Source organism: Pipistrellus kuhlii, unplaced genomic scaffold (genome assembly GCF_014108245.1).
Source record: "Pipistrellus kuhlii isolate mPipKuh1 unplaced genomic scaffold, mPipKuh1.p scaffold_m20_p_9, whole genome shotgun sequence".
Taxonomy (NCBI): Eukaryota; Metazoa; Chordata; class Mammalia; order Chiroptera; family Vespertilionidae; genus Pipistrellus; species Pipistrellus kuhlii.
In genome coordinates, this window is record NW_023425595.1 from 30,231,325 (window position 1) to 30,302,709 (window position 71,385).

General features: G+C 38.7%; 7 protein-coding genes across 7 annotated transcripts; 3 read left to right on the forward strand and 4 right to left on the reverse strand.

Annotated features, from left to right (window-relative positions):
- Positions 1–12,069: 12,069 nt before the first annotated feature.
- Positions 12,070–13,014, forward strand: LOC118713202 (olfactory receptor 56A1). Its single transcript, XM_036427602.1, has one exon. It carries the CDS (start codon positions 12,070–12,072, stop codon positions 13,012–13,014), a length of 945 nt encoding a protein of 314 aa, XP_036283495.1.
- Positions 13,015–26,547: 13,533 nt separating this feature from the next.
- Positions 26,548–27,495, forward strand: LOC118713205 (olfactory receptor 56A3-like). Its single transcript, XM_036427606.2, has one exon. It carries the CDS (start codon positions 26,548–26,550, stop codon positions 27,493–27,495), a length of 948 nt encoding a protein of 315 aa, XP_036283499.1.
- Positions 27,496–33,538: 6,043 nt separating this feature from the next.
- On the forward strand, positions 33,539–34,486 carry LOC118713320 (olfactory receptor 56A3-like). Its single transcript, XM_036427754.1, is given in 1 exon segment — positions 33,539–34,486. A coding segment is annotated over 1 exon segment (948 nt).
- A 6,735-nt stretch (positions 34,487–41,221) lies between these two features.
- On the reverse strand, positions 41,222–43,436 carry LOC118713321 (olfactory receptor 56A4-like). The gene is made up of 2 exons (XM_036427755.1): positions 43,188–43,436; positions 41,222–41,917 (listed from the first exon to the last, which is right to left on the reverse strand). The coding sequence occupies exons 1-2, from the start codon at positions 43,434–43,436 to the stop codon at positions 41,222–41,224; spliced, it is 945 nt and encodes a 314-aa protein (XP_036283648.1).
- A 4,648-nt stretch (positions 43,437–48,084) lies between these two features.
- On the reverse strand, positions 48,085–49,026 carry LOC118713323 (olfactory receptor 56A4). Its single transcript, XM_036427756.1, has one exon. The coding sequence runs from the start codon at positions 49,024–49,026 to the stop codon at positions 48,085–48,087; it is 942 nt and encodes a 313-aa protein (XP_036283649.1).
- Positions 49,027–56,543: 7,517 nt separating this feature from the next.
- On the reverse strand, positions 56,544–57,485 carry LOC118713342 (olfactory receptor 56A4). The gene has a single exon (XM_036427796.1). It carries the CDS (start codon positions 57,483–57,485, stop codon positions 56,544–56,546), a length of 942 nt encoding a protein of 313 aa, XP_036283689.1.
- A 7,364-nt stretch (positions 57,486–64,849) lies between these two features.
- LOC118713076 (olfactory receptor 52E5-like) lies at positions 64,850–65,791 on the reverse strand. Its single transcript, XM_036427438.2, is given in 1 exon segment — positions 64,850–65,791. A coding segment is annotated over 1 exon segment (942 nt).
- Positions 65,792–71,385: the final 5,594 nt, after the last annotated feature.

A 71,385-nucleotide genomic window follows, 5' to 3' on the forward strand; every position in this document is an offset into this window, starting at 1 on the left:
TTTATTTGTTCAGTCCTGAAAGAAGTCAAATCACTGCTACCTTCAGGTAGGATGCTCAAGTGAGGAGAGGATCCTATTTTAGGATTCAATAGTGCTAGAAGGGGTGGAATGGATGGTTAGTGTTTTCAATTTCTCCTTTTTTTGTAAACTTTATTCCCAATAAATTGTCTGTTACAGAGGCTGAGAATTAAGTCTTTAATTTGGTTGGCACACATGGATGAAATAGAAACAAGTGACGTGGGTGGTTCTTTGCAGGAGGAATTACACATTGTCATCACCTTGGTTCTAGGTCTGGGACTTACTCTCTGGTAAGTTGTCCTGGAGAAGCCCAGGCTATGGTGTATCACAGCCATTGGAAAGCAACTTCCTTGAGTCTAAAGGTACTTGGTTTTGCTAGGTTATAAAATGAAGCAGTTTTCTCTTTCCACTTAAACCTCTTATTAAAGCTTGGGACAGGGACAGTATGATGGACTCTAAAGCAGTTTCCTTCCATCATGAGATGGAATGATGAGCTGAAGATGGCAGGATGACACTTCAGAAGAACCTGTGTTCCTGAGGCTGTATGGGTCACCAACTCTAACTTATTTCTGAGACAAAAGTAAACTTGTACCTGTTTTTAAAAAAATATATGTTATTAATTTTTTATAGAGGGGAAGGGAGAGGGATAGAGAGCTAGAAACATTGATGAGAGAGAAACATCAACCAGCTGCCTCCTGCACACCCCCGACTGGGGATGTGCCCACAACCAATGTACATGCCCTTGACTGGAATGGAACCGGGACCTTTCAGTCCGCAGACCAACGCTCTGTCCAGTGAGCCAAGCCGGTTTTGGCTTGTACCTGGTTTAAGGCACCATATAGGGATTGGCAAAAGTAGGCTTACACTTGTGAGTATGCAAAACAGAGTTTTTTGTATTATTATTAGAATCATAACTTGCATGTCTTTGTCCATAAAACTATAAACCTATCTTTGCCCATCCCTGTATTTTTGAAAATCTGTTGCAGCCGAGTAATCTTAGTAAGTATATGTTTATCATCTCAGATCTTCCACATGGGATCTGTATTCTGCTGACATATGCTTTTTAAAATTTCCCTTTGAACAGGTTGTAGTTTTTATCTAAAAATCTTTTTAGTTTACTCTCATTCAAATTTATTATCAGAAAATTGCATCATTTTCTTATTGTTTTATTTTCTGTTTCTATTTCATTATTTTTGTTTTTATTGTTCTGTTTCCCTTGGTCATCCATGCTAAACATTTATTAATATTATAAAAACATTAAAACTTTTAAATATCTAAACTGGGGGTAGGGGAGGCCAGGGGAAGGTCAATGGGAAAAAAAAAGAAGACATATGTACTTCTATAAGTAATACTTTAAACAATAAAATAAAATTAAAAAATAAAATAAATAATATCTCAACTATATGGTTATTCAGTTAAATGTTAGCATTGGCTCTTTGGATTAACATTTTCTTGTTTTTACTGCTGGCTGATACTTCTTTATGATTCTACCACCTCAAATTTCCATTAAAGAGGCCATTTAAAAATATTATTACATATTTTATAAATATCTCCTTTTTCTCCATGCACTCTTTTCTCTAATGGATTAACCTTTCTGCTTGTTTAACAGGGGGTAGGAGGGTGTCTTTATTTTTCATTCTATTTTACTCAAATATATATAGATATGAGAATTAATAGGTATGGGTACTTGGGGTGAGTTTCTCTAGAGGCTCTGAAGGGCACAGCTTCTGTGCCAAGTTTGCAGAACTCTGTAGGTCACGGTGCAGAGATTTGCTGACAGGTAGAATTCCCTGCAGGCTGTTGAGAGGAAAATGAAGAGGTGAGCTGTGTTCTCTCTCTTTTGCTAAAAAAGAGATTTTATTCTTGGAACCAGAGATGCTACAGTATATTTTGTGGAGCTGGCATTCTATCCCCCCCACCTCCATCTATTTATAACCTGGAGAACTAGCCCTATCTTGGAATTGACTCTAATTCTCTCTATTTGGTCTCACTGCAATGACAGGGTGTGGAGATACAGAAGCACCTCCTTCATTTTATATAGGGAGCTGATTTCCTTGTTGCTGAGCATGAAACTGACCCAGCTTCTCTGGCAATACAAGAACAACTACTTTTTTGATTTGCTAATGGATTGTTCTCTATTTCTGTTATCTTCTCTATTGATTGATCCTAAGCGTGGAGTGTCCCCTGGATCTCTTCACAGTAACATGTTCCATGACACAACACTTCTTTCTCAGGTATAGCTGAAACTCTAGCTGCTCTTTGGGTCGTGACTATTGTTTTTTGTGAACCTGTTGCTGTCCATAGGCATCTTCTCTGTAGACCCTCATCAGAGTCAGGAAGAACTAAGCAGAGGCACAGAACTCAGAGAGATCATCACCTTTTCCTGATCATGACTGTTCAAGCTTCTTTTACAAATAAGGGTCATAGTGTTCCACTGGGTACCTTGCCAGGTGATTATGGCTACCAGGGGTTTGGAAAAGGTAACACTGACATTTCAAGGGCATGTTATCCTAGATGCATAAGAACAATGGACAGGGTGGGCTTACGGTAAAGATCAACCTTTGATAAGGAAGCTGTGGGCTTGAGATATGATTGCATGCCATGACTTGCCCAGTTAGGAATTTATGACCAGACCATCCTGTGTGATTACTTTTGGTCACTGTGCTTGTCAGGCCTGCCATGTAGCCTGTTGAGCTTGTCAGGCTTATTATATAGTCTCTTGGTGTGTGTTTTTTTCGTTCACAGGTAGTAAGAAATTTAGGGCTTAGGCTCATCCAATTATCAAACCCAAACATTAGATATAATTTTTATTTGCAAAATTCTGTAGGGTGAAAGCAAGGATCACTCTGTTAAGAAGTCTTTAAACATTGGCTTTGGTGAGTAGATCCCACTATTGTTAAAGGCATTTGGAATGTAAGAGCAATGATCTTTGGTTTTTGAAATGTTTCTTGACTGTAAATTGTAAACACTAGATGAAAAGGTATATATTATATGGTGTTAGAGTATAATAAAAGTTATGGAAAGGTGGAAGCCTGGGGAGCTGCTTAATTCCTTCTATTGCAAAGAGCACAAAAAAATGATTAGAAAGTATTTTAAAGGAATTTCTTTGAAGAATGAGCAGAACTTGATTTTCATTTGAATGTGGGAGAGGGAGAGAACGACTATATTTTCATGCTGACACTCTGTGGGATTGTTTGTCCTCTACAGTCTTTGGCATCTCAAGAAGTTTTGGCATAAGGTTCTCTTCTTATGTGTGAAGACAGAAATTGGTTTCCCAGAACTAAACATCATTAACCTAGAGGCCTGGTCATGCACAAGCCCTTGCTTAACCCTGTGAAAATCCCCAGAGTTACATGTTCTTCCATGAGACACTCATATTCATTCTAAATATACATCCTAACATCTCCACACACAAGGAAGAAAATTTTGATAGACTCTTCACTTAAAAATAAACCTAAGTACCATCTTTATCTTGAATATCCAGGAGAAGTCACATCTCACTTGATTTTCCATTTCTGTACACCACTGTTCTTTCTCCATCCTAAAGTTTATTTTCTTCAAACTCCTTAGATGTATTTTGGAGTTCCCAAATCACTCTGACCTCAGGTTCCTCCAGAAGCATATTTCCTTTTATTGAAGGAGAGAGAACTGCATAAAGAGATAATTCCAAAGATCTTCATGGAGGTTCCTTAGGTATTCAGCATAATATGGACTGATGCATGCATGTGCAAATTATCCACAAATATTTGAGGAAACAAAAATAAAAACAACAAACCACATTGTCACATAAGGAGTTCTGGGATGGCCCCTTTCAGTGTTGCCTAATTTGAAGCATTTGGGCTAGGCCTCTCTTCTGTCTTATAGCATAGCATTTGCCTCAGGAAGGAAACAACTTTGGAGGAGGCAGCTCCCTTTTGCGGAGGGGAATGTGCCAAGAGGAACGCAGTTGAATACCCTATCAATGTAAAATAGAAATTCCTGGCCAATATAATAAGTCATAAAAGAAAGGAGAGTTTTAGAGATCAGAATAAAAATGGTTAAACTATCATTGTTTTCATATGATATGATCATACAAAATAAATAGATTTTAAAAATTAGATATACATTCAGTAAGATGTTCAGATATAATATGAACTTTACAAAGCAATAGTTCTCTTTATACCAGCAAAAGTTATCTAAAAATATTAGAAATTATTATGCCATTCACAATAGGAAAAAATATGTTGAAGTTGACATCATAACAAACACACAAGACCTTTAAGAATACTAATTTAAAATTATGCTTAAAATATTTAAGTAAAGAGCTGCTTAAATGCAGAGATAAACCCTATGCATGAAAAAGACATGTGAACATTTCAAAGATGTCAGTTCTCCCTAAATTAATTGATAAATTCAATGAATTTCAAGAAACTTTCCAGCAAGACATACAGGAACATTTGTTATAGTTATTCTAAAATATATAAAAGTTTCACCAAATGGAGAAGAGTTTTTAAAAAGATTAGAGTCACACCATACCGATAATAAAACATACAAACTCATCCTATCTAATAAAAGAGAAACACACAAATTGACTGTACCTCTGTTATACCACAAGCCACACTCACCAAGCAATCAGGAGTGAATATACAAATTAATTCAACCAAGATGGCAATGGCCATGGAACTGGAGCAAGCAGGAGGCTTGGGTTGCCCCCAAGATGGAGGAAGCCAAGCTTCCCCCTCCCTGGCCTGTTTTGACCTCCTTTCAAGGCTATAAAGTTTCAATTATAGAAAATAAGTAAATCCCAACAAAAATTGCCATGGAGCTGGAGAAAGCAGGAGGCTTGGGTTACCCCCAGCGATGGAGGAAGCCAAGCTTCCTGCCTACCCTGGCCTTCCCTGCCTCCACTAAAGGCTACAAAGTTTCAATTATAGAAGATAAATAATCCCAGATATCTGCTTCCAGCCTATGCTTGGGTTGCCAGGCGGGGAGGGGAGTGTGGCAGCCATATTGTATACACATGGGGGCAGCCATCTTTGACCACAAGGGGGCAGCCATCTTGTGTGTTGGATAAAGGCCTGGGACATAATAAAGAGTTTATAATAGACAAATGCATAGAAGTTAAATGGTATAGGATCGTCTAATTTACTTATATACATAGCTCCATCAAGACAACAGACTGCTACAATTACACAATCCCAATCTTTATATATATATATATATATATATATATATATATATATATCATAGATGAAAAATGCTTAACAGATTGTTTATACCAGAGATTTCTGATGGGTGACATTTTGCTGGACTTCAAATGATAATATCATATAATTTGTCTGTTAGCATGTCAATGTATTATTTATAATCAAAGGACAAATGAAAAACTTCAGTTCTATGGGCTGTTTTCTTCAGGATGAAAATTTAAAGGATAAGTATTAGACTGGTGAGAAAAAACACATCCGTGTTTATGAGAAGAAAAGCGATGAATTCAGGCACATTTTTAAAGGTCACCAGTTAGAAACTCCAGGAGAAACAAAAATAAGGATGGAAAGAGGAGGAACTACAAAGCAGTCCTTTCACTCATTATTGGCTTGATTGTAGCAATCCTTTTGAAATTTCAGTTTTGGCCAACAGTCTGTTTCGAGGCTATCTTCACAGCCCTATTGCTTTCCAGGTGCACCACTCCCAGCACAAGTGAATGGAGCCGTGTTACCAAGTTCCCAGCAGAAAAGCTCCTGTCCAGATTGTTCACTGAGTTGTTATCTCTTTGTGCTTTTTCCTTGTATCTATTACGGATGGCATCAACCCCAACCCCCACCCATGCAATATAAAGGGACCGGAAGCTCCAGCGAGGCAGCAGACTGCTACAATTACATCAATCCCAAACACATTTACAAAAGGGCACCAGGAGAATGTTTCTGACCATTGTCTAGCTTTCAGGCAGTGACATCTGCAGGTGGATCAGATGAGACAAAGAAATTAAATAGATTATTACCTAACCAAAAAAAAAATTTCATATATCAAATTATTCCTCTGTTAAACAAAATTTTTTTTGCCTGAGTCCTTTCAGATTTAAGTAATTATAGTATGTGTATCTCCTGCTATAATTATTAATTCATTTATATGCATTTATTTTTCATTAGAATGTCATTTGCATGCAATGGAAGTCCCATTACTGGGAAAATTGGAATTGGTTGAATAATTAGTTCAGCCTGTTCTCAAAATTTAACTTGTCTTGTTGAAACTCCCATTTTTTTGACTTATCTAATTTTTGTGGCTGATCTACTTGTAAAATTTAGATTTGAAACATACTAATTTCTGACTCACGTTTTCAACTATCCTTAGTACAGTCACAATTGTTGGACAGAAAGACTACAAAGCCATGGATAGAATCCATTCTACACTCATTCATTTCTCTCATTCTGACTTGTCTAGCTTAGACTCTACAATGCGTTATTTAATTCTCTTGGAAACAATCTAATCTTCTTTGTTCTCTCTCTCCATTGTAGTTGCTGGAAAAAACCCAAACTCTATTCAAATCTAAAAGCCCATTTCCTCTGTGAAAGATTGAAAATTGCTAGAAAAATTCCCTTACATAAATTTATTAATTTTACATTAAATTTATTATCAGATGTAAACTCAACAATACCCAGAAATCTTGCTGTCTGATGTCATTCCAGTAAATAGGCTCAGATCCACAAAAGTCTTTACGACAGAATTCTAAGAATAATATTTGACTTCTACATAGAATACCTCATTTCTAATTCATTAGTACTTGATAATTCTTCCAAAATATATTCATTCCAATTTATTTCCTCCACCACTAGGCTGGTTCAGACCATTATCCTCCCTTGTCTGAATCATATTCTGGTTTTCTGATTGGCTTCTCTGCTTCTGCTCTTGTTTTCCCTTCAATTCATACCTCTCTTCATTAAAGCCTTTTGATTTACCTTATCTAAGGTGTTGCTCCGGCAGTAGTCAGCCTGCAGCGGGAAGGGACCCAGGTTTGATTCCAGTCAAGGGAATATACCTTGGTTGCGGGCACATCCCAGTAGGAAGTGTTCAGGAAGCAACTGAATCAAAGTTTCTAACTCTCTGTCCCTCTCCCTCTGCTTCCTCTCTGTAAAAAATCAATAAAATATATTTAAAAAAGTGTTGCTTCTATGGTAATGGCCTATGATAGCACATGACAGGATTCTGTACATTTTCTTTTTAAAAAAATATATATTTTAATGGCATTTTTGTGCAAAGTTGTTTTTTTAATTTATTTTTTTATTGATTATGGTATCACATAATCCTCATCCCCCATTCCCACCCGAAACCCCTCCCCACATATGTCTCCACCCCCAATGTTGTGCATGACCACTGGTTAGGCTTATATGCATGCATACAAGTCCTTTGGTTGATCTCTGCCATTTCCCTCACCCTCCCCTACCTTCCCTCTGAGGTTTGACAATCTGATCAATGCTTTCCTATCTCCGGGTTTGTTTTTGTTAATCAGTTTATGTTGTTCATTATTTCCCCTAGATGCATGAGCTCATGTTATACAAGAAATACACTTATAAGAACCAAAAATGAGACCAGCCATAATGGTTATGCTGAGAGGCAAATTAATCAGTCTATAGTGAGTTTCTTTCTGGGCCAATAGTTCTTTTGAGTCCCAATTTCAATGTCAAACAGTTCCTTATGTGTACATGTCAGCAATGATATTTCTATTCTGGATGGTGGACAAATGGTGGTGATGTAGATCTGACCGTTTCTGGTTTGGTCCTGGACATCCTTCAGCTACTGTCTGCTAGTATGACAAGGTGTTGTTGGCGTCTTCCATCTCTGGGCTGTTTGTCTTCATGGCTGGAGCAGTCCTGTCAATTCCTGTCTGTTGCAGGAATACTGTACATTCTCTTATGTATGATTATTAAAGTTGCATATATTTGTTCTATAATTTTATCTTCATGTTTAAAAGAATAAAATTTAGAATTATGTAAAATTAGATAATATATGCACATGATTCAGTTAGTATTACTTTATTTATTTATTTTATTGATTACGATATTATATATGTGTCCATATCTCCCCACGAGCCCCCCCCCCCCACTCCACTCCCATACATGCCCTCACCCCCCTGTGTCTCTGTTCATTGGTTATGCTTATATGCATGCATACAAATCTTTTGGTTGATGTCTTCCCCTTACCCCCACCCTCCCCTACCTTCCAGTTAGTATTACTTTTCCAAAAATTTCTTTATTGATTAAGGTATTACATGTGTCCTTATCTCCTCCATTACCCACCCCACCCCCCACTCATGGCCTCACCCCCTTACTGACTCTGAACATTGGTTATGCATATATACATGCAGACAAATTTTTTGGTTGATCTCTCCACCTATTCTCTCTCCTCCTACCTTCCAGTTAGTATTACATTTGATTGCATATAATAGAATATCCAAATAATGATGGCTTAAGCAAAAAAATTTTTCCTTCCATGTAAAAGAATTTCAGATATGAACATTCAGGGCTGGAACTGGAGTCTCTCTTTCTGCTTTATTATGCTAAGAATCTACTTTTGCTCTCAAAGTTGCTGAATGTTTAAGGTGGTTGTTAGAAATTTAGGCATCAATCCTGTGCCTGTTCCATGATGAAAGAATGAAGACAAATGACCTTCATTTCTCAGCTGAGTTAGTCCACATTAAAGGGTCTCCTTGGAAATCCCACCAAGTGACATCTACTAACATTTGGAATCTGTATTTTGGCAGTATATGTGGGTAACCAAATAAAACTGTGGTTTTTGTTACTAAGGAAGAATGGGGGATATTGGTAAACAACCAGCAATCTTTAACATACCATCTTGTTTCTGTCTGCCGAGCACACATTTGGTTTCTTATGTATCCTTCCAGAGATAACGTGATTATATATGAAATATCTTTTATAATAAAAGGCTAATATGCAAATTGTCCCCTGGGAAGTTTGACCGCTTGCTATGATGTGTGTTTACCACCAAGGGTGGTGCAGAACGAAGGAAGGCCTCAACTGGTAGCTAGCAGCCCAGGGAAGGAAGGCCCCAATCGGCTCTGTTCACCAGCCAAGCCTAGGGACTCTACCTGTGCACGAATTTCACGCACTGGGCCTCTAGTATATGATAAAGATACATTAATTTATATGTATTTGACATATTGCATTACAAAATTATTTTGTGTAAACATTCTATGTACTGTTTTGCCTCTTGTTTGTTTGCTAATCAACATATTTTTGAAATTATCCTGATAAGTACATTTAGCAATGCCTATTTTCTTTCGACAACCAAATACTTAGAATTTCTGAGTTCTTACAAGGGTGAGAACCACATCTGCCTCATTCACCAGTATACACAGCAGTAAGTAGTTAGTAAGCATTTGTTTAACGGATGAGGCACACAAATGGCAAATGCTTGTGAATGATTTTATTCCATGGCCTTATGTACAACCTTGACGTGTTAAATTATATTGAACTCTCTTTGCATTCTTTAGAAGATAAATGTACTTATTGGTTAAAAAAAAAAGTTAGCGATTTGCTGAACTCAATTTGCTAGGATTTTCTTTCGGATAGCAATACCTACAGTCATTTCTCGGTCTAGTGGAAACTGTAGAGAAGAGTCATTAAAACACAGACATTGGAATCAGACATGTGGTAACCAAGATGGTTATCTGTGTGACTTGGGCTATCATCTCTCTATCTGTCCTCTACACAGTGGGGATAATAGTTTCTTTTTTTTTATTATTTATTATTTTTAATTTTTTGTAATTTTTTATTTATTTATTTAAAAATCTTTATTGTTGAAAGTATTGGGGATAATAGTTTCTGCTCTGAAGAGTTGCTCATTTGTGTCAAAGGGAGATGAGTCAATGAAAAAAATACATATGAAAAACTTGAATAGTTTTGGTCATTCCGAAAGCACTCAAAATATTGAAGTTATTATTGTAATAAAGGATCTTGATTTTTAGTCTCTTTTCCTACATTTTCATTCATGTTTGTGTTTCAGGCTTATGCACCAGATCCCTGACTTCTGGATTCTAGGCAAATTCTTATTTCAGTTTCAAACCAATCCATCCTTTATATTGCAACTCCTTACATGCAGGAGCACCATAAGTCAGAGTTCCCAAAGGACTCAGCTCCTCATCCCCCAAAGTCGCTGCTTCCTAAGCCACCTTTTCCCACCTGGGGCTAAGAAGGTGGGCAGAAGAGGAATAAATATCTCATAAACCTCTCAAGATTTATTTATCAAAGTACCAGCATGCAGCTGATACATCAGCACGGACTCATCTTTTACATCTTCTGTAAGTTCCAGGGTCAAGGGAGGGTATTACAGGCTGTATTGGATCTATCTAGGAAGAGTGACAAGGCAGGCAGAGGGGTCCTTTTCTAATAGGTAAGCTCCAAAAAACAGGGAGAAAAGGCAACGCAGAGGTCGAAGGAGAAGTATGATGATTCTGGATGTATTAGCATCCAAAAATCCTGCAAGATGATTTCTACTTTCTCTTTTTCCCTCTGCATTCCTTGCTTGCAAACTCAGTTTTTCCAGCTAGGAGGGTTATGAGTCTAACGCAGAGATGGGAGGTTTGACATTTTGAGGATAGACAGATTCTATTTTCATGGAAGTAAGCAATAAAAGGATGGGAGACTGTGAAAGTAGAATTGCAAATTTTCTCTTAGGAAGTTGAAGAAAATCTCACTGGACACATTCCCCTTTCTCTGTGAGGTAGTAATTGATGTTACCTTCTAAGAGAAGAAGAGTTCAAGGATTGAAAAGAATGAAGGTTGCCGAAACCGGTTTGGCTCAGTGGTGGAGCATCGGTCTGTGGACTGAAAGGTCCCAGGTTCGATTCCGGTCCGGGGCATGTACATTGGTTGCGGGCACATCTCCGGTAGGGGGTGTGCAAGAGGCAGCTGGTCGATGTTTCTCTCTCATCGACGTTTTTGGCTCTCTATCTCTCTCCCTTCGTCTCTGTAAAAAATCAATAAAATATATTTTTAAAAAAGAAAAAAGAAAAGAATGAAGGTTAAAAAGGGCCTTGGCAAGAGGGAAGAGTTGATTAGGAAAGCTGTGTAGAATGGGCAGGCATTATTGTGGGCCCATTTGAAGTTGGTAACTATAAATTTATAGTACAATTAGCCTTTCCTGTTGTTTTAGGCTTATTCTGAGTTCTGGGAAAAGAAATGGTTATATTCCAATAGTGTTGGGATTTTAGCAAAGGTTGAATTTAAGCAAATTTATATTCTAATCTCTTTTAAATTAGCATTAGTTTGGAAAGAGGATACAATAAAATTATTCATCTCAACTTATATTGGTGTATGGTAGTAGGTGAGGACCTAAATAGATTCTTTCCCCCCTGAAATGTCAACAATTATCTCAAAACACTTACTGAAAAATTTAAAATAACACCTATTAAAAAACACATCTTATTCATCATAACTTAGTTGCCTCCTTCATCGTATATGAGATTACTGTAAAAAGTAGGTTTATTTTTAGCCTATCTCCTTTATACTACTAACATTGTGCTTTTCTTACATTGGTACCATGCTGACCTAACTTGTTGCACACTCTTAATACTATGAGATTATTCCTTATTATCCTTTCCCCCCCAAAAAAACTAATTATTTCATGGATTCATTTTTTTCTCCATAGACCATAGCATTATTTGTTAAGTCTCACCACTCTACCAAAAGGAAAAAGAAAAAGAAAAAAATTCTTTTGGAAGGAAGTGACATACCTTTTTATCTATATTCAGATCTCTCTAAAGGTCTTCACCCTCCTTTTAAACTACTTACTCTTTGTCCAATTTAAATGGCATATTACCAACATGATATGTGTATGGATGTGCAGATAACATTTTGAATTTTAACCATTCCTGATTATTGCATTAAAAACAAAATAAAACACTGATAAAGATTTTCTTAATTTGGGGAAGTCTCCTATATATAATTAGCTACATAAAGAGTAAGTGAGAGGAATACTTTTGAAGTCAATTTAAAAAATTATGTCTTACATCTGACTACAAATAGTTAAGAGAAGCCTTCTCAGCTCAAGATTAATTCAATGGCTTCACCCGGAAACTACTCCACTGCTCCAGTCTCCGAATTCCTCCTCATCTGCTTCCCTAACTACCAGAGTTGGCAGCACTGGCTGTCCCTGCCCCTCAGCCTCCTCTTCCTCCTGGCCATGGGGGCCAATGGTATTCTTCTGATCACCATCCGGCTGGAGGCCTCTCTGCATGAGCCAGTGTACTACCTGCTCAGCCTGCTCTCACTACTGGACATTGTGCTCTGCCTCACCGTCATCCCCAAGGTCCTGGCCATCTTCTGGTTTGACCTCAGGTCCATCAGCTTCTCTGCCTGCTTCCTCCAGATGTTCATCATGAATTGCTTCTTTGCCATGGAGTCCTGCACATTCATGGTCATGGCTTATGACCGCTATGTAGCCATCTGCCACCCTCTACGATACCCATCCATCATCACAGACCAATTTGTGGCCAAGGCTAGTGTCTTTATTGTCACACGAAATGTCCTTCTCACTGCCCCCGTTCCTATTCTCTCTGCCCAGCTCCATTATTGTGGAAAAAATGTCATCGAAAACTGCATCTGTGCCAACCTGTCTGTGTCCAGGCTCTCCTGTGACAATTTCACCCTGAACAGACTCTATCAGTTTGTGGCTAGCTGGACTGCACTGGGTTCAGATTTCATCTTTATTTTCCTCTCCTACACCTTCATCCTAAGAGCTGTGCTTAGACTCAAGGCCGAGGGGGCCACAGTCAAAGCCCTGAGCACGTGCAGCTCCCACTTCATCCTCATCCTGTTTTTTAGCACCATCCTGCTGGTTGTGGTGTTGACAAATGTGGCCAGAAAGAGAGTCCCTATGGACATCCTGATCCTGCTCAATGTCCTTCATCACCTCATACCCCCTGCCTTGAACCCCATTGTATATGGGGTTCGGACCAAAGAGATAAAACAAGGAATTCAGAAATTGCTGCACAGAGAAATGTGAATATGTAGAAAAGGTGTCTAAATTCTTCCCCTCCCCCCTTTTTTTAGTGGTTTTGCCTAGGGAGCAAATGCCTAGAAAGCCTGTGAGTGAGAATTTATTATGCACATGGAGGCTCACTTCATAACTGATCCAGTCACCTTTTTTTAAAAAATTCTCTTTGCCTGGTTCAGGTGGAGTTAGGCAAGAGGGAGAAACACATTTATCAAGTAACTGCTTTAAGCCTAGGCAATCATATTTAAGTAATTTCATCTTCACAACACCCCTGCATGCATAATTACTTACATTTAACAAAGTAAAAATTGCTTTTAAGAGAGGTAACTGGTGAAGATCACGTATCTGGAGAGGTATAGAGTAGATATAAAAATCCAGGCTATAGAAGCTCTTGCTACAGAAATGCTTCTTCAAGTGCAATTGAAGCTGGAGACCAGTCTTCCATCTTACTCTCCTTTGGCCTGTGATTGTCCTTCTGGTTGTCCATATATATTTCCTACCTATACCTACTTCCTTGAGAGCTAGGGTATTCTTAGAGAAAGCAGAGTCCTGCCCAACAAACCATCTGCAGGATCACAGGAGAAGAGTGTCCACAAACAATACCAGCTTTCTATTCTATCCTCCACAACCTTATTACCTTCAGGGAGACTTGAAAATGATACAGGTGGAGAAAGAGGATACTGATGGGGTGGAAAATAGAGAAACTAACCAGAACAATGAGTTGGCCACTTTTCCTATGTGTTTGAGTTACTCATGGAGTGAACTGAAAATCTAGTCTCATTTGATCTGTTGACTCTGCTCAAGCACTCTAGCTGAAGGTGGAAAGGCATGGTATAATATCAGGTTTCTGGATAACAGTGGGCAAGCCAGGAGAGAAGATATCATACCTACTGTTTTTTAGAAAATTTAATGTAAAGCAATTGGTTAAATGGGCATTGGAGAATTGAATAGAAGAAAAAAAAAAGAGGATGGTGTAACATGGAAATAGAACCTGCAGGAAGAACCTTACACTTAGGAACAGGTTGGGTCATTAGAACACAGTCTCCATTGAACTGACGGGTCTCATCACCCTGAGGATGGGCTCTGGCTCTAACTGGTACTGATGTCACAGGAACTTAGAGGAGGTACCCTTAGAGCTGGGGCTAAGACCAGCCTGGACATTACAAAGCAGACTGTGAATGGGAGGCTTTAAGGCTGAGAGACATGAGTTAATGACTGTATGGCGCCTCCTGGTTGAGTCTGAAAGCTTTGAAAGACACGAGTGACAGCTGTAACAGCACCCTGAAGGGCACAATGCATCCCAGGGAACTGGAGACAGAATCAAGTCCTCTGTTGCAGGTAAGTAAAGAGACACGATGTAATATCACAGGGGAACTTTCATAACTATGAAAGAATTTTGCATTAAGTTGGCAGCAGGAAAGGGATTGACTGCCCCACAGTAGCAATTAGATCCCTGTTTCCCTGAAAATAAGACAGTGCCTTATATTAATTTTTGCTCCCAAAGATGCGCTATGTCTTATTTTCAGGGGATGTCTTATTTTTCCATGAAGAAGAATATGGTACACATTTATTGTTAAATGAAAATAAAGGAAATTTATTACCTGTATACGGTACGGTAGTACAGTAGTTGTGAACACAAACCAGACAAACTGTGAATCCTACAGTATCAAGAATCTACTCATTTATTCAATGACAATCATGTCATCATCTTCTGGAACATCATCATAACAATCCAATTCCTGAATTTCCTGGTGAATTTCTTGTGACTCCATTTCTTTCAGAATCAGTGGACAAAAGTTCTCATGTTTAGCCTAGGAGGGGCCTTATTTTTTGGGGGGATGCCTTATATTTCACTCAGAAGGAAACCTGTAAGTAGGTCTTATTTTCGGAGGATGTCTTATTTTTGGGGAAACACGATAGAGTAACTGCAACCCTCTGCTCGTGTGGGTTCTCCAGGTTCTCCAAAGCCTCGCTCAACAACAGCAGGCAGAAAAAGACAGCCATTTGCCTACAAGAAGAGGTTTTTAATACTCTTATGCTCACAGGCTTGGCTCTCATTTTCTCAAGCCAGGGCTTCTCTACATTTCCTGGCTGCTAGAAGAATTTTATCCACCATCATCTTCCTATTGTCCCTCCCAAGACAGAATGGCCAATTTCAATACTGATGGCTCAAAATAATAAATAATCTTAGTATCCTTATATATTGATAATAAGGACCGTAATCACAATAAAATAAAAAGCTCAAGTGCTTTGAGCACTTGTAAACTATCAGTGTCTGTGCATGATAGTCTTTAATTTTCATAAGAGCCTTCTGTGGATGATCATAAAATGAATTGTTGTTGTGTTGTTTTTTTAATCCAACAGAGAGGACAGAATTCACAGAAATATGATACATGTGGTCAGGTAATATTTTCACACACTTGGTCCCCTCTGTGGGTCTTTCTAGGAGTGCTTTCTCTAACTCTGCTATGCTTTCACCCGGTGCAAACCCAGAAGGGACTTGAAGAAGAGTTTGTTAGTTGATCAAAATCTAGATCCTAATTCCTGAATCTGGCTTCTCTAGATTAATAAAAATAGACAACATAATTATGAGAAGTTTACTTAAACTGGGTAGACACAAGAATGGAAACTACCAACTTGTTGTGGGGATTGGTAAAATATAGAAACTAGCACACCGGTTGTCATTCATCATAGTAACAGCACAATTGTGGCCCATTGAGGAGCTCAGTAAACACTCCCTAACTTACCATACTGAAGTGGCTAAATGAAGGCTTGACAAATACTGTTTTCAGTGGGTCTCTAGTTTCACAATAGTAGAGCCCTAAATATAAGGAATAGACAAGCCACATCCTTAAGGTTGGCTCTCTGCTCTGGTTCTGAGCGGAGATAAATTAAGACCATTGTTTCTCACAGAACGGCGAATAAACTGGTCACAATGGTCCTAAGACAGGTTTTGGGGTGAATCCACACCAGGTAAAGATGATGGGGAAACAGGATTACTCAAAAAGTCAGATATTGAAAGGCAAACAGAACTTTGCCATAAAGTTCCCATCGCATTAAAAATGAGCTTTGTTAGAAATCTTGGAACACTATCTTGAGTGGATACAACGAACTATCATAAACTATAGGCATTTTAAATTGGTGGGGTATAAAAGGTACAAACTTCCAGTATAAGTATTGGGGAAGTAATTTATAATATGATAACTATAGTTAGCACTGGTGTGTGGTATATTGGAAAGCTGAGTAAATCCTAAAAGTTTTTATCACAAGGGAAAAAAATCCTTTTTTTTTTGTATTTGTATGAGATGTTGGATATTAACTAAACTAATTGTGGTAATCATTTCACAATAAATGTAAGTCAAATCATTATGCTGTACACTTTAAACTTATAAGGGGCTGTATATTATTACATCTCAATAAAACTGAAAGAAAAAATAAATTGATGGGGTACAGTTGTTTTGTCAGCTTAGCTGAGAAAATCTGTGAAGAGTCACATTGCTAATATAAGCTGACTACAGTCCAGTTGTACTGGAGGGGGGTGTATTAAGAACATGAGGAAGGGAAAGGGAGTGGCTGGTTTGCAGGCTGGTCACATTTGCATGAGAAATTTGCAATGGACACAAGAGCCTTTTGAGAAAGAATATTTGAAACCACTGCATGCTGCTATTCAGGAAAAAAACAGATTAAAATCAGGAACTACTGACAAGAGATAGCAACAAGTCCCCTGGAATTAAATATCTGGAGGAAAAAAAAAGTCTGTGTTGGTGACCATTGCTCAAAACAAAGATCTAAATATTATCGAGCAAACAAAACTATGTTTTCTATGTATCCTAAAATAGAATCAGGAGAGTCTCTTAGTACATGGTGATCCTGAAGCTCTATTGAGCATTGGGATATGTTCTAAGCATATAGTATTAGATGCTCAGTGTGGGACAGCAAGTCTGTGTGGCCACGGAGTCTAAATATACTGGCTTTACTGCCAGGGTTAAAGAAAAGCTTCATTGCAGGGAAATCAACAGTGCCTCTTTGTGGCCATCCGTGGAAATAACAACATGAGTGTGAATTCAGTTCTCAACCTCTGCTTGGTGTTTGAAAGGGACTGACAATTCTGGATTGAGAAAATTTCTGAAATCTCCAGCACTTAGTGGGAAAGGTAGTGGGCAACTTGAAGAACATACTGTACTTCCTGAACCTAAGGCACAGAGAGATTTGAATGATCAATTTCAAAAATAAAATATTTAACAATTCATACCCTGGTTTTCTTTTCTCCAGTGACATTTAAGAGTCAATATCAATGGTATGAGTCAAGTATTCAAAAAGGTAGAATGCATATTGGTATTTAATAAGATGTTGTATTATCTGTATTTGGCTACAGAATATATTTAGTAATAACTTTTTAAAAACTTACTCAACCATAAAATAAGTTATTGGAGTATTTATAGATAAACATAGTAGTGATTAGCATAGATAATTACCAAGAGGTAAATTACTTGTAGGGAGATTATGGTCAAAATAGCCCATGAAGGATCGTTATTCCCAATTATGCAGATTAGACAATTCAGCAAAAAAGATAAATTACTAATGGTCATTCAAACTAATAGGGACTAGAATCAAGAATGAGAAATTTGGCAGGTTTGCTACCTAAATCCATTCTTCTAATTACATTGTTTAGGGAATGAGCTACATTTTTAGACTTCAACTCGATAGCTTTGTAGTTTTCTGAAATTTTATCTACTACAGATTATAGTAGCAAAGGCATTGCACATAAAAGCCCTCTATATATTGAATTAGACCCTGCAAATAAAGTTAGTTAATACAACAAAAATATCACAGTAAGTTAACACAGTAAAAGTTTTCTTCTCATCCATACCCCATTCCAATGCATGGGGGGCTTTGCTTTATGTCAATATTTAGGAACTTCTGCTTATTCCATATGTTGATCCTCCATGTTCAATGGTGCTTCTGAACCTGGATGTCATACAAGCAAAGGGAGGGAATGTGTGGAAGGTTTTAAGGGCTCAATCTACAGAGATTTACATAATTTTCTATATCATTCCATTTGCAGATTCCTCACATAGATCCAACTGCCTAAAGGAGATACTAGGTCACTGAATATTCATTTCTTAGGAGAAATAATCTTGCATGTAAAATATATGTTACTGCATCCCAAATCAGACTATTCAAATTCTCAACTCATTTATAAAACATTATCTGGAGTAATTATTTTTGCAAGCTTATTGTCTTTCTTGCTAATTTAGAATGTAAGAGTTATGATTCTTTATCATGACCATGTATCTTAAATATTCCCAGATCCAACACTAGCTATCAAGTAAATAATAAATATTAAATAAACACTTGAAACATTTATGTCTCAGAAAGACTTAGAGAACCCAGGATATCCAAACGTTACCATAGAATAACACTGTGTTCCCCTAAGAACTAAATTTTAGCTGTTTAATTAAATAGATTTCTTGTGATCATAACTTAAGGATATGCTACAAACTTATTTTAATATTTAATGATAATTTATTATTTAATATTTTAATTATAAAATCTTATTTCTTAGGGTCTGAATATTTGTATTTATGTATTTATTTATTTATTTATTTATTTATTTTTTTTTATCTTGTTTTTTTGTTTTAAATTTTTTCCATTAAATTTATTGGAGTGACATTGGTCAACATGATCAGATGTTTTTATTTATTTATTTATTTATATATATTTTTTTCAATGATAAGTGTAAATTTAATGATAATCTCCACTTTTATTGGAGACTGGATAACACTGCCATATATTGAAGATTTCTAATGGGAAGTCCTTCTTTCTAGTACTTTGATTTTCACACTTTGATCTCCTTGTCTTTTTCTATCATTCCTTTCCCTTCTCTTTTTTTTTTTTAATTAATTAATTTATTTATTTTACATATTTTAATGATTTTTTTTTGCCCCCCTCCCTCCCTCCCCCATATCCCCTCCCTCCCCATAGTTTTATGTCCATTGGTTGTACTTATATGCATGTATACAAGTCCTTCGGTTGATCTATTATCTCCCCCAGATCCTCCTCCCCTCCCCGCTGTAATTTGACAATCTGCTTGTTGCTTTACTGTCTCTATATCTATCTTTTGGTTCATCAGTTTATAATGCTCTTTATTATCCACAAATGAGTGAGGTCATGTGGTGTTTCTCTTTCATTGATTGGCTTATTTCACTCAGCATGATGTTCTCCAATTCCATCCAGGTTGCTGCAAATGATGAGAATTCCTTCTTCTTTATGGCAGCATAGTATTCCATTGTGTAGATGTACCATAGTTTTTGGATCCAATCATCTGCTGACGGGCACCTAGGCTGTTTCCATATTCTGGCTATTGTAGATTGTGCTGCTATGAACATAGGGGTGCATATATCCTTTCTGATTGGTGTTTCTAGTTTCTTGGGATATATTCCTAGGAGTGGGATTACTGGGTCAAATGGGAGTTCCATTTTCAGTTTTTTGAGGAAACTCCACACTGTTCTCCACAGTGGTTGCACCAGTCTGCATTCCCACCAGCAGTGCACGAGGGTTCCTTTTTCTCCGCAACCTCGCCAACACTTGTCGTTTGTCGATTTGTTGATGTTGGCCATTCTGACAGGTTGTATTTATGTATTTAAGATCTATAATAAGACCTATAGAGGAAACATCTTTTCAATATGTTTACTCTATTCTTTGCAAATGTATTGAATTTCCAGAAGGCTCAATTTTCGTATCATCCATGAACAACTTCTACCATCTGAGAACTTTTCTGATGCACTAATGATGTCCATTTCTGAGTTTTTGGTAAATGTCACTTAGCCCAGAAAGTGAATAATTTAATTGGAAATGAGTGACAGAGTGAGGTCAGTAAAACTGTAATTTCAAGTAGCATAACTGTCCAGAGACTATAAATATTTTTAACATGGAAAAATATATTATCTTAATCACAAAAGGGATCCTATTATTTTTAGAGTCATGTGAATGGAATTTTTGGTGTTTTATAAACTCAATGATGCCCAAAAACTGGACTTCAGTGAAAATGGAAGCTTAACTCATATTCTGCCTGATAAGAATTTGTGCTTCATTCAATATGAATTTCATATCTACTCATTGCAGAGTTGATGTCAACAACTTCACTCATAAATTAAGATTAAACAAATAAAACTCTCTCATATTATGTTCCATATCTCAGTGAATAGCACCAATAGTCACTTAATGATCAAAGACAAAGTACTAGAAATTAAACATGACTTATTACTCTCTTTCACCCCCCAAATCATATCAGAAAGTAAATATTCCCTGCAAATTTATTTTATATACTATTGCCTTGGAATTCTTACCATTCACAACAGCATGGATGGAACTGGAGAGCATTATGCTAAGCAAACTAAGCCAGTCAGAGAAAGATAAATATCACATGATATCACTCATTTGTGGGATATAAAGAATGGCATAAACTGATGAACAAAAATAGAACCAGAGACATAGAAGCATCAAGCAGACCATCCAATCTGAGAGGGAAGGCGGGGGATGAGGAGGTAAGAGATCAACCAAAGGGACTTGTATGCCTGTCTATAAGCCTAACCAATGGACACAGTAGTGGGGTGAGGGCATGTACTGGGGGGTGGGAACAGCTGGGGAGAAGCCAATGGGGGAAAAAGGAGACTCATGTAATACTTTAAACAATATAGAATTTTAAAAAACAAACAAACAAACAAACAAACAAACAAACAAACCAGCAAACAGAAAAAACGATGGCCACTGAATCAAATCAGGAGTGAATTGTGGTAGTAGACAGATCCAAGTGATGATCAAAGTGATTGGAAAGATATTGCCATAATTTTTGTCCACCATTGTTTGAACACTGTTGCTCAAAGCTTTAATAAGGACACATGTAATATCTTAATTAATAAAGAAATTAAAATTTTTTTAAAAAGCTTTAATCCCTTGACACTTCAGCCCTGCCCAACCATAAGTCTAGCATGCTTCCACAGCCAGAGGGCGCTCACAGGCCCACTCCTAGGTGTTGGCAGGAGAAACGTGTTGGAATGTAATCCAAGTGCAGAAGGCATACGGACAGGGCACAAACCATGTCTGCTACAGCCTACCCTGCACTGGTAAGATCTTATTCTCTGTTTGTTAGCTCTGTCCTGTCACTAGTTCTTCAAGATATGGGTTATCACAATTTCTAAGGAAGCATTTAAGATAGGAAGATACATTTCTGCCACTGTAGTTTGTCTAGAGGCTATAATAACTTTCTTTCCCTCTCTCCTTTATCACTCATTCTAGACTCTACTCACAGGCAATCAGTGCTTTTAGAAATCACTGCTACTTCTGGCTGCCTCCTCTTCCCTGACTCATGCTCTTGGGAGGGAGGGGGCATTCGTGTGAACTATTAAGATCTGCATGAGCCAAATGCATTGTGGGGAGAATTCATGTGATTTCTCCCCAGACTTCTTTGCCTCTGATGTTCAAGTTTTGCTAATTCATCTGATAATGTCCAGATGCACTGTTCAGAACCCTGTCTCCATCTTCGTGGTTTTTCCATGATTAGGACTATAATGTGAAAACTGCTCTTAGCTTGCACATAGTGAGATGATTCACTCATTACCAGTACTGAGCTTTTTCCTCTCCTTTTATCTGGTCATAGGGAGTCTCCCTGAGACCATTGTGTGAGGAGAGGGAAAGGCATTCATGCAAATGAGGTAGGCAAAATGAGGTCTGGGACAACTATTTTGTAACTCTAGGCAACCCCCCAAATACTATTCTCTCGATAGAATGGGTTGCCGCCATGCCCATATAATTTAATTGCTTCTTGTTTCAGAGAGTTGTAGCTGTTTTAAATAGTGGCTAATTCTCTGTTGCATTCTTTGCTGCAGGCTCTATGGGTTTATTCTGGGACTCATATTAGGACTTATCAGAAACCCCCACCCCCCGCGTTTCTTTATCTACCACTAATGCCAGGAACAGCACCTGTATCTCCAACAGCCTGTAGTCTGAGAAGCAGGCTGCTTGAACCTCAGCCTAAACCTGCTATAGAATTCTCCCTTGCTCTTGGTCCCAGTCAAAACTGTCAGCCTCCAATGTCACCAGGTAAATCATGAGTTACACCAGAATTTTCAAGGGTGTTATATGCTGTCTCTAAAATCCAGAGATGCTTCTTTCTTAGTGGTGGGAGATGCACATTACAATAATTTGTTCTTTAATATAGGGGTGATGCCTGAGCATGCTCCCCACCATTGAAAATGTAAAAACACCCTTAATTTGGCAAGTTCCTGAATATCTGTGGATTCTTCCACCCTGTCATGTGCATGTGTCTTATCAGAGAATCCAGGGTCCTTGACATTTTGTTCTTAAGCACTCTAATTCATATGATGACATCGATATCCTGGATCAGTGTGATAGAAAGCATCTAAAGGATCTAGGTTGTTTCAGTCTGTATTGTGACAGAGCAAAACAGTAAATGTAACCTATACAACATCCTTGTATGCACACTGCTGCCTATCCTAGTTGACTGTTTTCTTGATAGAGATTAACTGAAAAGAGCCTGCAAGAACAATATTCACATAGTAAATGTTAGACACCTTGACTGTTTTAGTAAGGATGCTTCATCTGGCACAGCAGTTGTTGGGGCTACAATATTTTTGACTAAGTAAATGAGTGTATAACCAGACAATAAATCAGATCCCAGTGTATTGTTTGAAAATTGGGACAGACATTAAAATTCTCAGGACTGCTACATAGCAAAAGGCATATATTATGTAATAACTAGAGGCCTGGTGCACAAAATTCGTGCATTGGGAGGGGGAAGGGAAGGTGTCCCTCAGCCAGGCCTGCACCCTCTCACAATCTGGGACCTATCAGGTAGGGTCCTTAGGTCTGAATGGTGATCAAGACCTATCTGGTCCTTCTCTTTCCCCCACCCCCAATTGCCTGCAGGCAACTGGCCCTGCTATCTGTGCAGCTTTGTCTCTACCTCCACCCCTACCTCCCTGACCAGTTGCATCACACCCACCTTGGCTGGCCTGGCATCAGTGCATGTCATAGTGTGGTCGTCCAGAAGGTGGTCTGGATGGTTGTTCTGCTGTTCAGTTGTTTGGTGGATTTGCATATTATGCTTTTATTATTATAGATTAGTTAGACATAAGCAACCATCTTGAATTTTTATACTAAAAATGTCATAAGACTAGGGCTTCTTGAAAACATTTCATTCAAGTAGAACTATTGGTCAGACATAAAAAAGTCAGGGAGTGATCTGAGTGTTTTATAGTTACTACAAACTATAGGAGTGCACATAATTGGATTTATGTACTTTTTAAAAATTAATACATTTTTGGGAAATCAGAATTTAGTACCTACTGACATTTTACCTAAACCCTCTTGCCCTAGGGCTTTGCTTTTCTATAATTAATAAATAATAATTAATACTTGTATTTCCTAAGTATCATTTCCTACTCATTCAACTGGTACAGGGTGATTACTCTGAGACTCTACATATTCCTTCAGGGGCAAAATTAAATGCTTAGGGATCACAGAGTGAGAAAAACTGAGAGGAAAGCTTTCTACCTCAGGGGTAAGAAGATGCTGGGCTCTTGAGTCTCTGGTCCCTTCAGGGTCAGCAAGGCAGTCTTTCCCCGGGGAAGCTAAAGCATAAATTCTACTTTCTGAAAGCTAAAGTATAAATTCTACTTTCTGTAGCAGATTCAGACAGACAGAGCTGGAAATAACCCTTCCTGACAGAGATCACTGTCTCCATCCAGTAAGTCTGGCTCCACCAGAATGGGAAGACATTAAGCCACCTCCGTGGACAGCTGGCTAAAGCAGGGACTGTGGTGGGACTAACACCAGGCTTTCAATTGGAAAAACTGTAGGACTGAAGTTGAGGATAGGAGCTTGAAGGGAAAGTAGGGGAGAAAAATGACATAGGGTCAGATACAGATGGCTGTGCCAAAGCAGAGCCCTGACTTCTGTGTGCTCTGGAGAGAGGTTAAGTTCAGGTGGAGGTTCAAGGGTCTACAGCAGAGTATCATGTGGGAGATGTCTTGAAGAGCTTTAATGACACTGTTATGGGAAAATGAGGGAGAATGCAGATTTAAAAGGGAAAAAGGATTCCCAATCACACACCCTTGGTTATCATTACTAAGCCATCTTCAGTAGTCTGCCTTTTACTGCCTTTCTCATTTCCTAGAAGCACTCTGCTCCCTTTCTGCTCTTTGCTTTACTTCTTTGTCCTTTCTATTTACATTCAATCTCTTCTGTTTTGATTGCAGTTTTCTCTTTTCCATCTTCTCTTCACCATCTATTTTCTGGGCATGTATGCTTCAGCTCTCCCAGTCTGTCCTTCACCTATTGGCTTAGAATCACTCTACTGTTAACAGCTTCCTCCAAACCAACAGAGGTACCCCAGGGAAGCCAGGTTAGATTATTGTGTTCCACTCACTAAGTTTCTCTGTTCCGTTCATCATCATTACTTTTCTTACCCCTCTCTTGCCTCCAGGTCCTATTGAACAGGTTTGACATCAGAAGTAATAATTTTTCAAGATTAAGACAAAATTCTCTATTCTCTTAATTTAGTGCCCAAAAAGGTAACAGAAAAGTTTTTGCCCAGATATGGGCCCTGTAGACCCCAAAAGCAACAATCTTACAGGTTGTATCACTGTGGTTTGTTTGTGAAATACCCCATTAGAGTTAATAATTTTGCTCCAGGAAGACTGTTTGCAAGGTATCTGAGACAATGAAGTGGACAGTGACACCATTAAGCTGTACAAAGAAATCTAACAATTGGGGGAAAGAGGGCAGAATGATATAAGTACAGAGGGTTAGAAGAAGAAGCATGAGGGACTGTGAGAGTAAGGTACCTTTCAAACAAGAGGTCAAGAATCCTAAGACCAGTGTGCAGCTCTAATAGCAGTGCCCTGACACACACAGATTCTTCAGATTGTATAGTCACATTAATCTTTAAGGTCTTTTCTTTGTCTTTGATATCAGAAATTAGAAGATGAAATCAAGGTTTACACATTTAAATATATCTAGGTGTGAAATTATTTTTGCATATCTCACTGAGATTCTTGAATTTAGTTATTTATGTATTTCATCTCTGCTGAAAAATTCCATTCTCTATCCCATTCTCTCTCCTCCTCAATCTGGAACTCTGACCATATGTAAGTTATTCTATCCTCTATTTGTGTTATTTTCTTCAGCCATTTTCATTTTGAAACTTGATCTTCACCTCCATTCTGAGTAGATTCTTCTGAATCAGATTCTGTTATCTATTATTTTTGTGAGCTTTTTACTTACAATATTTTTCTTAAATTTATTATTATTATTATTATTATTATTATTATTTTACTGCTAGCAAACCTATCTTCAGAAGGATCTGTGTTGAAGTTCTCTGAGGCCTGAGATAAAAGCTGGTTCCTGAAAAAAGCATTTGGGCTTACTTCTCTCATCTGTGTTTCATCTTATATTTTCTGGGGCCACTACAATTTAGGATAACTTTCAATTCTTCTTTGAGCCAAACAGTTGATGTGAACTCAGGCTGCAAAGTCACTTGGACCAGCCTCCAGTTCAGGTTTCACAGGGAAACTTCTCCTACCAGTATACAGTGAGTCTGAGGCAGTGTGTTTTCTTTGAATTCAGGTGGGGATGAGGGATGGAGATGAAAAAGTGAGTTTATTTTTAGTCCCTTTATTCAGGATCTAGTGCTGTAAAGGCCTCTCATGTGGGAGATCACCTAATAGGTTTGTCACCTGCTTTAGCCTGGATTTTACTTCTGTCTCTGAGCTCTATTAGGTAATGAAAACTGGTGCTTCAGTTCATATAATACCACAAATGCCCTCCGGTTGAAAACCAATATCAGTGTTTGATTTTCATATCTGGATCTCACTCGCTCTGTAGTCTGATAATTTTTTTTTGTCTGATATGGATACATTCAAATATATGTATATACAAATATACATATAGGTGTAGCTATAGAAAAGGCTGTTGGTATATATAGAGACATAGACTAACCATAGATATGATTGTTACTCATTTTCATCAGGAGATTTGCTCTATGTACTGAGACCACCATGCCTCTAAGTGCTTCCACCTTTTACTTCTTTAAAAACTTAATTGTGGATACCATAGCTCTATATATTTAAAAAATTTAAACTAAAATCTTTTCTCTGCTTTTACATGTTTCATTAAAATAACATTTGATGCTCAAATGATTTTTAATTCATTAAGTATTAACCAAGAAAACACACTAAAACGATTTCTCCAGTTCACACAGGAGATGATATAAAATGAAACACAGAGGAAAGAACAACAGGAAAACATTATTTTACACATTCAACAAATATTTTTTAGCCACCTCTTATGTGTTAAAAAGTGTGCTAGGCACAAGGGAAGTGGGGTAGATGAGGTGGGCTGTGTCCTTATTCTCATGGATCTTGCAAGCTAAGTATGTAGTCATCAGAGTCTATGGTAGAATTAACTTCTTCTTTCTTCTTCAGTTACTCAAAGACATCTACCTCATGAAAGTCACTGCCAATGCTGCCGGATAGCAACAGCTCTGTCTCTGCTGAAGTCTCTGAATTCCTCCTGAATTGTTTTGTCAGATCTCCCAAGTGGCAACTCTGGCTGCCCCTGCCTCTCAGCTTTCTCTTCCTTTTGGCCATGGGTGCCAACGCCACCCTCCTGATCACCATCCGGCTGGAGGCCTCTCTGCATGAGCCCATGTACTACCTGCTCAGCCTCCTCTCTCTGCTGGACATGGTGCTCTGTCTTACTGTTATTCCCAAGGTCCTGGCTATCTTTTGGTTTGACCTCAGGTCCATCAGCTTCTTTGCCTGCTTCCTTCAGATGTTCATTATGAACAACTTCTTACCAATGGAATCCTGCACATTCCTAGCCATGGCCTATGACCGCTATGTGGCCATCTGTAAGCCTCTGCACTACCCATCCATAATCACTGACCGATTTGTGGCAAAAGCCATTGCCTTCATCTTGATCCGGAATACTTTTCTCACTGCACCAATCCCTATCCTCTCTGCCCGGCTCCATTATTGTGGAAAAAATATCATTGAGAACTGTATCTGTGCCAACCTCTCTGTGTCCAAGCTGTCCTGTGATAAAGTTGCCCTTAATAAAATCTACCAGTTAATTGTGGCCTGGACTCTCCTGGGCTCTGACCTCGTCCTCATCATTCTCTCCTACACATTCATCCTTCGAGCTGTTCTTAGACTCAAGGCAAAAGGGGCAGCTGGCAAAGCGTTGAGCACTTGTGGCTCTCATTTTATTCTCATCCTCTTCTTCAGCACCATCCTGCTGGTTTTTGTTTTTACCCATATGGCCAAGAAAAAGGTTTCCCCTGATATCCCTATCTTACTTAATATCCTACACCATGTAATTCCTGCAGCTCTCAACCCCATTGTCTATGGCGTACGAACCCAGGAGATTAAACAGGGGATTTGGAAGTTATTAAGGAGAGGTGGGTGACAGAAGAAAGTAATTGTGTTCTTGCTTTGCTTTTCCCAATAAAGAATACTCACAATCATAATTGGAAGGCAGAGATTGAAAGAAATGCAAATCATAATCTCTCTGGACATGCCTAATGAAACGAACTGTATTTTCCCCCCATATATAGGATTACATCCTATTTCTTATTATTTTATGGTACCCTGACAGGAACTAAAGATATAGTTGTGTAATTGCTCACCATACTACTCAAACCAGGGGCTATGAATTTTGATGAGTCAAGCAACAACACTAATTGTCTGGTCCTGATGAAATCTTCAGTAGAGCCAGTGGAGATGGAAATTCAATACTAATTAAAGATGTGTAGTCATTGTGAAGTATTAGTACTTAAAGATAGTACATGAACTTTGGAAGGGTAAATATAAGATTAAAAAAAACAACTGTTAAAATGTTTAAAATAGCTATTATGTTTTGACATTTTTCTTTGGGCATTTAAAAATATTTGACAGTTATTTTATGTCCAGCAGAGTGCTAGAAAATGGAAATCTTAATAAATAAATCTTGATCCCATTATATAAAAAACAACACATAGTCTGGTGGAAAAGACAAGCATATGTAAAATCAATTATATTGCAATGTAATAAGAGATTGAAACACACAAATAAAGCAGTTTGGAATCCCCGAAAGGAGAAGAATTTATTTTCTTAGGTGGGACTCACTTACCTATCTGACTTCCTCCTTCAGTTTACTACATGTAACCTGCCTTTCTAGCAGTTTTGCAAAAACAGGAACTATATTTCTGCCTTTGGGACATTTTACTATTTGTTCCTGTGCCCATGTAGCTTCTGCCCTCATGCCCATGGGTCTTCTTGACCAGAGTATTTAAAATAATAGTCAACAATATTCCCCCAAACAAAAATTATTTCCTAATGCCGTCTGTGTTTCACTGGTCTGCATAGGATATATCACTGTCAATGACTATAACATTTTACTCATTTATTTGTTCAGTCAGTCTATGTTCACTAAAATGTAAGCAGGATAAGGGCAGGGATTTTGTTCTGTTATGTTCATTGCTGTATCTTCAGTGCCAGAATAGTGCTTGGTGTATGGTAGAGACCCATAAATATTTGTTAAATAAATGATTAAATAAATGTTGCACCAATAATTGAATGTGTGCTAGTAACTAGGATTATAATTCAGACATGGCCTTTGTCTTTGGGTTATTACATTAAATAATAAGAGTGTGGGAGAGAGTATATTCATGCATGAGGTTATAATTTGAGAAATTGTATGGAAAATCATTATAGGAGGAGGTAGAGGCTTAGGGGTAAAATCAGAAGTACATTTTAAGGCACTTTGAGTTTGATTACCCATGAGACATATAAATGGAAGTACATAGTAAGTACTTGAACTTACAGGTTTGGCACTCAAGATAAAAACATGGGAATTGAAGCAATAAGAGTTGATAGGATGGCCTATGGAAAGAATATAGAGTAAGACAACCTACACAAAAGCCCCGAAGAGCCCCCATATAATCCTATCTTTCAGTGTGGGGAGATGAACATGGAAAGAACACAAAATAGTGGTCAGGAGAGGAAAGGCAAAACTGAGAGAGTCACAGAAGAAAGCCCCTCAAAATGGAATTTGGTTAATTCAAGGTTTTCTGTAGAGTGTGTAGGATCCTGTGTATATAAACAACTTAATGTTTAAAATACATTACAAAAATTTTAAGTCCATGTGAGCCCATTGTAAAATGTATGTAAAAGGAACAAACTTGTGGAAATAGAAACAAAGAAATGAATAATGTTTCAATGAATGCAGAGGTCTACATATCTTTATGAAGAAAAGCTCATAAATTAAAAAAATGTAAGACTCCAGATTGAAAGGTGCTATAGAGACAAATTAGATGTTAAAAAACAAAAGCAACTAGATACATTATAATATACTAGGGGCCCAGTGCACAAATTCATGCACTTTGATAAGGACTGAGTCATGAGGCTGCAGTGGGCACAAAGATGGTCTTGGCCCCTCCTCTGTACCCCTACCTGGCCCCTCCTGCCATGGCCCTCAGTCCTCTGTCTGCCTGCCGTCCTGCTCACACTTACTGATGGCTCCAGCAGTGGGTGCAAGTGGTAGTTGCCAGCCCTGATTGCCTCTCAGAAGCAGAGGGGGATTGAGAAGCCCTCAGGGGTGATCAGGGCTGGCAGCCTCTGCTTGCACCACTGATGGTGCCAAGCAATTGGGACCGGTGCTGGGTGCTAGCAGCGGGTGTGAGTGGTGACTCTGGTGCTGGCTGTGGGTGCGAGTGGGGGTGGTGCTGGCAGTGAATGAAAGAGGCAGCAGCTGGCCCTGATCGCCCCTCAGGTCTTCTCCACCTTTCCCACTCCTGAGATGCAATCCAGGCTGGTAGCTCCTCTTGCACCCGATGCCAGTGCCAGCCCCACTCGCACCCACAGCCTACACCAGAGCCACCACTCACATCCACTGCTGGCACCCATCACTGGTCCCAGAATTGATTCTGGTTAAGGGCATATATCTTGGTTGCAGGAGAGTTTTCACTTTCCTGAAAAGAAAAAAAAAAAGGAACAAGGTCAAGATATGCAGAAGAAAGAAAATTAAGCAAAAGAAGGGCTTTAAAGAAACTGATGACACTTATTTCCATAACATGAGGGATGTGAATAATTCACATAAGGCCAAAAAAGAAAATTTAAAAAAATAAAGGAACAAATCATGTTTTGTAATAATTAGTTGTATATTCTATCTTTTAAAAAAATCTCTCACTATAGCAAAAATTATTGTAGGACTCTCTGAAAAACGTTGCATTTTCTCAGTAATATCTTATTTTAAAATTCCCTGCATATATATATATATATATATATATATATATATATATATATATATACCTAAGCAACAGAACGACCAAATGCGGTTGCTATGATGCACACTGACCACCAGGGAACAGACTTTCAATGCACAGGATCAGGATCCCTTCTATCTGGATTGGGCCTGCAGGGATTGGGCTGAAACCAGCTATTCAACATCCCCTGAGGGGTCCCGGATTGCGAGAGGGCTCAGGCCAGACTGAGGGACTTCACCAATGCACGAATCCATGCACCAGCCCTCTAGTGTTACAATAAGTTATCATTAATCCACTCAGTATCATGGTTTGGAATGTACCTTTCTAAAAAACATGTGCAAAAGCTCAGGAGGACTTCTGGGTGAGCCTTTGGATTCATGGAAGGTGCCAAGTGTGCAGGTGCAAATGAGTATGGACATGTATGAATGTTTGTAGATCTCTATACTCAGGAGACTGACTTATTGCCCACAGAACACAGCCAGTGTAATGCTGGAGTACCAAAGGTCCTTTCTGTTAGGAAAAAAACAAACAAAAACCTATAACATCATTTTCTCATCTACCTACCTGTCTATTCTGAGATGGCCTTTTGGGCCCAAGGAAGTAGGTATAGAGAACTTCCCAGAGGGCAGAGTCCCTTAGGCTCTAGAGTCATAATTACCCCTAATACTCGGAGAGTTATCCTGAGCACTAATGTCAGTGTCCTCTGGCTAGAGGGTGTCTGAGAGGCAGCTAGACCAAGATTATCCACAAGACAGAAGAGATGCATCTCTTCAGCCCAGGTCTGTGCTCCTGTTCATTCCCGAGTCAGTACAGCTGAAGCAGTGTAAAAATGGGATAATAGGGACTGGCCTGTCTCAGATCAGGGGGCACATGTGAGACCTTGTGTTCTGGAAACTTCTCTTTTGTCCTCCTTTTGCCTTCTCTTTTGTTTGGTTGTGACAGATGCAGAGTCCAGGATTTATTCATAAGAGGTTAATGGGAGTAAAAGAGCTAGGAAGTGCATTGAAGTGAAAATTGATTTTTGAACAATGAATATAAAAATTTAAGGGCTCTAGGAAGAAAAATATGCCCACAAATGCTTAAATCATAAGGTAGGAATTAAATCTAATCTATATAACTTCAGAGGTCGAGAACAAAGTACACAATTGGCAAGTGGGGATTACAAAATAGTGCTACAGATTTCAGCTGAAGCTAAAGAATTTCTAAAAGCGACTGCTGGTGAAAACAGAAAACAATGCCCAGCATATCAAAATTACCTGTTGCTGGGTGCAGTGATATTGTCTAAAATTATACTTGAGAAAGAACTTTAGTAGAATCCTTTTTCTTTAATGTAAGCGAGAGTACCACATTGCTTTATTTTACAATTCTATTTTTCCAGCCTATTCCATATGTCAGAGTTAGTCAAGTCTCATAATAGTTGGTGAAAGACCCTGGCATTGCCCACATTACTTGGTATTATTATCTAATGTCTCAAGGATTGCATTCATTTTAGAGAATAAGGACAATTTCTTATTTAATGTTGTGGCTCTAGTACCTGAAAGAATGCTGGGAAAAGGTTAAGTGATAATGGCAACATTGCACTAGTGCCTGGAAGGGGAGAGTGTGTACCTGGATCATTACATTGAAGATGGAAAGGGCAATAGAAAGGAGATGGAAGGACTTTAAAAGTGGACCTTACCACTCTCACACTATTCCAGTCAGAAGAATCAACTTTTCATCCTGTTAATGACAGGTATCACCCCTGTGACATTGCTAATTTCCTTTTTCAGGCTGTTTCTTCTAGATTAGGGGTGTCGAACTCAATCAGAGAAGGGGCCAAAATCTAAAATCCAGCCTAAATCGCGGGCCGAATGGTTTACTGAACAGTCATAAACTGTCATTGTGATGGAAACGCAGCGGAGTGCAGTGATGACAGCGCGGTGCGGGCCACATTGCAAGGCCTGGCGGGACGGATTTGGCCCACGGGCCTTGTGTTTGACACATGTGTTCTAGATGTTAAGAATGCTACAGCCGAAACCGGTTTGGCTCAGTGATAGAGCATCGGTCTGCGGACTGAGAGGTCCCGGGTTCGATTCCAGCCAAGGGCATGTACATTGGTTGTGGGCACATCCCTGGTAGGGGTTGTGCAAGAGGCAGCTGGTTGATGTTTCTCTCTCATCAACGTTTCTGGCTCTCTATCTCTCTCCCTTCCTCTCTGTAAAAAAAAAAAAAAAAAAAAAAAAAAAAAAAAAAAAAAAAAAAAAAAAAAAAGAATGCTACAAATATGGCCGAAATCAGTTTGGCTCAGTGGATAGAGCATCGGCCTGCGGACTGAAAGACTGGGTTCGATTCCGGTCAAGGGCATGTACCTTGGTTGCGGGCACATCCCCATTAAGGGGTGTGCAGGAGGCAGCTGATAGATGTCTCTCTCTCATTGATGTTTCTCACTCTCTATCCCTATCTCTTCCTCTCTGTGAAAAAAATCAATAAAATATATATTTTTTAAAAAGAATGCTACAAATATGAAGACTTAAGAAATAGAATAAAAGTAATTTTTGAGCAGATTTCCCGTGCAAGAGCATTGGTGCCCCAGGGGCTCGCCTAGAATTGGTTTGGGTCTCTGTAATCTGAAGCTTCTGACTCCTTCCGCTATGGAGAGGCCAAGGCAACCTCCGCGGTCAGACCTCTTTGCGTACTCACTCTTGAGCAACTGTAGGCCCTGCCTGCTGCGCCTCCCCTCCTCCACCCCCAGTCGGTCTCCCAGTCTCTGAGTCTCTGGGTGCCTTTCTCTACAGTCCAGACTCCACCCATATGAGCCTGGGTGCATGGGGTTTTGGCCGGGGTTGGGGTTCAGTACAGTCGGAAAGGGTTCAGTGCACTCGGGGAATTCCTTTTCCCTCCCACCAGCCAGGCATTCTGCCACACTTCCTTTCTGCGCAGGAGCATCTCCTTACCTCAGCTCTTTGCCACTCCCAATCTGATCTGTGAACCTCTCTCCATCTTTCTAGTTGTAGATTTCCCACTCAGCCAGCTTTCCTGTGTTTATGGATGAATTCTGTTCTGATTTTAGTTGTTGTTTTTGAAATTGTTGTGCGAGGCGGCTGCTTAGGTGCTTACCTAGGCCGCCATCTTGGTTCTCCCCCTGTCTTTATATATTTTGAGTAGAAGCTAATTATATCTTAATTTTACAGATCACTAAAATAAAGCTATGGAAATATATGACAAGATATGACAGCACACCTAAATGAAACCACCTCTATAGCAGTTTCAGACTTCCTCCTGAATTGTTTTGTCAGGTCAACCAGTTGGCAGCACTGGCTGTCCCTGCCCCTCAGCCTCCTCTTCCTCCTGGCCATGGGGGCCAATGGTATTCTTCTGATCACCATCCGGCTGGAGGCCTCTCTGCATGAGCCCATGTACTACCTGCTCAGCCTGCTCTCACTACTGGACATTATGCTCTGCCTCACCGTCATCCCCAAGGTCCTGGCCATGCTCTGGTTTGACCTCAGGTCCATCAGCTTCTCTGCCTGCTTCCTCCAGATGTTCATCATGAATTGCTTCCTCGCCATGGAGTCCTGCACATTCATGGTCATGGCCTATGACCGTTATGTGGCCATCTGCCACCCTCTATGATACCCATCCATCATCACTGATCAATTTGTAGCTAAGGCTGCCATTTTTATTTTGGTCAGAAATGTCCTTCTTACAGTGCCCATACCCATTCTCTCCGTCCGACTCCATTATTGTGGGAGAACTATCATTGAGAACTGCATCTGTGCCAATATGTCAGTCTCCAGGCTCTCCTGTGATGACATCACCATCAATCGTCTCTACCAATTTGCTGGAGGTTGGACTCTGCTAGGATCAGACCTCATCCTTATCTTCCTCTCCTACATCTTCATACTGCGAGCTGTGCTGAGACTCAAGGCAGTGGGTGCCGTGACCAAGGCCCTAAGCACATGTGGTTCTCACTTCATCCTTATCCTCTTCTTCAGTACCATTCTTCTGGTCTTTGTCCTCACTCATGTGGCTAAGAAGAATGTCTCCCCTGATGTTCCAGTCTTACTCAATATCCTTCATCATGTCATCCCTGCAGCCCTCAACCCCATTGTTTATGGAGTGCGAACCCAGGAGATCAAGCAAGGAATCCAGAGATTACTGAAGAAAGGATGGTAATAAGGACAACTGGCTCTCTGAATTCTTAAAACAGAATGACTTAAAAATCAGGTAATGGGAAATTGGGTTGAAACTCAGAGCTCAGAGACATAAGTTCAAGGAGAAAAGTAAAGAGCAGATTGTTGTGGATGACCTGCTGTTCTCTCATATACTAGCATTATTGAAATCAACACTCATACATGATTCAAAAAAACAAAAAGAAAGAAAATAAAAGAAAAGGTGAAAAGTGGTTTTAATTCTGAAACAATTTTTTAAAAATATATTTTTATTGATTTTTCTTACAGAGAGGAAGGGAGAGAGATAGAGAGCAAGAAAAGCCAATGAGAGAGAAACATTGACCAATGACTTTTCACCTTGACAAGGGATGTGCCCGCAATCAATGCACATGCCCTTGACCGGAATCAAACCCGGGACCCCTTAGTCCGCAGGCTGAGGGCTCTACTGCTGAGCCAAACTGAAATAATTTCTTGACTCTATCCCTCCCCTTTAAACTCCAATGCTTCCCCCTGTTATTACTTTAACTTGAAATTTCTTCCAATCTTCATGATTCTGTTTAGTCTAAAATGTGAGAACTCAGGAGGGTGAATCCTATAGTGCAGGAATAAACCCTACTTAATATTGTATTTACTATTTCTGTACATGTAATTAAAAAATAACTATAGATGGAAATGTTCATGTCTGTAGCTTATTAACCTAGGTGCATACATAATACTATTGTGAAAAGACCCAGTATTTCATTTTTATTTTTCAGTCTTTATTGTTGAAAGTATTACATGGGTTCTCTTTTTCTCTCCATTAATCTCCTCCAAACCCTTTTCCACCCTCCTCTCACCCCAGACCCTCACCACCCCATTGTCTCTATCCATGGGTCATGAATATATGCATACAAGTTCATTGGTTGATCTCTTCTAACCCACCTTCCCTTCCCATTCCCTCTGAGGTTCAACAGTCTCTTCATGCTTCTACTTTTGATCATCAGTTCATTTGGTTCATCAAATTCCACAAATGAGTGAGATGCATGGTACTTATCTTTCTCTGACTAGCTTACTTTGCTCAGCATAATACTCTGCAGAAGACAACAGTATTTAAATGTCAATACCAAATAATGAAAAGTTGCTAAAGTCCAAAAATAGGACTCTTTTACTTATCTCCAACAAGGCCAATAACTTTTTTCTCCTATTCTTAATCAAGCAAAGCCTGTGTCTATACTCTCAAAAGGGTATTTCTCTTGAAAGAATTGCTCACATGTGGAGAAATGAGATTTACTGGGTGTAGGACAAGGAATGATCATATAAAGTCTGATTCTCAATGTCTACATACCATTGTCTGTGTTTTAAATCTTCTCTTCAGAATTCATGATGTGCATGTAGGGCTCTGCCTTGGTGTACTAATATGGCACAGCAACAGAAGATATTCCAGCAATGACACTGAAATATACAAGGCATGTTATTAATTAAAGAACGACTTTCAAGCAACTACTCTGATACAGGGACTTTGTTAGAGCGTTGGGGTATGAAGATGCACAGAAAAAATTTCAATCATGAAGGAACTCATATGCTGTTTAGATAGCATAGAAAGCAATCTAGGAAGGAATGTTTTCTTCTACATTGAAGAAAGTATAAAGAAATGAGGCAGAAATAAATACAGGGAGTGACTTGAAAAAAAGAATAGTCATGGTTGGTGGGTTAGAAGTTCTGCAGTCTAGGCCTTGCACAGCCACAGATCAGATGCATGACAGGGAGCAAATCAGCAGCCTCACTGAGTTTCAGAGTCCTCATCTGTTACATGAAGACAGTAAACTAGTTACTTTAAAATCTGTTTCTAGTTCTAAGGTCTGTATTACCATGTCCTGTCTCAAGACAGCCATCACTCACACTGAGTCTCTTTTTCATACTTCTTCCTTTTTCTAAACATAATTTTTACTTTTCAGTTACAGTTCACATACAATATTATATTAGTTTCAGGTATATAATATAGGGATTGGACATTTATATAATTTACAACATGATCACACCAATAAATCGAGTACCCATGTGACTTCATACATAATTATTATAATATGATTGATTGTACTTTACATCCCTGTCACTGTTTTGTAACTACCGATTTGTACTTCTGAATCCCTTTCCCTTTTCCCCCCCATTTCTCAACCCACCTGCCTCCCATTTGGCAACCATCAAATTGTTCTCTGTATATGTGAGTTTGTTTCTGATTCGTTTTGTTTATTTTTTAAAAATGTATTTTAAAGAGATAGAAAAGAATAGGGAAAGAGAGAGAGAAAGGTCAATGTGATAGAGAAACATCTGTTGGTTGCCTCCCATTTGTGCCCTGACCAGAAATCAAACTAGTAAGATCTTTCAGTGAATGGGATATTACTACAACAACTGAGCAACACTGGCCAGTGCATGCTTACCTTTTTTTTTTTTTTTTTAGGTTCCACATATCAGTGAAATCATATGGTATTTGCCTTTCTATGTCTGCCTTATTTTACATAGTATAATGCTCTCTAGGTCTATTCATGTTGCTACCAATGGCAATATTTCATTCTTTTCTATGGCCTAGTCATATTTCTTGTATCTATGCACCACTTTTTCATCCAATCATCTATTGATGGACACTAATGTTGCTTGCACATCTTGGCTATTGTAAATAATGCTGCAGTGAGCATGTGGATGCATATGTTTTTTCAAATTAGTGTTTTGAGTTTCTTTGGATTAATTCCTAGGAGTGGAATTGCTGGCTGAGTCCTTCTTTGTCTTTTGGTATAGTATAAGTATTTTGTCTGATATAAGTATTGCTACCACAGCTTTGTTTGTTTTGTTTCCATCTTCATGAAATATCTTTTCCATCCATTTACTTTTGATATGTGTCTGTCTTTTGAACTAAACTATACTTTTCCCCTTTAAACACAGGTGTAGATACTTCCCACATTCTCTCATAACTGGTGAAACCAAATGGGAAATTTGAACATTGTATCAAGGTTAACTTTCAAATACCATAATTTATGATTTTTGTTCACAAGAATACCTGAAAGATCATTTATACATTCCCATGATGTAGAGATCCCAGCCTGTATTCACCTGCCCAGGAATGTTTACTCCTTGGTCCAATAGCCAGAAGGCTCCAATAGACAAAGCATTTCCCTCTGAAAAAACTAAGTTATACTATTTGAGTCTTCATCTTGTCTTTAGGATTGACAAGATGAAGACTCAACCATTCAAATGTTTCTGAGGATTATTGATGTGGGAAATATCAATTCCATTCATGGAAAGTCTTGCTACACTCCAAATTATGGGTTCATGCCTTCTGACCCCCAAAAGAAAATGTTTCAAAGTCTACTATCAGTACAGTTTTCAAAGTCTAGGCCATTTAACTCGAATTAAAATATTAGATAAACCACTGATCTGTTCAAGGTACAGTGTTCTATGCTTTGTGAATTTCTTTAATCCTCCATCCAGTAATGAAAATAAATCAATCTTGAACTTTTTCTTTTCAGGGTTTTGATTTACATAAACATTGGACTCCTATTATTATCTGCTTGAAATGCATTTACATTATCCTAATAATAAACAGTAATTTCAGGTACTATTATGTTCAAATTCCATTTATACAATACATTCTCTATGATACAGACCAGTATAGCCAAGTATAATCTCACTCTTGCAAACCATACTATTTCAGAAGTTCTTAATTCAGCATCTAACTAAATATCAATGAGAATTCTCAAAATAAACATATGATATACTTCTAAAGCAAATTTAATCAACTGCTACAGTAAAATATATAATGCTTGCAACTTGTAAATGGTATTTACCAGCATCTTTCAATCAGTGCTCTAAAAACTATGAGGTTTAATAGTGATTCACATCAACTTATTTAAAGAAACACAGATTTTTTTAAAAAGTAAAATGGCAGAATGAAACTTATATGAAATGATTTTGCAGAGTTGAATTTTGAAATTTTTTGTATTATTAAAATAGCTGCATTGTTTGTCTACTAATTTTTAAAATGTGGGAACAGAAATTCTGGCTTACTCATGCATTCTATGCCCTATTTCTTTTCTTTTCTTTTTTTAAATATATTTTTTATTGATTTTACACAGAGAGAAATTGAGAGGCATAGAGAGTTAGAAAAGTCGATGAGAGAGAAACATCGACCAGCTGCCTCTTTCTTTCAGTTTGCAGGCTGATGCTCTATCCACTGAGCCAAACCGGTCTTGACCAGCTGCCTCTTGCACACCCCCTACTGGGATGTGCCCGCAACCAATGTACATGCCCTTGACTGGAATCGAACCTGGGACCTTTCAGTCTGCAGGCTGATGCTCTATCCACTGAGCCATACCGGTTTCGGTACTATGCCCTATTTCTATGTGAAAAACACAATAAAGAACAACAGTGGCTGTATTCCATTCACAACCTATTACATGAATTAATATTTTCCTCAGATATTGATGTAAAACTCAGGAAAATGGATAGGAAAAGCAAGTTATCCTTGGCCAGTGACTCAATTGATTGCAGCATTGTCCCATATACTAAAAGGTTTCAGGTTTGATTCCCAGTCAGAGCTCACGTGGGAGGCAACCAATGGATGTTTCTCTCTCACATCGATGTTTGTTTGTTTTTTTCTTTTCACATCGATGTTTTTATCTCTCTCTAAAAATCAATAAAAACATATTTTCGGGTGAGGATTAAAAAAAAAAAGAAAAAGCAAGTTAATTGGTTTAAAATGTTCAATAAATGACCACAATAATAAATAAAATCTCTCTGATTTGTATCTGCTTAACCACAAAAAGAAAAGGAAACCAGAGAATTAGGGTAAATTATGAGTTCTTTGCAGGAAAATAATGAGAATACAGAATATAAAATATTGGAAAATTTTTTTCCAATGAAAAAAAGATTAGAAGCTCAAAGTTCTTATTGAATAGCTTTATTCATGTCAAAGACTTGTCTCTATCACTGTTAAGTGCATCAAGCAGATATCTTAAAAAACATTCCAATCGATACTGAAGATTGACCTAAGAATATATTTCAGTATGATCACAGGGTGTGGCAGTGGCCGTGCACACTAAACTTTGGAACCCATTTTTTTTTTAATCAATACATCTAATATATATTCAACACCTGATATGTTCCAGATACGTCAGGATCTAGGAACTGAGGATAAGATCATGAGCAAAAAAGATAAGCTGCTTGCAGTCCAGGTACCTTTTAAGGTGAATTTGCTTTAAGGGAAATGTAATCATTAAATAGGTAAATAAATAAAAAAAGAAGAGATGGCATAATGTGTTTGAGAGATCTGAAATAGCATAAGAAGTTCATTTTGTGTGTAATTTTGGCAACATACTCTCCATTGAGGTAATTTTTGAATTGAAGTTAATCATTTGAACATACAGGGTAAAGACTTTCGAACCACACGGAGCAATAAGTACAGAGGCCCAAGTCAAGAACAAACAGAAGTCCAAGAAGTAGTGGACATTCCTGTGGTGGGTGGGAAACAGTCATGGTGAGACAAAGACAGAGTTCCAGGACCATGGCAAAGAGATGACTATCATCCTAGAACTACAATAGCAGAGACATGGAGGTTAATGTAGGATGTTAGAATGAGAACTCAGGTCAGAACCAAAGCAGGGACTCAATCCTACAAACTAGAAACCAACAAAAGAGTTTAAAGGCCAGACCCTATCATCATAATATTAGTAGAAAGGGAATGATACAACACAGAGATGTTATATTTTGAGTTTCATTGGAATGATGCTCAACACTAAAGCATTCTCTTCAAATATTGCTTTATTGCATAATTGCATCTGCATTATTCCGGGACTGGATGCCACTGGAGGCAGATCTGAGCCAAATGGACAGTGAATATTGCTGGGGTTGCTGTAAATAAAGGAGAGCTAAAACAATCACCTTTCTTGATATACTTTACTAGGTATTCAAAGATCTGGGATAGAGCAGGGTGGGGTGAGGCAAATTCAGCCTGGTCCTTTAGGGATTTTAAGTTTTCTTTCTATTGACTAAATATTTGGTAACACATATCCTTATTTTTTTAATTGAGGTATAATTGACATGTAAAATTATTTTAGTTTCAGGTATACATAATGATTAGATAATTGTATATGCTGTCAAATATTCATCACAACAAGACTACTAGTTAACATCCATCATCACATATGGTTACAATTGTTTTCCTTATAATGAGAACTTTTAAGACCTATGCTCTTAACAACTATGACATATGTAATACAGTACTATTAACTATAGTCATCATGCTGTGCATTACAATCCCATGTTTAACTTTTTAAAAATTCAAAGTTAATATCTTTTGACCCCCCTTTCCCATTTTGCTCACCTCCTACTCCCTGCCTCTGGCAACCATCAATGCAACCTGTTCTCTGTATCTGTGACCTCACATTTTGTTTCCTTTGTTTTGCTTTTTAGATTCTACATGTGAGATCATAAAGTATTTGTATTTCCCTGACTTAATTTAGTTAACAAAATGCCCACAGGGTCCATCAGTATTGTTGCAAGTGGCAAGATTTTCTTCTTTTACATGGCTGAAGACTATCCCAATGGGACAGTGAGGGTAAATATTGTAATAGTGGTTGAGAAAGTGGTTCAGTTCAAGATAAGAGTAGCAGCATGGATAGATGCCATATTGTTTCTTATGGAATTGAGATGAATTGATCACTAATATATGACCCAAATTCCATAATCCCTGATCTTTGACTCTCACCTCTCAATAGTGGTAGTTCAGTAGCTTGATAATTCCTTGCTTTATCTCCTGGGTTCGCACTCCATACACAATGGGGTTCAGGGCTGGTGGGATAAGGTGATGCAAGACATTGAGAAGAATGGGTACCTCTGAAGGCACCTTCTTTCCTGCCTTGTTTGTAAAGATGAATACTAGCAGCAATGTATAGAAGAACAGTATAAGAATGAGGTGGGAACCACAAGTACTCAAGGCTTTGGTGGCTGTACCTCCTGACTGCAGACGCATCACAGCCCTCAGGATAAAGCAGTAGGATAGTAAGATGAGTACCAGATCAGAACCCAGTAGGCACCAGACACTCACAAACTGGTAAAGTTTATTTAGGTAAATATCCCCACAGGAAAGCTTTGCCACAGAGATGTTGGCACAGATACAGTTCTCCACCACATTGCTGGCACAGTAGTTGAGCCTGGCAGCCAGAACAGGTGTGGGCAGTGTGGCCAGAAAATTTCGCAAGACAATGAAAATTGCTGCATTAATGACAAACTGTTCAGTGATGAGGGATGGGTAGCGAAGTGGGTGGCAGATGGCTACATAGCGGTCATAGGCCATGACCAAAAAGGTGGAGGACTCCATGGGAAGGAATGTATTCATGATGAACATCTGCAGGAAGCAGCCAGCAAAGCTGATGGGCTTCATGTTGAACCAGAAGATGAGCAGGACCTGCCAGAATCATCATTCTCAAAAACTGTGCATCCATCCCCACCCTAAGGTAACTAACATGGAAAATGCTAAGATGGCTTCAACCTTCCATATCCCCAAGCCACAGCCCCATAATCCCTCTGGGACAGTATCCTGTTTTCAAGTACCCTCTTTGTGCATTCAAATCTCCAGAACCTGATTTACCACTTACTTCCATCTATAGAGCACAATTTTTATTTAAAAATGTTTATTTAGTCCCAACTGGTTTTGCTCAGTGGATAGAGCATTGGCCTGAGGACTGAAAGGTTCTAGGTTCCAGTCAGGGGCATGTACCTTGGTTGCGGGCACATCCCCAGTGGGAGGTGTGCAGGAGGCAGCTGATCAATGTTTCTCTCTCATCAATGTTTCTAGCTATCTATCCCTCTCCCTTCCTCTCTGTAAAAAACAAACAAACAAACAAACAAACAAATAAATAAATAAATATCAATGGAATATATTTAAAAAAGTAAAAATGTTTATTTATAGCCTATCTTCTCTTGATCTTTATAGTTTTTACCTAAACTCCAGCTGACAGATCTGTCCATTTAAATGTATCACAAGACATTAAGCCCAGTAATCCAATAGTTATATTTAAACACCCCAACCTCTACATATTCATAAGAATCCTTTTCCAGCTGAGACCAGTTTGGCTCAGTGGATAGAGCGTCGGCCTGCGGAGTGAAAGGTCCCAGGTTCGATTCCGGTCAAGGACATGTACCTTGGTTGCAGGCACATCCCTGGTGGGGGGTGTGCAAGTGGCAGCTGATCGATGATTCTCTCTCATCGATGTTTCTAATTCTCTATCTCTCTCCCTTCCTCTCTGTAAAAAATCAATAAAATATATTTTTTAAAAAGGAATCCTTTTCCAACAATGCTTCCTATATCAGTAAATGACATATGCATACATCCAGTCTCAACTTAGAAAGTAAATTTGAGAGGCTTTGGATGTAAGGGTGAGGTCATTCACAGTCAAGGAGAATCACCCTGGAAGTAAAAAGAAGGGCAGAAGCTGGAAAGTCACTGATTCAGACATTGAGAGAGGGCCTGTTATTTGGGGAGGAGTAAAGCCTTAGAAAAACAGGGACCTGGAGAATGAGAGGTGGCATATCTTAGCTTAGATAGACCAAATGTAATGGTACAGGCTATTCATTGAGTATTTTTATTCAGGTGTAAGTGGATTTACAGCAGGAAAAAAAGAACAAACCAAGAAAGATAATTGGCTGCCTGAGAGTGAATTCAGGGAGGCACTAACCTTGGGGATGACTGTGAGGCAGAGGATGACATCCAGCAGGGAGAGGATGGCAAGCAGGTAGTACATGGGCTCATGTAGAGATGGCTCCTGCCAAATGGCAAGTAATAATACAAAATTGGCACCTAGTGCCAAAACCAAGAGGGGAGCCAAGACTACAGATAGCCAGTGCTGGGTGTCCTGCATTCCTGGAAGGCAGATCATCAGGAATTCAGTCACCTGGCTTCCTGTGCTGTTGAGAGACAATACCATGACTGGCAGGTGGACCTGGAACTGGCTGAAAGAAAACACACATGAATTTAGGCTTTGACTGTTTTATTAAAAACCTCTTATCTATGTGCCTTCATTCTAGGCTGTAAAGTTTCTTCACAATTCTATTGTCATAAAACCTCTCTACAATGTAAATTGTATCAAATCACTCCATATTAAAATTTTTTCTTAGTATTCATAATTTTATGAATAAAGAATAACTCTTTTCAAGTATGTTCCTACCTCACCCACATAGACTTAGGCACCTATTGAACATACTTTGCCTGATCTCATCTTTGTGTTTTTGTATATATCATATTTTTCTTATAGAATCAACTCTCTTGCCCTCAAATAACTATTTTCTGCTTGTCATATTCTACCTGTACCAAGAATTAGACCACTTACAAATGTTTTTTATTATTATTATTTTTTTTACATACTCTCCATTGTTTCTCTGATCATGCGACTATCAAATATTGATAAAAGTTTCCTATACTCATTGATGTTTCCTAATTGTTTTCCAAAAAGTCTGTGTTCCATCTGCCAGCAATATAATCTTATTTTATATTATATCACAGAAGAAAACACAATGTACTTGGAGATATAATAGGCATTCAATAAGTATAGTTCGGATACATGGACTGACAGATTTTTGAAAGTATCACGACATCCTTGAATAATTATAGTAGAGCATCTCCATACCTTGCTCTACCATAAACTTTCAGCACCCTTGCTTAACACTCAGTAAAAAACTGAACAAAGCAGAATCAAATAAAAAATAATTTAGTGATTAAAAAATGTAACCTTGTGAAAGAACAATAAATACAAAAGATACCTATGCAATCTCTGATTTGTATTTTGTATATATATTTGGTAAGTAACTGCCTAAGAAAGTAAAACCTTCTCTGCAATTCCCTGGAAAAGGAGGAAAAATCAGGAAGTGAGGGATCGAGGACAAGGGAAGAACTGAAGGAATCCTTAAATAATGCCTCAGGATACGATGCTACAGAGACAGCAGTTTTAGTTCTCTTTGAGTATCTCCTTAACCATCCAGGATCCTGCTGGTGAAGAAGTTGCCAGGTTCTGCCATGCTCTCCTCTGAAGCAGAGGAAAGGTCATCTCTTACAGATGGATGTTTTGGGCATCTGGTCGGAGCACCCCTGGATGCACAAAAAGTGTCCTAATCAAGGTTTAGAGTTATTTTATTTTTTTCTCAAATATATAGTATGGTCTTCTCATCATGATTTTTTTTTTTTAAATCTAGACCACCAGTTCTCAAATGCGAGTATGCATCAAATCACCCAGATTTCTTGTTGAAACACGGATTGCTAAACACAACCCCCAGTTTCCAATTTTGTACATACATCTGAGGGGGAAGCCCAACATTTTGCCCTTCTAAAAAATTCCCAGTAATGGTGATATTGCTTTTCCAAGAATAATACATTGAGAATGACAGAGCTACACCCAACTGTGATAACTAACCTAACCACTGATTTAAATTGACCCTAATTCAATGCTGCTGCCATGTTTTAGCAGGTCTGGCCACAGCTCTGCTTAGATTCAGACATCCAATTGGTTCTTCTCCCATGATCTGTAGTTATTTAAGCACAGTCTGGCCAATCTCTAGTGTCCCAATTTAAAAGTGATCTTCCTCACATGGACTCTCTGGGAAGTTTGTAGGTTCCTTTATTTATAGTTTTATCTCTCTGACTAGATCCATAGTTCTTAACCACCTCTTCTAGGAAGGCCAAAGCTCATGATGGTCAAGGACAAGGTTTCATTCATTTTTCTTTGTGACAGTTGGCACAAATCCAGACACTTACAACATATCTCTATTGCTCAAAGTAGGAATACTTGCTGGTCAACTGATCTGCTGGAGGTAAGACTAGAGCTTACCTACTGTGAGTCAGCCGGCAGGTGCTCTAATGGGCTCATGCTTTTTTTTTTTTTTTTTTTTAATATTAGTGATTTTCAAGGTCTTTACAAGCTCATATATGAAGGTGCAATAATATTCTCAAAAATAAAGAATTAAGCAGAAGACCAAACTTAAAGTCTCACTTATGATTCACTTTCCACTGTACTATTCTCAAAAGACTTACAGAGAAAGTGCTCCAAGTAGCAGTTTGATCATTCAACTGCTTCCAGGCGATGTGTGACTTTTTAACTTCTCACTGTGGCTTTAGCAACTGAACAACCTTATGAAGATGCTGACTCTATAAAAGTCACTCTCCTGTGGCAGAAAACATGAAGAATTGGTTTGGGAATCCTGCTCCCAGGAGCTCTGGCCTCCCTGCAGGCACATACACATTTCCAATGTTAAAAGGAGAGATTTCTGTATCTAAACTAAGGTGAAGTGAAAGAGAGTTGATCAGCTTATAGTTTCTCTTCAGATGTCTGAGAGTTGTGTAAACAGATATATTATGTGTCATAGCAAAGAATATCACTCAGGGACTTGGAGGATGTATCTAAGAGATCCTTTCAGAAGACAAATGTCATTATACTTATGGAATGACCTCAACTTGCATGTTAGCTGCATTTTAGAAATATTGTATTTAAAATAAGTACTTTATGCCGAAACTGGTTTGGCTCAGCGGTAGAGCGTTGGTCTGCGGACTGAGAGGTCCCAGGTTCGATTCCGGTCAAGGGCATGTACGTTGGTTGCGGGCACATCCCTGGTGGGAGGTGTGCAGGAGGCAGCTGGTCGATGTTTCTCTCTCATCAACGTTTCTAGCTCTTTATTTCTCTCCCTTCCTCTCTGTAAAAAATCAATAAAATATATATATTAAAAAATAAGTACTTTATGATGATTGGGCATCATGAGAAAACTAAAGCTAGATTGGTGAGTCAAAAGTTACACATCTAACCAGTGGCCAGATTGGTATACCTGGAATTTCAATAAAAGTCTTTGTTATCTCATTCCAAGATAAGCAATCTTAGGTTCTATGATATATAAAATTGCATTGAATTGTGACTTATATAATACTTCTTGTAAGGTACTTTGGGGTATATAATATATTAACAACTTGATCCTTTCCTTAAAAAGTTTTCAGGGGAAATAAGAAATAAGTCACATACATATGAATTATTCACTTTTATTAAATAAAATACTACAAAATATAAATTATTGTACTCACGACTCTTATATATCTAAAGTTAAAAAGATGAATAGAACTCCTCTGCAGACTCAGAGGAATTTATCAACTAGTATCAGAAAGAAATTTATACATAGTTACATACAGATTCATTCCATTGGGGTGAATAAAGGAAGGGATTTTGGAATAGGTAGAGTTTAAATGGAGGCTTGTAGAATGAACACAGTTGGTCAAATAAAGTTGATGTTGTTGTTGTTGTTTATATGGAAAAAGAAACTTCTGCATAGACTTTAAGAAAAAATCTTGGAGTACATAATCTAAAAATAATGAGCTAGGACCAACTGAAATATGGGTGAATAGAAGAGGGTTTAAGAAAAGTGTTTTGTATTTTGGTTAGGATCAGTCTTTAGAGTTGTAAAACAGAGAAGAGCAAATCTATTAATTTATAAAAGACAATGCCATAAAAATGATGTTATAAGCCTCCCAGGAATAGCTAACTTCTTTGTAGATGAGCTACATGCGAGGACATTTTCAAATGATTCTCATATATGAAGTTCTCAATATCCAAAAAGGGGCCTAATTACCAATGTAAATTAATTTCAGAAAATATTTGATCAGTATCTGAGTCTCCACCATTTTCAGGGCATGGTCAGAAAAGGATCTGCAAAGAGTAAAACAGACATATCCTTATTCAAATCACCCACTAATCCAAAGGTCTGGATGCCATAAGAAACTATGTTGGCAACAGCTCAGAATATAATGATTGACACAACAGAAATGAAAATAGGCTAAGTCTATTTAAGTATATCTAAGATAAGCAGGAGGTAGTGTAGATGGATCATGCCTAAAATTTGATGGAAAATTCAGGTAGGGTTATATGAATTCAGAAGTTGGTAAAACACATCTAAAACAAAAAACCTCTCACTTAAAACACACACACAACTGAGTGATCCTAAAATTTATTTTATTTTTTTAAAGAAAAGAGCAACAGGAAATTTATGCTATTGATATATTTATAAATATATATATTTATAAATATATCAATAAGATCTGGCAGTGCTAGAGGAGGCAACTGATAGCACATGGCATTCACTCAACTATAAGAATCCAAGTTCTGAAGTGAACTTTCTATGTGATCACAAGAGAGCCATTCATGATACAAAACCAATTTGATCTGTATATCAGATCTCAGTTAGAATCAAGGGATCTAATACCTATCTAAATATTAAGTAATTGAGGAAATTGAGAGGCATTTAAAGTGATTAGACTACCATTTATTCTTTATTTAAAAAACAACAGCACTCTCAGATAGCTCCTGTGATTATGGCTTGACATAGGTGAGGCCAGGAGAAACTTCTAGGTAACTCCAGAATGCAAAAACAGTAAGTGAAATAGAAAACAGGAATCAAAATATGGATATCTCCATGATCAAATGAAACATTAGAGAAAGAAAAATCCATACTTATTTCTGCAGTAATCATTTACATTTTCTATGCATTATGGAAACTATTCTCCATTATCAGTTTCTGTTTCCAAGGTCAAATCTCACTTGTTAGTCCTTACAGCCTTCTTAGCAATTTCTGCATTCCCTGCTTGATCTCCTTGGTTCTCACGCCATAAACAATGGGGTTCAAAGCTGGGGGAATCAGATGGTGCAGGATGTTGAGCAGGATGGGGACATCTGGGGGGATTCTCTTCCTGGCCAGGTTAGTGATGACCAGAACCAGCAGGACTGTGCTGAAAAACAGGATGAGGATGAAGTGGGAACCACATGTGCTCAGGGCCTTGGCTGCAGCACCCTCAGCCTTGATCCTTAGCACAGCTTTCAGAATGAAGGAGTAGGAGAGAACAATAAGGATAAGGTCAGAGCCCAGTAAAGTCCAGCCTGTCACAAACTGGTAGAGCCTGTTGAAGGTGATGTCATCGCAAGAGAGTTTGGACACAGACAGGTTAGTGCAGATGCAGTTCCTGATGATGTTCTCTGCACAGTATCTGAGTTGGGAAGAAAGGATTGGGATAGGCATGGTAAGAATGCCATTCCGGGCCACAACAAATATGGCAGCCCTAGCCACAAATTGGTCAGTGATGATGGATGGGTACCGTAGTGGGTGGCAGATGGCCACATAACGGTCATAGGCCATGACCATGAATGTGCAGGACTCCATGGTCAAGAAACTATTCATGATGAACATCTGGAGAAAGCAGCCAGAGAAACTAATAGATTTGTTGTCAAACCAGAAGATGGCCAGGACTTTGGGGATGACGGTGAGGCAAAGCACAATGTCCAGTAGAGAGAGGAGGCTGAGCAAATAGTACATGGGTTCATGCAGAGAGGCCTCCAGCCGTATGGTGATCAGGAGGGTGGTGTTGGCCCCCATGGCCAAAAGGAAGAGGAGGCTGAGGGGCAGGGACAGCCAGTGCTGCCAACTCTGGTAGTTAGGGAAGCAGATGAGGAGGAATTCAGAGACTGGAGCAGTGGAGTAGTTGCTCGGCAATGCCATGTAAAATATTCTGGTCACAACTGAAACTTTAGAAAACCTTAAAAGGGTAAGACATAATAAATACTCATGGAAAAGAATTAATATTCCAAAGAACCATTGAAAAATGATCATAGTTAAGTGTCTGGTACTATCTAAATCCTTGGTAAATACAAACCAATTAATATTATTAAAAATCCTGTAAGTAGAATGATAGTAGGATGACTATACTTCTTATTTGACTGGCAAAATCCTTATTTATATCTCTTTTCACTCTTAATAGTTTCTGAACTTGATTGGTAAATTACATGATCATCCTTTTTATAATTCCATTGCTATTTCAATTTTGCAGATGAGGAAATAAAGGCAATAAAAGTCATTTTACTAAAATCACAGTAGTGAAGCCAAGTCATGGGACCATGAAGTCTGAATTACAACTCTTATTACCTTTTTTGTCTCTATAAATAAAAACACTTATGCAGAGCGGATAAGCCATTGCCCCAAAGATATGCCTGCCCCTGTTCTTTCTCCAAGAGAGGACATCATAGGCAAAAGAGAAATCAAGCCTTACTTAATCACTGGAAAATATCTGAAGACTTCATTAGAGTTAGGACTATCATTTGTACAGGACCATAGAGAAGACATTAAAAAGTTCCCTAATGTTCTGGGCAAGCAGTCAAGATAAGAACAAAAAATTTCAAAAGTCATCAATTTTGGTCCAGCAGGACAATTTCAAGACTAAGGGATGAGAGTGTCTGTTGTCTTCATCTGATTCTATCATGGATTCTTAGTCACAATCCTAACTTGACTAAATAGGATCTCATGGGTTCAAGGCCTGGAATATCATAAGTGGTTATGAACAAAATCAAGACACTTATGAGATAACCTTTATATGGTTGCCATACTCCAGTGACACTTTGTTTTTAATGCTCTGTGACAGTCCAATTTTAACAAGTTGGGTTTTTTTTTTGTTTTTGTTTTTGTTTTTGTGTGTGTGTGTGTGTGTGTGAACAATGGCAGTGTTCCCAATGAATCAGTTTCCTTTATTTTCTGGGAAAGTGAGAACCTTACAGTCAAGAAATAATTGTGAAGATTTGAAGATTTGGAAGTTGGAAAAAACAAATTTGCTCTTCTGTTTTGCCTAAGATATTATCACTTTCCATATACTAATCTGCAGAAGCACTTTCAACAGAAATACAGTTGTGAGCCACATACAAAACTTTCAATTTCCAGTAGTCATTTTAAACATTAAATGGAAACAAGCAAATTAATTTTAATAACATATGTTGTTTTACTGAGTACATCCAAAATATTATCACTTTAATATGTAATCAATGTAAAAACTGTTAAAGAGCTCATGTATATTCTTTCTTTTTATTTTTGTACTACGTCTTCATAATTAGGTGTGTATTTGACACATCTCAGTTCTGACAATCTACAGTTGAAGTGCTCAATAGTCACACGGAGCTAGTGGCTAGTCTAATGGACAGTACAGGTCTAGATTTTTGGATAACTAAACATTTTTCTTTTGATTTTGCTTAACATATGAGTTTGCTCTTGGTGTTAGCCACATGGTACCTATGACTCTTGGGTTATATAGGGTATTCCTTTCATTTAGTTCTATCTGAATCAGCTCAAAATTATACTTTTTAAAAAACTTTCTTGTTTGATTCTCTTTATCAAGTTTTCTTTAGCGATTTCTTAGCAAATTCAGGATAATAATAACTCTTTAAGGGCAGAGATAATTGGCATATGAAGTGCTCCCAGTTTAGGTTACACAGATGACTGTACCAGAGTGCAGGACTTTCCAGAAACCCTGACCTCCTTGACTCAGATTATTCTTCTCCCACTCCTACCTTTAGCCAGTGGACTGTTGTTTTTTTTTTTGTGTGTGTGTGTGTGTTTTGTTTTTTTTAAAGAATCAATGTTACTATTCAGTACAGAATACCTAAGTGTCCAGATATTTCAAAATGTTCTCACAGGAAGATAATTCTTTTATATAAGATATATTTGGGAATGGGAACTAGATTTTGTTAACAAAGAATGGCCAAGATATGAGGTTCAAAAGGTAGAATCAGAATTAGAAAAGAATTATATTTTCAGACATAAATCCAAATAAAAACTATCCTGTTAGTAAGATCATACAAACTTACCTGTAGTGAGATTCCACTTACCTTAAAGAAATAAATCTATTCCTATGAACTCATCTGCTTTGTTTTCAGTTGGTTATAGTGGATCAATAAACCATAAATAAACAATTGATTCTACACCTAGTCTGGAATTTTCTGGGGAGCATGGTTGTTTGAGCAATGAAAAATCTTTTCTATCCCACCCAGAGAAGCAGGAAGGAACACTGGGAGACAAGGCAGGATAAACCAGAGAGCCAAGAGGGAGTAATCAGGAAGCTGAGATTAGCTATCACATCTGGTAATTCTAAGGTAATATTCTATAGGGGTTGCCAAATTGCAGTTAAGAATATAGACTCCTCATGAACAACATAAGCTGATGAACAAAAACAGATCCAGAGACAGGGAAGCATTGATCAGACCATGAAGCCTCAGAGGGAAGGTAGGGGAGAGTAGAGATCAACCAAAGGACTTGTATGTGTGCATATAAGTCTAACCAATCGACATAGATACGGTGGTGGAGGGGGGAGATGATGACACATATGTAATACGTTAGTCAATAAAGAAAAAAATCAGTCACTAATATTTTTTATTACCTGCTCTATACCCAACATTTTAGAATCTATTTTGGGAATAAAAATGTCAGTATATAGGGGAAAAAAAGAATATAGACTCCTGGTTTTCAGTTGCCAAAGATAATGTATAATAATAAAAACATAACATGCTAATTAGACCAGTCATACTTCCAGATGACCTTCTGGATGAAGCCAGGGTTACGAGGGAAGCCTGATTCCTGGGTGCTTGCCGATAGCCAGAGGGAAGCCCAGATCCTGGCTGCCAAGGGAAGCCTGGGTGCCACAGGGAAGCTGGTGCTGGCAGCTGGGGGAAGGGAGGCCTACTTTTGCATGAATTTCATGCATCAGGCCTCTAGTTAATATAAAGGTATATATTTAATTCAAGAACACTCACCTCAAAAATCTTGGCTTTCCAAATGGGTACTGTACAGCTTACACTAGAAAAATGGGTTCCCATATGAAAGCAGCAACCCACCAGATTTGTGGTAATTGGTAGCTTATGAATCTGCAGCATCAGATGTATAGTAGTCCTATCCACTCCCAGCTTATATTGTATATATGGAATGCTACATGCCTCATCATTCCGTTATGACTTTCCTGGCTCCACAGCAGACCTACTAGCTTGAGGAAGCAATACTGTACTGCTGCTACTTATGACTGCTTACTGCACCATCTGGTTCCTCAGAGGCTCCAGAGGCTATTTTAAGGTCCCTAAGCTCAACTCTGTCCCTCCCCTACCTGTAGCCCACAGAGCTAAGACCATTTTAAGCATCTGAACCTTGGGAATAAGGCCACTCTTATGGGCAGAGGAGAATGGGGCAAAAGAGGGAAGAGAGCAGCAAGAAAAGAGAAAACACAGAAGACAAAATTCAATATCAGAGTATTGAAGAACAGGAAGAGAGTTAAGAGAAGCCAGGGAGGTGGATGGGGGGGGGGGGGTCTGCAAAAATAGTGTATATGTTTAAATGAAATAGCTATTTCTAGACTTAGGATAAACAGAAATGTATTTTAGATATTAAGTGTACTCTTTGAAAATTTATGTTTAAATGAAGATTTAATATTATCCTTAAACAGGGGTTATTTCATTATGGCCAGTGTACAAAGAATGGGCTATGAAGTATAACATGTTATGGAAACACCAGAAGCCCAGCAAGTGGCCTTGCCATGCTTGCAACCCCACCCACCTGTGCTTCCAGCCCTCACCTGTGCCAGTCTTTGGTAATTATGGAATTAGGGCCAGTGGGCTTTTAAAATATAGATTATTTTCCCTTATTACCCATAGTGTAGTAGCTTAATTAGAAACAGGAATGAACAAGTGAAACATTTATTTATTTATTATTTGTTTCGACTTTAAATAATATTTTTAATTAGAGTTGGCATACACTATTATATTAGTTTCAGGTGTACAGCCCAGTGATTGGATATTATAAAACTTACTAAGTTATCACCCTCATAAACCTAGTACCTACCTGATACCATATATAGTATTGGGGGGAAGGGGTGGGTGTGTGTCCCTCAGCCCAGCCTACACCCTCTCCAGTCTGGGACATCCCTCTCACAATCCAGGACTGCTGGCTCCCAACCGCTTGGTGCCTGCCTGCCTGATTGCCCCTAACTGCTCCTGCCTGCCAACCTGATCATCCCCTAATCACTCCCCTGCCAGTGTGATTGATGCCTAACTGCTCCCCTGCTGGCCTGATTGTCCCTAACTGCCCTCCACTGCTGGCCTGGTCACCCCTAACTGTCCTCCTCTGCAGGCCTGGTCGCCCCCAACTGCCTTTCCCTGCTGGCCCAATTGCTCCTAACTTCCCTCCTATGCTGGCCTGGTCGCCCCTAACTACCCTCCCTTGCTGGCTGGTCGCACCTAACTTCTTTTTTTTGCTAGCCTGGTCTCTCCCCCAACTGTCCTCCCCTGCAGGCCTGGTCCCCTCAACTGCCCTCCTTGTTGGCTTGGTTGTCCCCATCTGCCCTCCCCTGCAGGCCTGGTCCCCCCAACTGCCCTCCTTGTTGGCCTGGTCCCCTCAACTGCCTTCCCCTCCTAGCCTGGTTTCTTCAAATTGCCCTCCCCTACAAACCAGGTCCCCCTAAACTGCCCTCCCCTGCAGGCCTGGCCACCCCTAACTGCCCTCCCCTGCTGACCTGGTTGCCCCTAATTGCCTTCCCCTGCTGGCTGGCCACACCTAACTGCTTTTCCCTGCTAGCCTGTCCCCCCAACTACCCTCCTTGTTGGCTTGGTTGCCCCCAACTGCCCTCCCCTGCAAGCCTGGTCTCCCCCCCCCCCCCCCCCACCAACTGCCTTCCCCTGCTGGCCTGGTTTCTCCAAATTGCCCTCCCCTACAAGCCAGGTCCCCCCAAACTGCCCTCCCCTGCAGGCCTGGCCTCCCCCAACTACTCTTCCCTGGAGGCCTGGTTGCCCTCAACTGCCCTTTCCTGATGGCCTGGTGGCCCTCAACTGCCCTCCCTTACAGGCCTGATCCCTCCCATCTGCCCTCCCCTACTGGCTTTATCACCCACAACTGCCCTCCCCTGCTGGCCATCTTGTGGCAACCATCTTATGTCCACATGGGGGCAGCCATCTTTGACCACACAGGGGCAGCTATCTTGTGTGTTAGAGAGTGATGGTCAATTTGCATATTACATCTTTATTATATAGGATAGGATTACAATATTAATGACTACATTCTTTATGTTGCACTTTATATTGCCATGACTATTCTGTGACTACCAATTTTTACTTCTTAATCCCCTCACCTTTTTCAGCCATTGCACTAATCTCATTCCCATCTTAAAGAAAACCCTTCAAAATTTCTTGTAATACTGGTTTGTTGGTAATGAATTCCTTTAGCTTTTTCTTGTTTGGGAAACTTTATCTGTCTTAGTTTCTAAATGATAGCTTTTCTGGGTGCAGTAGTCTTAGTTGTAGGTCTTTGCTTTTCATCACTTTGAATATTCATTCTAATCCATTCTGATCTGCAAAATTTCTGTTGAGAAATCAGCTGACAATCTTATGGGAGTTCATTTGCAGGTAAAAAACTGCTTTCTGCTGCTTTTAAAATTCTCTCTTGATCTTTAATCAGTAGCATTTTAATTATGATGTGTCTTGGTGTGGGCTTCTTTAGATTCATCCTGTTTAGGACTCTGCACTTCCTGGACTTGTATGTCTATTTCCTTCACCAGGTCAGAAGCTCTTCTACCCTAAAAATAAAAATTGGACTAAAGAAAGGACTCCATGGGATCTGAAGAAAATATGTGATGCAATATTTTGGGATCCATTTATTTCTTTTGATTATTTTAGAGGTAAACTGAGAGTAATATTCCTTTGTACTACTCTGGGTAGGGGTTGCAAAGCAACCAAACATCTATACACTATATGGCCATAAATCAGACAGTTTACTAAGATGCAGAAAGTGTAGCTAGGTGAAAGCAGATTGCTTTATCATGACTAGTGTGTCAGAGCCTGTTTTGCTCCCTCCATAGCACAGGATGGGATGTGGAGAAATTTTGGGGGACAAGTGACACTGGAAGCCATATAGCCCCAAAGAATGTGAGTACTATGTGGTGTCAAGGCCACATATCACTTGAGGCTGTCTTTTGGAACTCCAGAAGGTATGTTTGTAGGAAGCCTTATGGCACACCTAAGCTGAAATGAATATGAATAGAATACATCAAATTGACTGTTATTAGGAGCACCCTATTGTTTAGGTAAAATATTTCTCAAGAAAATAAACTAGTGCCAAAACTGGTTTGGCTCAATGGATAGAGCGTAGGCTTGGGGACTGAAGGGACCCGGGTTCGATTCCGGTCAAGGGCATGTACCTTGGTTGCGGGCATATCCCCAGTAGGGGGTGTGCAAGAGGCAGCTGATTGATGACTCTCTCTCATCAATGTTTCTAACTCTCTATCTCTCTCCCTTCCTCTCTGTACAAAATCAATAAAATATATTTTTAAAAAAAGAAAATAAACTAGTAATAAAAATTACTCTAGAGATTGAGAAACACTAAATATCATGGATACCTTATACTGTAAGGTAAATAGGGAGTGATATAATGATCTGCTTTTATTCCAAGGGCAACAGGAAAAGCATTGTCATTAGAAAAATAAGGATGAGAAAGAGGTAATGGAGGAAGAGGAGGAGAAAAAGAAGAAGAATCAGAAGAACTCATTTATATCTATGTACTATAATGTGTATACATTCAAGGTACTGAACAAAAAATTTTATACTTGTTTTATTAACTTTTCAAAACAACAAGTAATAAACAGAGGTTATACAGATGGAAAATCTTACAGGATCTAAAAGGATCTGAGAAGGCAGAAGACATGCCACAGTTGCCAAAGTAGAGAGTCAGGGATGTTCAGGGTAAAGCATTCAACCCCAAAAGCCTAAGTTCTGAGATAAACATCTATACGTTGACCAGTCAACCCTTTACAACACAAGCCATGTAGGACTCTGTCAGGCTGAAACAGGAGACAGAACAGGAATCAATGTTCTTTGCAAATCAGGGGACAGACAGATCTTTTTAAAGTCAATCTATAAACTTTGTTTCTTGAATGGCCAAACACTATTACTCTAAACCAGCTCCCCTTTGCTAAGGCTTGGCAAGACCTTGGTTAAGAATTTGATCTAGAATATTCCCCAAGTAATAAAAAGGTCCAAGAAAGGGAGGTTTCCTTTGAAGCAAAAAGAAATCCACAGATGAATGTTTCTATTGTTGTCTGAGATATTAAGAAAAAAAAGAGTCAGAACTCATTCCACGACTATAAGTGAAATTTCTTTCCAACAATAAAATAATTCCTGACTTTCATTGACAATTCCAAAGATGGACCTGATCCCTTTTACCACTTATAATCTCCTCAGTAGCTTCAGGATTCCCTGCTTGATCTCCTTGGTTCTCACGCCATAAACAATGGGGTTCAGAGCTGGGGGAATCAGATGGTGCAGGATGTTGAGCAGGATGGGGACATCTGGGGGGATTCTCTTCCTGGCCAGGTTAGTGATGACCAGAACCAGCAGGACTGTGCTGAAGAACAGGATGAGGATGAAGTGGGAACCACATGTGCTCAGGGCCTTGGCCGCAGCACCCTCAGCCTTGATCCTTAGCACAGCTTTCAGGATGAAGGAGTAGGAGAGAACAATAAGGATAAGGTCAGAGCCCAGTAAGGTCCAGGCTGTCACAAGCTGGTAAAGTTGATTGAAGGTGATGTCATCGCAAGAGAGTTTGGACACGGATAGGTTAGTGCAGATGCAGTTCCTGATGATGTTCTCTGCACAGTATCTGAGTTGGGAAGAAAGGATTGGAACAGGAAGAAAAAACATGGCATTTCGAGCTACAATAAACATGTTAGCCCTAGCCACAAATTGGTCTGTGATGATGGATGGGTATCGTAGAGGGTGGCAGATGGCCACATAACGGTCATAGGCCATGACCATAAATGTGCAGGACTCCATGGCAAGGAAGCAATTCATGATGAACATCTGGAGGAAGCAGGCAGAGAAGCTGATGGACCTGAGGTCAAACCAGAATATGGCCAGGACCTTGGGGATGACGGTGAGGCAGAGCACAATGTCCAGTAGTGAGAGCAGGCTGAGCAGGTAGTACATGGGTTCGTGCAGTGAAGCCTCCAGCCGAATGGTGATCAGGAGGGTGATGTTGGCCCCCATGGCCAAAAGGAAGAGGAGGCTGAGGGGCAGGGACAGCCAGTGCTGCCAACTCTGGTAGTTAGGGAAGCAGATGAGGAGGAATTCAGAGACTGGAGCAGTGGTGTAGTTGCTGGGCGATGTCATGCAAAAAAAAAAAAAATCCTGTACAAGCTAGAAATTCAGAGTCCCTAGAAATGAGAACAGAATATATCACCACTGAAAGTATATGCTCTAAGATGCAGTAGAACTTAGTTGCCATTGGGACTCTCAACCTGTCCCAATAGAGTTTTAAATCATCATCATCATCTACCATCACTGACATTTAACTCAACAATTTTCATGTGCTAGGCATTTTGCAGAATGTTTACGGTATATCCACAATCTCACTATCATTTAAAAAACTTTTAAGAGCAATTAATATTGTTATCTAATTTCACAGATAATGAAAGAGGGAGTAGAGTAGTCTGAACTAAATCAGAGAGCCAATAAGTGGTGAAAAAAACAGGAAATCTAACTCTTGTGTTCATGCTACCAGCCACCACACAAGATTTACACTCAACTAGAACAATTACTTAACTAAACCCCCCTTCCTTCAGTGTAGAAAAGATACCTGTATGGGGAGATCTGTTATCTGACTCCATACAACTGAACAGAGCCCTAAATTGAGATTTTATATTTTCACACATCAGGAATTATTGGGCCAGAGGTAGAGCAGCCCTTGACTCCACTCAAAGACAGTGATTTTTTTTTTTTTCAGTTCCGAAGAGGATTTTACTTTAAAGGTATAGCATTTATCATTCTCTTGCTAGGTTATTTGCTTTTATGTCTCCTTTTGAAAGTGCAATAGTGTCTTCTTTGGTTTAGGCCCATCAGAAGGACCCAACTCTGGTGACAGTATTGAGGGCTACCCTGAGATGTTTATCAAAAGTAGAATGGAAGCTAGCTAGTGAGTTGATATAGTCATATAAGCCTACATAGGAATCCATTAACCTAGTAATAAAAATTTTCTGATTGCCGAGTTGGTGTTGCTCATGAACACCCATGAACCCATGAACCAGGAGATCATGGCTTGATTCCAGGTCAGGGCACATGCCTGGGTTGTGGGCTCATCACCAGTGCAGGAGGCAGCCAATAAATAATTCTTTCTCATCAGTGATGTTTCTATTTCTCTCTCCATTTATCTCTTTGAAATCAATAAAACTTATTAAAATTTTATATGATTTCTTGGAGCAAGGGTCCACTATTTCTAGCCTATGGAATCTATATTCTGTCTACTTACCTGGTATCTGTTTTAATTCCAGTTGTTTATCCAGTTGGTTCTGTCTTATTTCTTCACTGCTAAACAAAGAGCAGGGTGGCCAAGTACTATGAAGGGTAATAATTAAGGGCTGCACAGAAAAGGAAAAGGAAAAAAACAAAAAACAAAATTGGGAGTCATGGCAGGAGAAAAAGAGAGCCCAGGAGGCATATAATCAGTATAGCTGAGATTACTGATATTGCTCACCCATCCCATCTGATAGTCTCTTCTAAGGCAGTGAAATATGAATGAAAAAATATCAGATTCTAGCTGTCAGAGAACATAAGATTCAAGGACTTTCATTTTGAATAACCCAGACTTTCCAAATACAGTACAAACACACACACACACACACACACACACACACACACACACACACAGGCTTTGAGGTTCTAACAGTTGTAGGGACAATTATGTATCAGATCTGTCCTGTAATTTCATATGTGATTGGGAAAATGATCCTCAAGGTGAGTCAGAGATACAGAAAGAATACATAGCATACTCCCATTTTCTGAAAAGACTTCTTTCTAATAACCTCAGTTCTAAATCTTCAGAGTGACTCTATCTATTTGAACAACCAGAAAATAGTCAGTGCCTTCTCTGTACCCGGTCTTAATATTAGGCTTAGTCATATACAGCATGGATTTAGAAAAAAACATTCCTGAGAACTTAATAGAAGAAATAAGCATTTAAAATGAAGTATAGTTGTTGCTCTAAAAAAGATAATCTGACAAACAGTGAGAAAGGGACAGAAGTAAGGATAAAGCAATACGCTATGATTAAAAAGTTGGTCTCAGAGAAATTTCAAATCCTCTTAAAATTCTCCTATGACCCTGATATCCATTTAAACTTCATGGTATCTAGTTTTCTCATTTATGAAATAAATAAGTGATATTTAAGTTTAAGATGTGTAGACTCAGAGACATAGCAAGCTGGAAGCATCAGGGAAGAATAGAAAAAAGAGGCAGCATTCGCCTGAGGGAAAAGAACTGTCCTTGTAGAGACAATGGCAAGAGAAGAAAGGCCTACAGACATGAATGATTAGTGATGATTAGTGATGAGATGTAGGCACTGGTAGGTCCTAGTTATTTGGGGCAAGGAGGTAGGAGAGCAGAGCTTCAGGAGACAGTGATCAAACATTCAGCCAGGTGAGATCTGCCTGTAGCAGTAGATGTCTTGTACTCTATAAGGAACCACAGAAGATTTGAAACAGAGAGTTGATGTGCTATAGGACAAAGGGCAATAATGCAGAAGGTATGAGTAGTCCACAGAAGTGACTACAGTCTGAACAAAGACCATACAAGTGGAGAAGAACGGACGTATTTGAGGGGTGGGAGGACTACAGAATTTAGTGTACAAAAAGTTGAGGGAGCAGAGAAGGACTGGAGTTAAGAATATCACTGATGGTCTTTGAATTGATACAGGAAAGAAATATCCCTTTCAGATCTCCTATTGCACAGATATATTTTTTGGGTAGTAATATAATTTCTGCTTTGTGCTAGAGTCCCTTTTAAATTTCTTAAAAGCTGTGTCTATTTTTATTCTTTCTATCTGTATTCTACTCAGTGAAGCCAAAGCCTCCTGATCTGAGAAATGAAGGATTGTTGGCTATCTGAGCACTGTTTTGATTTCAATGCTCAAATTCCATCAATTTTTATCTATGGACTAATATTCATAAAGGTGCTGTTGTAGTGGTTTCCTTTTCTAAGCACTAATGAAAAAAGCTTGAGTGCTCTGCCATAAGATACTGGCTGTCTGGAAACATGAGAAAAGTACTGAATTAACCAAAATTACAACAGAAGATCCAAACTCTAGAAAAAGAGTGATCACCTTGGCTCATAGATGGATTTAGAGAGACTAATGTAGAAAGGAAGATTCTGACTCAGCCAGACACAGAGCCTTGACCTCCTAGGCATAATGTGTGTGTGTGTGTGTGTGTGTGTGTGTGTGTGTGTGTGTGTGTGTGTGTCTGAGTGGGATGTGGGGGGACTCTTTGAATCTACAAAAGTTCTGGGCGCACTACCCTTTATTATCACAGAATGACTCAGGCTCAGCTCTGAATGAAATAACAGCTTTAGGTCAGTTTGTGCCACTCATACTTGTACCAGGATTTAAGCATTTTGGCAGCTTCGTCTTCTATACCGCCTCCTATTGAGAGTTCAATTTCCTGTACATACCAGTTTCTACCTTCATCATGATCAACTTCATCATAATTTTCCTGATCCCAACTTGAGACTCACCGTTTTTCAGAAGTCTGCACAAATGCTGTTTCTGGCTCTTGGAAAAAGCACAGACACTTGACCCTCCAAAGGCTTTCGAGGCTGTTTTTATGGGCCCTGTCTCCACTATACTCCCTCCCTCCTCATTGTTTATAGGACATGTGTCCTAGTTAGGCACCTGTACCCTGACCCTCTATTTCTCAAGAGAGTATATTATAAAAAGCTTAACTCGGCATTGTGAATAGAGGGAGGGAGGTGGGAATCAAAGGCTCTTGGGGAATCTAAATAAGGGGGAAAAAAACTCTGGGAAAAGAATGGGGAAGTCGAGTGATGGGGCGGTCTTCAAGAAAAGTTTATATGGATGGATAGACCTGTGGGTAAGAACTAGAATAAACTATCCTCAGCCCTGTAACTGTAGGGGGAGATTATAAAGGAACATCCCCAGCAATCAGAGGAGCATACATCTCGAAGGACAACTGAGGCAGGCAGGGAGCACTTACCCTCTGAGATCTCCTGCAATGGGAACATTAGTCTGGACCCAAGTAAATCCCTAGGAGTGACCTTGTCTACACACATGGTCTGATGTTTAAATTTTACCTTTTTTCATTGAGTGAATATCATGACCCTATTTTGTTCAAAGCACTTTACTACAGATTAGGCATAACAGTACCTCAAAGAATGATTTCTGCCACTTTAGAGAAGGAGAGCAAACCTTAAATCACACCAAGAATTACACTAGTGCCCTAGCTGGTTTGGCTCAGTGCATAGAGCATTGGCCTGTGGACTGAGGGTCCCTACTTTGAGTCCAGTCAAGGATACATGCCCAGGTTGTGAGCTCGATCCCCAGTAGGGGACATGCATGAGGCAGCCGGTTAATGATTCTCATCATTGATGTTTCTATCTCTCTCCTTCTTCCTTCCTCTCTGAATTCCATAAAAATATATTAAAAAAGAATTACACTAGTAATGATAATGATGATAATACATATTTATTTTATAAATATGTTTTCTTCACTTATTAATTGAGTTTTATTGTATCAAGTTGATGTAAGAAACATTAAGTAAATAATTTTGAAAAGCTAATTGGAAAAACCTTATTTCTGATTTTAATAGCAAATATAGAGTTTAAAAAGAGCATTGTTCCATGTGAATAAACAGGATTTTGCCCTAACCAGTTTGGCTCAGAGGATAGAAAGTCAGCCTGCAGACTAAAGGGTCTCAGGTCTAATTCCAGTGAAGGGCCCATGCTTAGGTTGTATACTTGATCCCTGTTCCCCAATCCCTGTTCCCTTGTCAGGGTGCATGCAGGAGGCAACCAATCAATGTGTTTCTCTCATATTGTTGTTTCTCTTCTCCCCCGCCCCCCCCCCCTTCCATTCTCTCTAAAAATCAATGGAAAAATATCCTCAGGTTAGGATTAACCAAAAACAAACAAAACAAACAAAAGATACACACACAAAAACCAGAATATTTATTTTGTTCTACAATTTAAAAAATAATTTACATTTAAATTTTTTTTCACTAGCCTCAAAATTCTGTTTAATATTTGTGCATGAATTTATTAATATAGTGGATTCAATTTATATATTTTCTAATGTTGAAACATTAGTTTTCTCCATAATTATTCTATGTAAGAGTGGTATGATATAGGTTTAGAACCTGGAATGTAAAACTAGAGAGACTCTTAGTTGTAACATAATGTTAGTGAAAAAAATTATCACTTTGAAGTTAATTTTCATTTATGTAAACTGACATTAATAGTGGTATCTCTTTTTTCAGGATTATTTTTGAAAATTAAATGAATAGAAATAAAGCACTTGGCATTCAGTAAAAACTCTTCTAATCACATACACTATATTATTTAAAAAATATATAGCCAAATCACCCTGTCATATTTATTTTTAATTTTGTATCTGAATTTCTATTTGTGGAAAGAAAAATTTGTATTTTTCTTTGTTCTGATTTTTTTCTTCTGTATTTTCCTTTTTTTAAACCTATTTTCTGACCAGAATAATGCTAATTTTCTAAAATGATTTTGAAAGCTTTGCAATTTTTTTAGTATGGTGAGAGAGTTCACAAGAAACATGCAAAGCTATAGTGGCTTAACATCTTACTTGGAGGAAAATCTGCAAAGATTTTTTTTTTTTGTCAACTTCATAGTTTTGATTTGCTTAGATTTTGAAATCTTGTTGGTATCAATATTGTAATTTCTATTTAGAAAATAATAATTTCACCATTTTTTCTTTATATATTTATACAAAGCATAACTTCTGCTCACTTCCTCTTGGTTTACATTAGCGTCACCTTAGCTCTATTCTCTGCATATTCCTTGCTTGCTCATCCTACCTTGAGTGTCAACCAATTAGAAGACAATTTCTTATTTTTCAGTTCTAGAATACCAACCCCAAAATAAAATCTTACCTAGCTTCCATACTCTGATGAGAATAACATCATGCAATCTCAGTAGCCACTCTCTCTTTCAGTATGCCCAAAGCTCACCCTAACAGGGGGATAGGGTCCCACTGAGTCCTCAAGCCCAGGTAGAGCTCTCTTAACTCTTCAGGCTTTATAGTCTCCCGACTGAAAGACCCTCTGACCAAGGTAAGGGCTGGAAGTCTATGAAGAGCCCCAAGCCCTGGGATAATCTGGAGCTGGAGACCTTACTTCATACCAGTGACTATACTAGGGTTGGATTTGGTAAACTAAATCTAGATGTGCTAGAAGTAGCCACCACACTAGAAATACATTTGTTTATTTCCAAATCTTATAATGTTTGCAAGGTGCAAAGATTTTCACAGCAGTTTTTTTGTTTGTTTGTTTGTTTTTGTTCACAGTGACAGGTTAATATTGTTTTACAGCATTTTATTGGCAAGGATACTGGAGCTCATAGAGCTCTACGTGAGATTCTCAGGTTCCAGTGAAGGGTAAAGCCTGAATTTAAATCTGGGTCTTATGACTCCTAGTTAATTTCTTTACTACTGTATTCTGCTGGGTTTTCACAAAATCGCACATCATTTTTAAGGCATGAATTTCAGCTTCTGACATGTGAATGTAGAGCATCTCTGTGTGAAGGGAAATTATTCGAAGCTGTTACTTCAAGGCATGACTTTTTTGGAAACTCTTTTCTCCCTTTAGAAGTTTTGTACTATTGGTGGGGTTTAAATGTGAGATAATTTTTGTATCTTTCTTGTGGCAAAGTAGCGAGATTGTTTAGGAATTTTTTAGCTATGACTTGCAATAGGATGTACAAATTATGAGAAATGGGGGAAATATAATGTGATTGGCTTGTGTGGGAATGCCAGAGGAGTTTAATAAAAGTATTTTCAGTGTTTTCTTCTGTTTTGATTTCATGATTTTTTTTTTTCATGAACTATTGTGGAAGATCCTTGTGGGACTCCGTGTTAATAACTTATTATTTCTTTTTTTGTTAATCCTCTCTGAGGATTCTCCCCCCCTCACACACACACATTGGTTTTTAGAAAGTGGGAGGGATAGAAGGAGGGGGGGGGAAGAGAGAGAGAGAGAGAGAGAGAGAGAGAGAGAGAGAGAGAGAGAGAGAGAGAGAGAGAGAGAGAAACATCGTGCCCTGGTTGGTTTTGTTCCATGATTAAAACATCAACCCAAGGACTGAAGGGTCATGGGTCATGGGTTTGATTCCCAATCAAGGGTATGTACCTTGGTTACAGGCTCAATCCCCAGCCCCGGTTGGAGTGTGAAAGGGAGGCAACCAGTTGATATGTCTCTCTGACATTCATGTTTCTCTTTGTCTTTCCACCCCTTCTCCCTCATCTTCACTGTCTCTAAAAAAAATTTTTTTTAAACGGAGAAACATCGATGTGAGAGAGATACATCAACTGGTTGCCTCCAGCACCTGTCCGGATCAGAGGCAGGAAGCAAAACTGAAACCCAAGTATATGTCCTTGACCAGGAATAAAAACTGAGACCCTTCCATGCATGGGCTGACACTCTAACCATTATACACACCGGGCTGTGTCAATAGCTTTTAGGGTTAATCATCCTTAGCACACGCTCTCTTATCTGTTTTGTTCTAACCCCATAGATTATAGGGTTGAGAGCAGGAGGAATAATCACGTACAGATTGGCCAGAAGTATGTGGATGTAATGAGGAATGTTATGACCAAAGCGATGTGTCATGAAGGAGAAAAAGGCAGGCAGGTAGAATGCTAACATGACACAGACGTGGGAGCCACATGTGCTGAGAGCCTTGCGCCGGGCATCCCAGGATGGGAGATGGAAGACTGCCCGGAGGATTTAAACATAGGAAAATCCAATTATAGAAAGGTCAATGTAGCCCACTGAGAAAGCAATCAAGCCATAGATAACATTGACCCTAATACTGGCACAAGCCAATTTTGCTAAGCCCATGTGTTCACAGTAGGTGTGAGGGATAATGTGCACACCACAGAATGGTAATCTCAGGATGAGAAATATAAACGGAGTCACAAACACCAAAGTCCTGACTATGATGACTAGGCCTAAGATGGCTATCACCTTATTGGTGAGGATTAGGCTATATTGGAGGGGGTTGCTGATGGCAATATAGCGATCTATGGCCATAACCGTCAGCACCACGGACTCCAGGCTAGTGCATGTATGGATAATGTACATTTGTGCGACGCAAGCACCAAATACAATGTCCCTAAGGTTGAACCAGAAAATACCCAGCATCTTGGGGATGGTGGCTGTGGACAAGCCAAGATCAGTGCAGGCCAACATGGCCAAGAAGTAAAACATAGGTTGGTGGAGGCTGCGTTCAGTCTGGATCACAAAGAGGATAGTGACGTTCCCCAGGAGGGCTATTAGATACATTGCAAAGAGGGGGAAGCCGATCCAGATGTGCACATCTTCCAGCCCTGGAATGCCCATCAGAAGGAAGGAAGGAGGGTGGAACTGGGTATTGTTGGTATGCAGCATATCAGTGCGAATTGGTTACAGATGCATTTCTTGCAGGAGTTTTCTTTCTTCCAGCGAGAAAACCTAACCTCCGTTATAGCATGATGCCTATTTTCTGGAGAAACAGAAAAGCCATTCTTTAATTCCATAATACAGCAGAGGAGACCTAGAGAGGGAAGAGGGGCCACAGTTAAAGAGACACTCTCACTTCAGAGTATTTGCTTCACCTACGTAGACAACCATGCAGAAAAGATTCAAACACAACAACTCTGCACTTCTCATGTCTTTCTTCCCTTCACTCTCTAAGGAAAAATCTGTGTACTGCATTAAATTCACAAATATCTGTTGTTAATTATATATGTTAATCGGGAAGTTAAGCAGAAATAAGATGGTGTGTGTGTGTGGGTGTGTGTTTGTGTGGCATGTGTGTGCAAAATATCACTGGACTGGAATTGAGGTAGAGATAATGACTCGGCTGGTCTGGTGGTTCAAGGGAATGATATATTCTTGCAAAGTATAAAAAATTAAAAAAAAAATCTATGTGGGAGAGAACCCAGCAAAGGTGAAGGACTGGATAGTTGGTGTTTGGATCTGAGTTGAGAAATGGAATTAAGACATTTAGACACATTAGGAGACTATTATATAATTACAGAAAAAGCAATTTCTCTTAGCACTTTGAAGTCTTAGTTCCTGGGGAATGCTTTCCTGAGGAAGTGCTAACTAACTTGATAGCTGATGGATGAGCATTCACTAAGAAGTGGAAGAGGGAATTGAGCAGAGAAAATATTGCTAGTAAATAGGAACAGAGGATGCAGACTGTGTGATGGGATATATAGGTCCATGTAGTGGATTTTAAGGAGTTTTATCTTCATCCTAGAAACAATGGGAAGAAACTGGGATTTTAAGCCTCAGTGTAGCATGATCGAATTTGCATTTCAAAAATATCACTCTGGTTCCACTGTTAAAAATTATTAAAGGCAGCATGTGCATTTATAGTCAGATCAGTTAGGTCCATGGTCGGCAAACTGCAACTCGAGAGCCACATGCGGCTCTTTGCCCCCTTGAGGGTGGCTCTTCCACAAAACACCATGGCCTGGACTAGTCTATTTTGAAAAAGTGGCATTAGAAAAAAAATTAAGTTTAAAAAATTTGGCTCTCAAAAGAAATTTCAGTCGTTGTACTGTTGATATTTGGCTCTGTTGACTAATGAGTTTACCGACCACTGAGTCAGGTTATCACAGATGTCCAGGTTGAAGACAATGTTATCTTGTGCCATGTTGTTAGTGACTGCTTGGAGCAGGTCAACTTTCTAAGTGTTTAATAGTATTAGTCTTCAGAATAGCTACAAAACCTATTTTTCTTCCCCTTCACCACTAATGTGTTAAGATGTTTATAATCTTTTATCTAACTTTTCCCTATAATTATTTCCTCTTCGCCAATAGACCTCTCAGTGCTTTTCCTTCAGAAAACATGTGACTGATCACTACAAAGTGGGGCAACAGCAGGTTTATAGTACACAGAACAGTTTATTCTTGTAGTGTTATTTATTAATTATTGTATTATTTTTCCATTTGAATAACTCTAGACTTATCTTTTCCCCACCCTGTATAACCCCACTAATAAAATGTGGTTAAGTAGCAGTGATTCACACCCTAAGGTTTTTTTTTTTTTTTATTTTTATGTGTAATAAGCTTGTCCATGTATATTTTCTTTTTTTAAAAAAATATACTTTTTAACTGATTTCAGAGAGGAAGGGGGAGGAAGAGAGAGACAGAAACAAACATCAGTGATAAGAAGGAATCATTGCTCAGCTGCCTCCTGCATGCCCCACACTGGGGTTCGAGCCCCTAACTGGGACATTACCCTGACTGGGAATCAAACTGTGACATCTTGGTTTATAGGGTGACACTCAACCACTGAATCATGCTGGCTGGGCAACAACCAATTCTTCATGTATATTTTCCAAGTTTGCCTTTACCAGGGGATTCTGTGCAGAACTGCGGAGGGGAGTTGAGGACTGACACGTAGCTTGAGAAGTCCTCTGTTAATTCCTTGTGGAAGCACTTGGGGTGGGCAGGGAGGGTGGAGGTTATTAACATGTCTTGATTTCTTATATTGTGACTGCTTCCAGTTACTTACATTTTATTCCTTCTATATTGAGGATCCTATACAAACTTACCACCACTACAGCTCTCTGTCCTCATCTGTTATATTACAGAAGTTTCCAGTTATTAATCTTTAATTCATATGACAAATAGTTATAGAGTACTTACTATCTTCCAAGTACTGGTCCAACTGCAGGCAAGCAGCAAGGACTGAGTCAAAGTCCATAACCTCGTGAAGCCGAGAGTCTAGTCACATGCTAGTGTTTTGATTTTGAACTTACACATACTAATTATTTCCTTTTTTAATAGCCTTCACAGGGAAACATTTATAAAGGTGCTTTGGTATTCTAAATATACTACAAATACAGAATTCTTCTAGTCAATAAACTTGTTGTCATTGGCCAAATGTATTGTCTATCTAGGTCACTGCTTCTGTGGTCACCACTATCATTACTATGGCCGTGGGTAAGGCAGTCCTCTTTACCGTTTGCTGGTTTAGTCATATTTTAATGTTTAATAAACTCTCCCATGTGTGTTTTCTAAGTTTACTTTTACCACAGATCTCTGAGGCTTTCCCTTCCTCTCCCTTTCTGAACCTCTCTCTTCCCTTTCAGACACTCAGTTCCTGAGGTAAAGTGATCTTCTACCAGCGACAGGTTTCTATTCTTTGTAGCAAAAATGGTAAGCTCTTTAACCAGGTTCCCAATCTTCCCATCTCTCAACCCTTTATTTCCTGTTTTAAATATACTGTAACTTTCTCCCACTGGGTGAGTGTGCCCAGTGTGAGAAGTTCTCCTCTGAGGTGACAAAAGAGAAAAAGCTAGGGAAGAAAAAAACCCCATTTGTGCTCGCTAATAAGAGTTAGCATTGGTATTTCCCCCTCGTGTTTGCAAACAACATTCTTTATTCATATATATGCATCGTCATGGGTGTTCCTGGGTTTGTTGATAGCTGTTTATTTAGCACAGTGAGTGTTTTACTGTGTGGTTCTGTGTTAGCAAATGACGTGCAATAATGAATCCAGTTATTGTCAACATTATTTCTTTCTCTTTTGCTACGCTGCTTTGGGATGGCCCTCTCTAAATACTCTTTTTTTTTTTTTTAACATAATATTCTTTATTAAATAGGGAAAATTAAATGCTTTCAAAAGAGTAAGAGTAAGGTTTTGGGAAAAGGAATCCTATTTCACTACTGGTAGGAACATAAATGAATATAAGCTTTCTAGCAGTTTGGCATATGTAATAAAATGTTTATATTCTGAAAATATACTATTTTAACTATTAACTCTACTTTTAAAAAATGAATAGTACCCCAAAATATTTTCAAAGACATTTATAGTAGCAAATTTTTTAGTAGCAAAAATAGAGTTTTGATTAAATAAATGTTAGGAACTAAAATACTAATGCAACTATTAGAATAATATTTTAGAATTTTTTTAAATTATTTTTTTATTTTTTTGTTGTTGAATCACAGGAGCTCCATCACTCACACAAACCACTTCAGTTACTTTCACTGTGAACATTCTTTCAGCATAACCAGGAGCTGACTCACTTACCTCTGCCCAGCATCTGAGAAATGGTTTGCGAAGAACTGAATGCCTCAGACTGCAACCTGAGTGTGATTGCATCCTCAATAACCAGGGCCAAGGAGTTATACTGAACTCTACTCCACTGGGAAGGGTCCCCACGCAGTGAGTTGTGTGCCTGGGAATTGGGTAATGGGTCAGAAAAATTTCATATTCCTGAGGATCAAGCTCTATGATTCTGGTCAGAGATACCTTCTGGTTATAGGTGATTCGGAATTTGCATCCTGCAGCAAGTACCCTCTCCAAATAAGTCTCAGGAGTCTAAACAGTCAGAGGCATACTGGCCAACACTTTAAATCTCAATATGGTATCAGGTGAATAGTAATTTATGAAAGGCAGGCAGTGAACACAGGACAAGGGAAAATAGAAAAATGCCACGATCTCCTCAGAAATATATGTATACTTAGTAAATGGCAGAGCCAGAATTCTAATGTAAGTTTCCAAATCCTGAGCTATCCTAAGAATTGCATTCAATAATTTGTTGTGAGAATATGATGCTTTGAATACTATGTATAATATTAATAGAAACATAAAAATAAGTATAATTGCACAAAGGAAAACCAGCTTATCAGACATACTAAAACATGACTTCTTTTGTCCACTTATTTGTTCTGTGACCTTGGTCAATTTAATTTGCCATTCAAAGCCTTGAATTTCTTACAGGCAAAATGAGAAAAATCACATAGACTTATAGGATTGTTTTAGTGATATAATAGGATAATGCCTAGAAAGTAACCAGCAACTGTTTATTACAAATTAATTAATAAACAAATATCTTTCTTGTGATAATAGCTGAGCGATGTTGAACATATATCTTAACTTCTCTGAGGCTTATGTTACCCCTATAGATTCAAAAGGCTAATGAAAATGACCATACACATTTCACATGTGTGTCCCCCCCATTAAGTGAGATAATGAATTTAACTAAAATAGCAACATTTGAAAACAGATCCAAGCTATTATTAAAATGGATATAACATTTATTACTTATATAAAATAGATGTGCTTTTTTTGGTGTTGATTTTGAATAGAAAAACTCAAGTTTTTTTTTTTTTTTAGTTCACTAGATTGCTCATATAAACAATTTATTTAAGAAATGTATTTAATTTGACCACTAGATGTCAGTAATGCTCATATGACAAGCAAATATTCCTTGACCCAACCTACATTTACTAAGCTGCCATGAGTTACCGTATTTTTCGGACCATAAGACACACCAGTTTTTAGAGAAGGGAAATGAAGAAAAAAAGATTCTGAAACAAATAGTGTCCTAAAATATTTTATGTGCATTAAAACCCAACATCACAGTCATAAACACATGTAATCAACCCTGTAAAGTAAACAGCAGCATTTAGAACCATTTTAGAGCCGGGCAAGCACACAGAGACCACACAGAGCTGGGCAAGTAAAAAAACTTTTTTTTAAAGTATATGTGTAGGCTATATTTGGACCATAAGACGCAGGGACTTTTTCCCCCCACTTCTGGGGGGGAAAAAAGTGCGTCTTATGGTCCAAAAAATACGGTAGATAACACACTAATTAAGTGCTCAGTAATATAAGCCAAATCAATACAAGTGTGCTTATCATTTTATGTAATGGTCAAATCAACTACATTCTTGAACAAATAACAAAAGATCTCATGTGAACTATCAGGATGGCTAACTTAAAGTTTTCAAGATATTTTACATATATATCTTTACGTGTATAACTCCAAAGTTAATAACTATCTTCTCTTCAGGGAGCCTTGATTTGTTTTGTAATAAATGAATTTAAAGAAAAAAAAAGTAATACCTCTTAATACCTCTTCTTAATTATTTATAATACGAGAGGCCTGGTGCTTAAAATTCATGCACTCCGGTCAGGGGGTCTCCCTCAGCCCAGCCTGCCCCCTCTCACAGTCCAGGAGCCCTCAGGGGGTATCTGCT

Excerpts from the sequence above, each read along its gene's own strand:
- LOC118713323 (XM_036427756.1), bottom strand. The coding sequence starts at position 49,026 with ATGGCATTGCCGAGCAACTACTCCACTGCTCCAGTCTCTGAATTCCTC.
- LOC118713205 (XM_036427606.2), top strand. The coding sequence starts at position 26,548 with ATGCTGCCGGATAGCAACAGCTCTGTCTCTGCTGAAGTCTCTGAATTC.
- LOC118713202 (XM_036427602.1), top strand. The coding sequence starts at position 12,070 with ATGGCTTCACCCGGAAACTACTCCACTGCTCCAGTCTCCGAATTCCTC.
- LOC118713321 (XM_036427755.1), bottom strand. The coding sequence starts at position 43,436 with ATGGTATTGTCTCTCAACAGCACAGGAAGCCAGGTGACTGAATTCCTG. Across the intron at positions 41,918-43,187 it reads GCCTCACAGTCATCCCCAAG|GTCCTGCTCATCTTCTGGTT; the intron begins GTTAGTGCCTCC and ends TGATTCTGGCAG.
- LOC118713342 (XM_036427796.1), bottom strand. The coding sequence starts at position 57,485 with ATGACATCGCCCAGCAACTACACCACTGCTCCAGTCTCTGAATTCCTC.